Genomic DNA, 71879 nt, shown 5'->3' with positions numbered 1-71879 from the left:
CCCCCTCTTTCTTTTTTCCTTTCTCCTCCTGTGAAGGGGCTGCATCCTAATCTTTTAATGTTGAATTATTCTTGTTTTTAAAGTTGCATTTCAATCAACTTGTTTTTATTATTGGTTGTTAGCCGCCCTGAGCCCGGTCTTGGCTGGGGAGGGCGGGGTATAAATAAAATGGATTATTATTATAGATTTCTGCCATCCATACAAACAACGTTGTCACAGATGGTGCAAAATAACATCCACTGGGTCTGTGTATTGTAGCTAGCAAGATAACAGTAATAAGAATTGCTAATGATATGACAACCTGAATACTAACTAGCATTGTGATTGACACACTCTAAAGAAACGATGCGTTCTGATCTGGTCTGCCAATGACTGTCAGCAGTTAGGTTAGCTATGCACACTCAGTGCTCTAATGTTGCATGCATGACATGGAGATGATGATGATGATGATGATGATGATTATACCCAGCCACTCTGGGAGCCTTCTGCATATGTTCTACTAAGTGAGCTAACGAACCTCTTTGGACACTATAAAACTAGCTAAGCTTTTGGTATTAACGCTTTATCTTCTCCTTCCCTCCCCGCCCTATCAAGCCTGTTATGTTTCGTGGTGAAGTGCGCTTGAACGTAGAAGAAAAAAAGACCAGAGCTGCTCGTGAAAGGGAGACCCGAGGTGGTGGCGATGACCGCAGAGATATCCGGCGCAACGACCGAGGTCCAGGGGGTCCACGTGGCATTGTGGGTGGTGGAATGATGCGAGACCGCGATGGAAGAGGGCCTCCTCTAAGGGGTGGCATGGCCCACAAACTTGGCTCCGGAAGAGGAACTGGGCAGATGGAAGGCCGGTTCACAGGTCAACGTCGTTGAAGACCCAAATGTTGGCAGGCAGTCTTGGCAGTGATACATTATTCGTCGTGTTTGCATTCTTGTTAATTTTCTGGCTTTGGAATGTAACACAGCCTTTTTGATCATTTCTTTGATGTGAGAAACATCCTTTGGTTACCAGTTAAATTGAGGTGGACGTTCTTTCCCCAATTTCACAAAGAAGTCACACTGTTAACGTATAACTTAGACTTGGAGATTAAGAACTGAGAAATGACCATTTAAACTTTCTGCAGCAACAACTTTAAAAGACAAGGGCGTGCCTAATTTGAGTTAAGGTCCTTTCAGTAAAACAAAACAAAAAAAGCACCCTACTGCTACACATTTTGTGTAAGTGTTACTGTTTCTGCCTATTACTGTTGGAAACGCAACTAGTGCAATCTTTGCAATTGGAGAAGCTTGCCCTTTTCCCCCCTTACAGAACAGTTGGCTCCAAACAACTCACGTTTTTACGAACTCAAAAGCGCACTAATGGGTATTTGACTCCTTTTACGTTGACATCTGCTGAAAGCAGCAAGGAAAAAGTAGCTTGTGAATCGATGCAGGCATCTGCTCTGCTTTGCTCTGACCAATATATGTACACACACACAAACCTTAACGAGACTACAAGTATGTTCCAGAAGGAAACCATTTAGCTGTAAACACAGATGTAAAAACTTCAAAAATCATAGTCCTGAAAACGAAACAAGTTTGGTTTGTTTTTTTAAAGGATTTAATGAGCTCCCCCACCTTTCTCCAGAACAGGGATGGCTAACCGCTCAACACACTCCTCCTCCCCTTTCCCCTTTCTGTAAGCAGTGTACAGTGAAAAATTGTCTCTACTGTATTGAGGTCTCTGGTAATGTAATAAGCATGATGGTGCCTTCTATTAAATACATCATTCCAGTGTTGCTGGTGATTTTGTACAGTATAGTGGTATGAATGGCTGTGCTGCAAAACTTTTAACAGCTGTAAAAAAAAAATGTTTATAAAATCATTGTATAAAAAATTGCAGTATCTTGAAATCGGTAAAGGTTACTGGAATATTATTTGCCTAGCTCTGCGGTTGACATGTTTCTGAAGCCTTTGAAGGAGGGAGGAAAGAAAATGGCTGCATTTTTAAGAGAAAAGGAGTTGCGGAAGCGTGTGTGCATTCTTGCATAGACAAGTCCAAAGTTAATCAAGCACGTACCTTTGTTTCAAGTATACTTCGGATAAGCATATTTAACATAAAACTTGTTACACCTCAAGGATACTGCAATTTTCACAGGGCAGGAGAATAGCTCAAAGTAATTGCAATTTCCGGGTTTCTGAACTGTCGTCACCCACTTTGCACAACCTCAAAGCGGCTCAGAATTGTACATGGAGGGAGCACCTCTTGTGTATTTGGATTTTTTTTTTAGAGCGTCTTGAATTTTGGTGAGAGGTTTGCTGTTTCCAGGTTCCTGTTTGCATAGATCGCACATTCCAGAAAACTGCAAATGTAGCAAAACGACGCTCCCCCGGCTTCACGCTGGACAGCTCAGTAAGCCTCAGGATTACTCTTGATGAGGGGAGGCAAAAATATGTGACCACTCAGAGCTGCTCTAAGCATGGAAGACCTCACTTGTTTTTAATGTAACAAAAATGCCTAATGCAAGGAGCATTTGGTTAAAAGTGACCATTTGCTGTTTCCTATGAATGTGGAAAATCTTGCCTGTGTGTTAAGGGGGAGGGGGAGTGAGTTTGCATCATTTTCTCCCCTCCCCCCCAATAATAAATAATAATAATTATTAATAATAATAATTGAGGTCTTCCATGTTTGACGGTAAGTCTTGCACTATTTTCATACACTTTCTGGGACACATTTCTCTTTTTCCATGGTTATATTTTGGGGGCGTGTTTTGTGTTGGAACTGTTTCATTTTCAGACGATGCCTGGAAATGTACTTGAATGCCTCACCACAAACCATAAACCTTTAAGATGAAAGCCTTTCTTTAAACTGCTCTTCTCAGCAAGCGGTTTGCTTACCAGTGTTTTGTGTTCTTTGACTTTTTTTTTTAGTGCTATGGTATTGCCCTGCGATCTTAAAAGAAAAAAAACTCTTAAAAGGCAAATGGCACTGGAGAAATAATCAGAAAAATACGTAACTGACAATTAGAGGAGCTACTGAGGCATTCAGCTTACCCGGCCGGCTTCTTTAAATGCCATGAATTAACAAAATTGGAAGCATACACAGAAGTTTACATGGTGACCGTTCGCCTACTGTACTGTGGACTCATAGTGTTCTCATCCCTCCTTTCAATAAATGTACCTCTAGAAGAAAAATGCAACAGATCTCCTTTGACCTGTTATAAACTGCTGATTTGTTGACAATGGGGTAGTATTGCTATAATTGCAGTCCTATTTCAACAAACTTGCTTTAACCATCTTTTGGCTTTAGTAGGTATGCAAGACAGTGGACTACCATCTTTATTGCTGTAATGTGTTGAGCATTATATGCTAGTAGAATCTAGTTTAATTGTTGCAGGTGGAAAGTATTTACTTTTTAAGTTTCCATTTTTGAATGTGTTTTGACTAAACATACCAATAAACTACTGATGTCTGCAGCATTCATCAATGGTCCCGAATTCTCTTCTCAGTGGAATTTGTGTTCCTCCGTGGCAGTTATCTACATGGAAAGGCAATCGTGCCGGTGCTGTTGATCCCAAAATTGCTGTTGATCTGATAATTTAACTAGCAGTGGATTCTGCACCTTGCAACAACTTGCATCTTACGCTGTCAATCCGCATGTCAAAATTCTTTGTGTTGTAGCTGCTGTGAAAATATATGCACGTTGACACAGTTGTAATTGTCCATCATGCATTCTGAACCCATGGCCCTTTCTAAACCTACTAGATCTTTTATGCCAGCAAAAGAGCAGAGTCTACTGTAAGCCATTCAACAGAACTTACCAAATCACATGTACTGCACTATCCATTGCCTTTGGTGTTGAATTTTCTTGTTCTCGCTCTCTAAGGTGAAGGCTATTCTTCCACCGCTGCTGCTTCACCGTAAGCCTGTCACTTACGGAAAAGTTGAAATTTTCAAATTGAATTTGTATATTCTACCTTGAGGTCCGGTTCATGCAGGCAGCTGATGAAGTGGTGAAACTATCCCTGGACTGTACCACCCAGTGGTGTTTTGATGCCCGTGTGGGCAACTCAAGACTTGACAGCTGATAGACCTTAAGACAGCATGAAAAATTGTTTTGTTGTGCCTGTACACTCCCATTGTCTCCCGAGACAGATGCCAGCAACACTCTGACTTCTATTTGTCACAAGCGGCTAGTTCAGCAGACAGCTGGTTATTTTGCGCAGTGATGATAAAAGTCTTTTGCATTCCAGCAGAGGGCCCATGGCTTGGCTCATGGCGAAGGTCCCAGGTTCAGTGCCCGATCTGTTTGAAACCTTGGAGCTGTTGCCAGTTAAAGGTAAAGGGGCCCCTGACCATTAGGTCCAGTCGTGGCCGACTCGTGTTGCGGCGCTCATCTCGCTTTACTGACCAAGGGAGCCGGCGTACAGCTTCCGGGTCATGTGGCCAGTATGACTAAGCCGCTTCTGGCCAACCAGAGCAGCGCACGGAAGCGCCGTTTACCTTCCCGCCGGAGCGGTACCTATTTATCTACTTGCACTTTGACGTGCTTTGGAACTGCTAGGTTGGCAGGAGCAGGGACCGAGCAACGGGAGCTCACCCCATCACGGGGATTCGAACTGCTGACCTTCTGATCGGCAAGCCCTAGGCTCTCTGGTTTAACCCACAGCCAGTTAGGTGAGACTAAAGGTCAGGTGACCCGTTAGTTTGACTTGTACAAGTCAATGTCATGTGTTCACTGCAGCTCTCTTGTGAGTCATTCATAGATTCTGTATGTCTCTGGCTGAAAGCACCAAGATCTCTGGATGTGGAGATCTCTGGATGCTAGGCTGGCTGGCCCCTCCATCATTCTGCAGAAACAAAGCAGAAGAGGTTATTTATTGCATTTATATCCCCCCTTCAAGGAGTACATCGTTCACCTTCCTCCTCCGTTAATCCCTTCGACAGCCCTGTGAGGTAGGTAAAAAGGCTGCGGCTGGCCCAAGGTGTCACTGTGTGTTTCATGCCTTAGTGGGGATTTGAACCCTGATCTCCCGGGTCCTAGTCAACTTTTCCAGCAAAATTTTTCAGCTGTGGGCCGGTCTACTGTCCTTCAGACCTTGTGGTGGGCTGGACTATATATTTTTTTGGGGGGGGAATACAGTGTACCTTGGGTTAGATACGCTTCAGGTTACAGACTCTGCTAACCCAGAAATAGTTCCTCAGGTTAAGAACTTTGCTTCAGGAAATTGCTTCACAGAAATTGCGCGGTGGCGGCGCGGCAGCAGTGGGAGGCCCCATTAGCTAAAGTGGTGCTTCAGGTTAAGAACAGTTTCAGGTTCTTAAACCTGAAGCAAACTAATTAATCCAGAATGAATTAAGTACTTAACCTGAGTTACCACTGTAAGGAATTCCTGTGCCCCACAAATAGCCCAAAGATGCATTTTAAATAAAAGGACACATTCTACTCATGTAAAAAAACATGCTGATTCCTGGACCGTCCGCAGGCCGGATTGAGAAGGCTATTGGGCCGCATCCGGCCCCCGGACCTTCGGTTGCCTACCCCTGTCCTAGTCCAACACTAGCCACCACACCGCACTGCCTTCCAGGCGTCGTCCTGCGATGGGGCAGCTGTTTAAATCAAGTAAGTAAATATGGGAAAAGCAAAATGTCACTTAGGGAAGGATCTGAAATATTTTCCTTGAAGTTTGAATTTCCTTTATTGCGGACTGTTTCGTTTGATGATTTATTGTCTTGTAAACCACTTTGAGATTTTCTTCTTCTTTATAATGCAGTATAGAAATGAAATGAAAAATAAAAATAAATCCCTTGGTTAGGTGGGGGAATGGTGCCTAGACATTCTGTTGTGGCAGCCATAACCCAGGTTTAAGGTGCTATTTGGCGATTAGCTAATATATATATTTGAGTTTCTAACACTGAGTCAGATCTAGTTCAGTATTATCTACATGGAGTAGCAGTGGCTGTTCAGGATTTCACATAGGGTTTTCTTCCAGCTTTGCAGTGCTTTTCTTTCGTACACTGAGACCCAAGTGGATTTTGCTAGCAGGAATGGAAATAATCAAGCACCTACCGTTTTCTGTAGTGGGCAGCTGTACAGTCCAGCACTTCTAACTTCCATCACCTGCCTCCTGTCTTCTGCCAGTTGACGTTCCTCAACATACGCTGACTTCTCATCCTTCAGCTTCTTGGGGAAAAGCCCCCATAAACCCATTACCAATGTGAATTTAACATCCATTTTGGTAATGGTTTTTTTTCTTTTTTGAGTCAACCATTTTCCTGTCCCTCTCAGAGCCACGGTTGCTGCTTGGAGCCAACCGAGGATTTCAGCATTGCTTGGGGTCCCTTCCAACTCTATAATTCTATAATCTTAGGGCTTTTTCTTGTTTTCTAGGTACTGCAACTCAAAGTTCAACAAAACAGCTCAGTCTGTAGAGCAGGGTTAGGCAACCTAAGGTTCGGGGGCCGGATGTGGCCCAATCGCCTTCTCAATACAGCCTGCGGACAGTCCAGGAACCAGCGTGGATTTTACATGAGTAGATTATGTCCTTTTATTTAAAATGCATCTCTGGGTTATTTGTGGGGTCCGCCTGGTGTTTTTACATGAGTAGAATGTGGGCTTTTATTTAAAATGGATCTCTGGGTTATTTGCGGGGCATAGGAATTCATATTTTTTTCAAAATATAGTCCGGCTCACCACATGGTCTGAGGGACGGTGGACCGGCCCACGGCTGAACAAGGTTGCTGACCCCTGCTGTAGAGCATGAGAATCTTAATCTCAGCGTCATCGGTTGGAGCCCCATGGGCAAATGATTCCTGCATTCAGGGGGTTGGACTAGATGACCCTCGGGGGTCCCTTCTAATTCTGCGATTCTATTTTTTTTTATATAGAATAGATAGATAGTGCCAGAACAAATAAAACAAACCAAAAAAAAAAAAAAAATCAGAGAGAGCGGGAAAGAACGGCGACCGCCAGCGCAAATTGGGAAGCGCCGATTCCACAGCGAAACGCCCGGAGCTTCAACTGCGAAAGCGTTGGAATCCTCTGGAGATAAGAACGGGGTCTCCGGCGTAAGAAAAGGTTTTCTTTCGTCTGAAGTGCTTACTAGCTAAGCGCGCAGCTGGTGAGAAGCTAGGAGACGTCTGGGTACTTTTTTACCGTTTGTTTGCTTTTTCGGGATTTTCCTCGGCAGCGGAGACAAGATGGCGCAGAAAGAGAGTCGCAGGATTGAGGAGGTCAGTAATCAGTCTGACTGAGTGAGTTAGAGTCGAACGGATAATAAATACGGACCATAACGATTTTTATTGACTATATTAAACTATACTAAACTATATTAAACAAGCATAACGCCTATATTGACTTTATTAAACTATATTGAACAAGTATAACGCCAATTCTGGGACATAAATTGTGACTAACGCCTTTTTTCAAGCCCTCCGGAGAGGCTCCATTTTTGGTTACGTTGCTGAATCTTTTTGACTTTCTTTTTTTTTTCAACGCTACTCACTTCTTTGCGGATATATATCCAGATAAGTTGGCAAGAATACGACAAGGGAGGTGCGGCAAGGGTTTGGTATCTGATTTGCGACCTGAGATATATTAAAGACATTCCGTGCAGTGACGCTAATAGCGGATCTGGGTGCTATTTTAAGTTATTTTAAGAAGCTGGCTTTTAGCGGAGAAACTGGGTACCGAGCTCAACCAACTGCACAGAGCACTTCTTCGTGACTGGGTTTGAGCTTGAAGTGTTGGAAGCTCCTGAAGCGCCGGTGTAAATTAATCAGGACTAAGTTTGAATCTATTGGGTAAGAAACGGTGCAGGACAACTACGCGTTTAAGAGCCACCCCACCCCCCCCTCTGCCTTCTACCCCTTCTCCCCTCCACCTCTTACTGGATGTTGAGCGTGACGCAGGTGAGGGTAGGTAAAGGACTTGGAGAGGACTGAGAGAAGCAAAAGAGAAGGTCAAGGCCTGGAGCGGACTAATTGACTAAGTGTTACTTTTTGGACTGACACCTCCCCCACGGTTTTCTTTTCCTTTCTTTTCCTTGTATTTAAGAGAGCATCCCGGGGAATTGTTGCCTCGCCGGGGTTCATGCGTGCTTATAGGTGCTTAAGTGCTTAGGTGTTCATATACAGGGGTATATGGTACAGTTAGATCAGACTTATTATATGCTATCCCCGGTGAACGCTCTTTGAGAGGAAAGGAGGAAAGGTTAGGAGGGGGGAGTGTCATAAATAATGATGGGGAAGGAGGGGAAGGACTTAAAGAAAATGGGCGGGACCCCAGGGGAAAGAAAGGCGTCGCGTCAGGAGGAGATTAGAGATTTAGATAGCTTATGGATTAAAATAAAGGAAGAATTTAAACAAAATGAAACATATATGGAAAATAAGCTAGGGGATATGCAAGACCTGATTGATAAAAAAATAGAGGAGGCAGTAGGAGAGCTCTCATCCAAAATTCAAGATCTGTCAGTAAAATCCAAGATGATTGAGGAGTCTAATAAGAAATTACAGAAAGAATTGAGGGAACAGAAAAAGGAAACAGGGAGGATGAGGGAAGAGCTGGGTGAACTAAATAAAGCACAGGATAAGATTTGGGACAACCTTGCCATGGCCGACATGCGACAAAAGCAGCTCCACTTAAAATTTAGAGGTGTGGCAGAAGAAAGAAATGAGGATGTTAGAAAGAAAATGATTAAGGAGCTCTCTAATTGGCTGGGTTTGGAAGAGGAAGAGATAGCTTCAACGATTGATAATGCATTTAGAATGTCTAGACCTCAGCATTTAAAAATTAACAAATTTTTGGGAGACTGTCTGGTGATATTCAATTCCTTAGAAATGAGAAATCTAATACTAAGGACGAGTTACCGTAACAAACTTAGAATCGAAGGTAGGCCCATTATCATCTATAAAGAGATTCCAATTAGATTACTAAGAAAAAGAGAGGGCTACAGACAAGTGGTTGCTGCTTTAAAGAGAAATGGAATACAATTTAGATGGGAGTTCCCTGAGGGGATTACTTTCTTCTATAAAGATAAGAAATTTAAATTAACGGATATGCAAGAAACAGAGAAGTTTCTGAGAAGATACGAAAAAGAGTTAGGAAGGATAGAATATAGAGCACGAAGCAAAGAAGAGGTGAGAGGGATCGGGCGAGAGAGGAAAGAAGAGAAGGAGGGGAGTGTGAAAGACCAAGGAGAGAGGGGGTTAGACTCTGGAGACGAAGAAGAAGAAGCCGCAGTGGGAGAAGGGGCGGTTGAAGAGGAGGGGCTCCTAGGAAACAAAGGCGTCGGTTTTTAACTTGAATTTTGATTTGAGGTAAAGTAGTTGGAGAACTAAGACAACACTGGATACTTTAAAATTTTTATCATGGAATGTGAATGGGTTGAATGAGAAAATTAAAAGGAATAAAATTCAAAAAGCTTTGAGAAATAAGAAATACGATGTAATCTGTTTTCAGGAAACCCACATTGCAAAGAGACATAGACACATTTTGGTGAATAAAAAATTAGGAGTAGAATTTGTAAATTCGGAGGTAAACAAAAAAAAAGGAGTGGTAATCTACGCCAAAGAAAGGTGGGAACCAAGACAAATTTGTAAAGATGAAGAAGGTAGAATATTAGGTATTCAATTAAATTTTCGAGGGGAAAGAATTAATGTGGTGTCAGTATATGCACCAAATACAAAAAGAACCGAGTTCTTTGGAAAACTAGAAAGTATGTTGTTGGAATTGGAACCTTATAAGTTAATTTTATTGGGAGATTGGAATGGGGTCCCAATACCGAGTATAGATAGAAGCGAGAACCAGAGGAACGTAAATAGGGGGAAGCTCCCTAACTCATTTAATGAGTTAGTGGAAAACCTAGACCTAGTTGACATCTGGAGGCACCGAAACCCCACCACTAAACAGTTCACTCATTACTCAGAGCCACACCAGAGCTGGGGTAGGATTGACCAGATATGGGTGACTAGGGCTATGGTATGGAGAGTTAAGAGATGTGAGATATTACCCAGGACCCTGTCAGATCACTGCCCCTTGACCTTGGAAATTAAAAACGAATTGAAAGGGCAGCTCAGGTGGAGGATGAACGAATATTTATTTGAAAATGAGGAAGTATTGGATATGGCAAAAAAAAACCTTGAGAGAGTATTTGGAGACGAATCTGAATAGAGATACCCCAGTAGAGTTGGTATGGGATGCTGGTAAGGCTGTCCTAAGGGGCTTTCTAATACAGCAAAATAGCTATAGAAAGAAGTTAAGGGAGAAAAAGAAGGATGGTATTTTGGCACAATTGAGAGACCATGAAAGAAAACTTGCTTTAGACCCGACAGATGAAATGATCAATCAAACGGTGAGGGTGCTGCAGTCCCAATACTCAGCTATTCTGAATCAAGAGGTAGAACAGAAAATTAAATTTACGAGACAGAAATATTTTGAGTCGGCCAATAAAATGGGGAAGTTGCTTGCATGGCAGCTTAGGAAAAGAAAGAAACAAAATGTGATTAATAAACTTATTATAGATGAAAGGGTGATAGAAGACCCAGAGGATATTGAAAACAGGTTTGTTACTTTTTTTGAAAAGCTGTATGAAAAAGGAGAAGAGAGCAGTGTAGAAATAGAGAATTATCTAAACCAAGAAGAAAGGAAATTTGTTACGGAAGAGGAGTGTACACAACTAAATGATGCGGTGTCTGTAAAAGAGGTCCGGGACGCTATTAATAAGATGAAGAACGGGAAGTCCCCTGGTCCGGACGGCCTACCTGCAAAATACTATAAAAAATTGGTAGATTTGTTAGTGCCGGTTCTAACGGAGGTAATAAATAATACTCTTCGAGAAGGGAGGATACCTAGCTCCTGGAAGGAGGCATATATTACGTTAGTCCCCAAGACTGAAAACGAAAAGACAGATTTAAAAAATTATAGGCCAATTTCACTCTTAAATTGTGATTATAAGATCTTTGCAGACATTATGGCAAGTAGACTCAAAAAATTACTAAATAGATATATACATAGAGACCAAGTGGGATTCCTACCGGGTAGACAAATGAGAGACAATGTCCGGCATGTATTAGACATTATGGAGTATTTAGAGGCAAGACCAGATGTGCCAGCGGCCCTTATTTTTGTCGATGCAGAAAAAGCTTTTGACCGCGTTTCTTGGGAATTTCTGCTACAAAAACTTGACAAGGTGGGTATAAGGGGTCCCTATCTGAAGGGTATCAGGGCAATCTATACAGAGCAGCAGGCTAGGTTGATTGTTAATAATAATTTGACTAAATATTTCCCGATCATGAAAGGCACAAGGCAGGGCTGCCCTCTGTCTCCCTTATTGTTCATTTTGGTGTTAGAAACAGTCGCAAATAAAATAAGAACGACCCCGAGTATCAAGGGAGTAAGAATTGGAGAGAAAGAATACAAATTAAAAGCCTACGCAGACGATCTGGTCTTTTTCTTTGAGAACCCATCTGAAACCACTAGCAGAGCGATAGAACTCTTGGAAGAGTTTGGCAAATTATCCGGATTCAAGCTAAATAGGGGGAAAACTAAAATACTAATAAAGAATCTGAATGCACAAGAAAGATCACAGCTAGAACAACAGGTGGATATTAAAGTAGTAAATAAGGTGAAATATCTGGGAATCTGGTTGTCCCCAAAGAATATTAACTTGGTTGAGGATAATTACAATAAATTGTGGAAGGAAATTAAGAAAGATATGAACACCTGGCGTAGATTGAATTTATCTTGGACCGGGAGGATGGAATCGATTAAGATGTGTATCCTCCCGAGATTGCTATTCCTATTTCAGAACCTACCAGTTATAAAAGGTACCACCTGCTTTAAAAATTGGCAAAAGACCTTGACCAAATATATTTGGCAAGAGAAGAAACCCAGGGTGAAACTCAAACATTTGATGGATTCCAGGGAAAGAGGGGGTTTTGGCGTACCAAACCTAAGGCTTTATTATGAGGCGGCATGCCTACTTTGGATAAAGGACTGGGCCACCCTGAAAGATGCTGATTTATTAGACCTGGAAGGGTTTGATTTAAGATTTGGATGGCATGCCTATCTCTGGCAGGGAAAGGACAAAGTCCATAGAGGATTTCATAACCATATAGTTAGAGGATCACTCATAGAAGTTTGGAACAGGAAGAAAAATGTGATCGAACAAAATACCCCCTGGTGGCTTTCACCTGTGGACATCATTAAAATAAAGCAACTAAATATGACAGGTAAAAGGTGGACGTATGAGGATTTATTAATTAAATCAGAAGAAGGGTGGAAATTAAGAACACAGGATGAACTGAAAGAGAAAATTAAGGATTGGTTCCTCCTTCACCAAGTTAGTGCAATATGGAGGGAACATAAGAGAATAGGTATGGGAGAAAATAAATCAAGATTTCAAATTGAGATTATGGAGAGTAATAGCAAACTACTGTCTAAAATATATAGGCAACTGCTGGAAAGTGAAAATAAGGAAGTGTTGATTAAAGAAGTAATGATTAAATGGAATAAAGATCTAGGATACGAGATAGGTTATGACAAATGGCAAACATTATGGAAGAAAGGGATGAGATTTACCGTATGTGCTGACTTACGTGAGAATCTGTATAAGATGATGTACCGCTGGTATTTGACTCCGGCAAGACTAGGGAGAATGTATAGAACAGCAGACAATACTTGCTGGAGGTGCAAAGATAAGGTGGGGACTTTCCTCCATATTTGGTGGACCTGTGAGGAAGTGAAGGGTTTCTGGGGTCAAATTTATGAGGAGTTAAAGAAAATTTTGAAGTATAACTTTCCCAAGAAGCCCGAAGCGTTCCTCCTAGGGATGATTGGAGAGGAAATAAAAAAGACAGATCAGACTTTCTTCCAGTACGCCGCCACCGCGGCGAGAATCCTAATAGCAAAGAAATGGAAATCCCCAGAAATACCTACAATGAGAGAGTGGCAGGAGAAAGTATACCAATACTTGGAATTGGCGAGACTTACACAATACATTAGGCGGGATAACCCTATTAAAAAGATAGAAGATTGGTCTAAATTCATAAGCTACCTTGAGATTAACTTGAGAATTAATAATTTAACAGTAGACGATGTTTAACTCCTACGACATGTAAAGATAAATGAAAATGACTGCAGAAGATTAATGTAGAATACTTAATCCAAAGCTGAGGTTAATGGAAGTCAAATGTGTGTAAGGGTATGATTGAAATCGGTTTTTTTTTGTAATGTTTTTCTTTTTCTTACTATTTTTAGGTGTATGTGTTTCAGTGTGCTATTGTATTGTACTTCTTTATGGTACAACTTTTTTGTATGTGGAAGTATATCTGATTGTAATAAAGTTTATAAAAAAAAAAAAAGAGATTATACAAAAAAATTACACATAGAGGAAAAACAAACAAAAACTAACAAACACAAGCTAGCAAGAAAGTTGACAAAAAGGCAACCAAGAAAGAAGGGAGAAAAGAAAAGAAAAAAAGGTACAAAATACAAAAAACCGATAACTAAGAAATAGGAAAAAGAAGAAGAAAAAAATATTTTTAAAAAGAGTAAATCCATTTTTCAGCATCTTTGAGCTCATTTGCTTATTTCCTTGACCTCCTCACACCTCCCCTTTTGTATTCCCGTTTTCCAAGTCTTTTCAGCAAATCCTTACCCTCTTTCATTTATCTTTGCTCTATAACTTAACCTATTATAACTATATATTTTCATCCGTATAACTATCTATATTTACCTATTATTAACCTTATTACCAAAACCACTTCTTTTCAGTCCAACATCATTTTAACATTCATTAATTTTACAGTATTTCTGCAGATAGTCTTTAAATTTCTTCCAATCTTCCTCCACCACTAATTCTGTGATTCTATAATCCTATGCTTTAGACGAGCAGCAAGCCTTGCCTACTCCCACCTATCGAACAGTGGGCACCATAGAATTATAGCATCGTAGAGGCGGAAGGGACCCCAAGGGTCATCTAGACCAACCCCCTGCAATGCAAGAATCTCAGAGAAAGCATCCCTGACAGACGACCATCTAACCTCTGCTGAAAAACCTCCTGGGAAGGGGAAGAGCCCATCACCTCCCAAGGGAGATCGTTCCACAGTCAAAGGGCACTCGCCGCCAGAACATTCTCTCCGATGTCCTCAGTGAATAGTTAAGCGGCGGAACTCGCTGCTGCTGGAGGCAGCGATGGCTGTTGTTGTTGTTTAGTCGTGTCCGACTCTTTGTGACCCCATGGACCAGAGCACGCCAGGCACTCCTGTCTTCCACTGCCTCCCGCAGTTTGGTCAAACTCATGCTGGTAGCTTCGAGAACACTATCCAACCATCTCGTCCTCTGTCGTCCCCTTCTCCTTGGGCCCTCCATCTTTCCCAACATCAGGGTCTTTTCCAGGGAGTCTTCTCTTCTCATGAGGTGGCCAAAGTATTGGAGCCTCAGCTTCAGGATCTGTCCTTCCAGTGAGCACTCAGGGCTGATTTCCTTCAGAATGGAGTTTGATCTTCTTGCAGTCCATGGGACTCTCAAGAGTCTCCTCCAGCACCATAATTCAAAAGCATCAATTCTTCGACAATCAGCCTTCTTTATGGTCCAGCTCTCACTTCCATACATCACTACTGGGGAAACCATAGCTTTAACTATACGGACCTTTGTTGGCAAGGTGATGTCTCTGCTTTTTAAGATGCTGTCTAGGTTTGTCATTGCTTTCCTCCCAAGAAGCAGGCGTCTTTTAATTTCGTGACTGCTGTCACCATCTGCAGTGATCATGGAGCCCAAGAAAATAAAATCTCTCACTGCCTCCATTTCTTCCCCTTCTATTTGCCAGGTGATGGGACCAGTGGCCGTGAGCTTCGAGTTTTTTTGATGTTGAGCTTCAGACCATATTTTGTGCTCTTCTCTTTCACCCTCATTAAAAGGGTCTTTAATTCCTCCTCACTTTCTGCCATCAAGGTTGTGCCATCTGCAGCTACGGCTACCACTACCAAAGTCGCTGGGAGTTCCGTCGGAGGCTGTGCGGCGTCATGCAGGCATGCAACAGCGCCGTGCCCATTGCGGGGAGGGCCCCTCACTCCCGCACAGGCTGGCAGCAGCAAGGCGGGGTGGGGCTCTAACCTGGCCTTTGGCTTGGAGCCAATTTGATTCCCTCCCCCTCTTTCTTTTCCTTTCTCCTCCTGCGATGAGGCTACCTTTTAATATTTTAACGCTTCAATATTTCAATGTTGTATTTTAATTTTGTTTTTTAAGTTGCATTCATTCAACTTATTTTTATTATTGCTTGTTAGCCGCCCTGAGCTCGGCCTTGGCTGGGGAGGGCGGGGTATAAATAAAAATTATTATTATTAACCTCCACCACCTGCAGCTGCTGCAGGAGCCGCAGCCCCTTGCGCGCGCGCCCCCGCCCAGCCTTCCACCGGCGGCGCGCGCGAGAGAGCGTGTTGTGCAAGCGGCAGGCTGGCCGTTGCCCCTGGTTACCGCCCGGGCCCCGACGTTCCATTCGCGCGCCGCCCGCCCCCGCTCGCTCCTGCAGCTGCAAAAGAAGTCCCTGCGCCGTCGGAGGGCGCGCTGCTGGCGGGGGCACGGCGGAGAGGGCTCGCCCCGGCTCGTGGAGGGCGGCAGGTGAGTGGCAGGTGCCAACTCCGGGATCCCCGGTGCTGCGTGTGCTTTTCAAGGAGGAGGTGCGGGCACCCACCTCCCAGGAGCCGGAGCAAAGGTATTTGGGGGGGGGCAGCTGGGCCCCGCGACCGTGGGTGCCCGGGGCCGTGGGTGCCATGCAAGGTGCACGGCCCTCGCACCGACCTCTGTGGGTGCCCGGCCCCTTCATGGGGAATTTTGTGGGTGCTCGGGCACCCAGGGAGTCGGCACCTATGTTCGACAGTATGCCAGTCTGTGCCACCCCAGAGGGTGCCTCGCAGCCGCCTCCCTTCCTCGCACGTCGGAACCGCTGCCAGGAGAGCCTCCTGCCGTCTCTGCCCTGCCTCTGTTTCCCACAGGATCGGGCGCAAGGGGGCTGGATCGCCCCTTGGATGCGCTGCCCAAAAAGCCAACTGGCAGAGGCCGGCTAAGGCGGGTTCTGCAGGGGCAGCAGATTCTGGCGTAGCTCTTGGCATGGGTCCCAGGGGTCACCCCCTTGCAATGTGGGGTTCAAACCCACAGCCCTGAGATTAAGAGTCTCCCGTGAGCTATTTTCGCAGTAGCTTCCTTCCATCTTCCCCCTTCCTTCCCTGGTGAGGAGGGGGGGGGCTGTTTTGTCGTTCCCCTCAGGGGCCAAAAGGCCAGCCCTGGGTCCAGGGGCAGGTGATGAGTGGAAGATGCAATGGTACAGAGAAGGGACAAACAGGGAACCGCAGGCTGCAGTAGCAGCCCCTTAGGGTGGCCGGGTGAAAAAGAGTCACGCGCAACCTGTAAGATTTGTGTACAGTGGTACCTCGGGTTAATACTTAATTCGTTCCAGAGGTCCATTCTTAACCACTTTAGCTAATGGGGCCTCCTGCTGCCGCCGTGCCGCCGGAGCACAATTTCTCTTCTTATCCTGAAGCAAAGTTCTTAACCGGAAGCACCATTTCTGGGTTAATGGAGTCTGTAATGTGAAGCGTATGTAACCCGAGGTACCACTGTAGTTCTTCTTGTTTGGATCAAGCCTAATAGGACAATTCCAGAGGACGCTTCAGGTTAGAGACTCCGCTAACCCAGAAATAATGCTTCAGGTTAAGAACTTTGCTTCAGGATAAGAACAGAAATCGTGCTCTGGCGGCACGGCAGCAGCAGGAGGCCCCATTAGCTAAAGTGGTGCTTCAGGTTAAGAACAGTTTCAGGTTAAGAACGGACCTCCGGAACGAATTAAGTACTTAACCTGAGGTACCACTGTATTGGGATAGCTCAGCTAGTAGAGCACGAGACTCAGAATTTCAGGGTTATGGATTCGAGCCCCATGTTGTGCAAAAGATTCTTGCATTACAGGGGGCTGAACTAAATGGACCTTGTGACTGTCGACGTTTCCCTTTTATTAAAGGGAAATTCCCTTATTCCAAGGACACGGGTGGCGCTGTGGGTTAAACCACAGAGCCTAGGACTTTCCGATCAGAAGGTCGGCGGTTTGAATCCCCGCGATGGGGTGAGCTCCTGTTGCTCGGTCCCTGCTCCTGCGAACCTAGCAGTTTGAAAGCACGTCAAAGTGCAAGTAGATAAATAGGTACTGCTCTGGCGGGAAGGTAAACCGCATTTCCGTGCGCTGCTCTGGTTCGCCAGAAGCGGCTTAGTCATGCTGGCCACATGACCTGGAAGCTGTACACCAGCTCCCTCGGCCAATAAAGCGAGATGAGCGCCGCAACCCCAGAGTCGTCCACAACTGGACCTAACAGTTAGGGGTCCTTTTACCTTTTACCCTTATTCCAAATAGGATTCCTCGCAAGAAAAGGCGAAAAGTTATGCCTTGTGACCCCCATCCAACAATTCCATGATTCTTACCTCCTCTCCCACGGGGTGATGTGGTGGTGATTTGTAATAATTTTTATAATCTTGCTACAGAGGCTTGCCTTCTTTTTTAGCCAGCAAAGTGCCACACTTTTTAAAATTGGGTGGAAAATGGTGCTGATTCTGCTTAATTGATTGTGATTTTATGTAAACTGTGTTACTTTTATTGTTGTTAGCTGCTCTGAGCCCAGCTTTGGCTGGGGAGGGCAGGATATAAGTAATTATTATTATTATTATTATTATTATTTATTAATTACCGTTGAGTACCCCCAGAAAAAAAGCACAGCCAATTACTAAATTTTATGCACTGTGTTCTAACGTCTAAGCTACTTTGAAGGGGGTTGGAAAGCAGCTTATATAAATATGTTTTATTTTATTTTATGAAGGATTTGCCGGTCAGCTGCTGCAAGGTGGTAGTGTGTTCATTTTGTCTCGTAGTGTTGTTGGAAAGTGGGAAGAAGGATTGGAGATGCACCCATGCACTTGTTTAGTTACAGCTTTTTCCATACACACCTGCTGCATTGCTGTTTTAATAGTAAGTATGAACCATGTGTTTCTAGTTGTCTGCAGAAATTATTTTTATGCTGCCGCTTTGTACAGTGGTGCCCCGCAAGACGAATGCTTCGCAAGACGGAAAACTCACTAGACGAAAGAGTTTTCCGTTTTGGAGGTGCTTCGCAAAACGAATTTCCTATGGGCTTGCTTCGCAAGACGACAATGTCTTGCGAGTTCCTGCTGGTTTTTTCCCCTCCCCCCCTTTTTCTAAGCCACTTATCAGCTGATCCGATCAGCAGATAAGCCACTAAAAGCCGCTAATAGCGCTATTCCGCTAATCCGTCAATGGGCTTGCTTCGCAAGACGAAAAAACCGCTAGACGAAGAGAATCACAGAACGGATTCTTTTCGTCTTGTGAGGCACCACTGTACCTTGTTAAGTTATTGTTAGCAGTTTTAATTGTAGGCTGCCATTCACACATTTTGTCTTGAAAAGTGAAGAGTATAAGTGCTTAAATTTATATAAAAAATGCCAACAGGCATCAGATTTGAAATATTAATTCATGGGTAGGCAAATTAAGGCCCAGGGGCTGGATCTGGCCCAGCAATATAGTATTTGGAACTGTGTGTGAAAGAACAATAGAAATAATAATACAATGAGTCTAATCGGAAGTTAAATGTATTTATTCTTTCTTTTTGATTCTTTTCATTATTGATTTCTTTTTTCCTTTTCCTTTTTTCTTCATGATTTTCTTCTCTTCTCACTTTTTCTTTTTTCTCTCCCTCCTTTTTCTCTTCCTCTCTCCCCTTTGGTCTCTTTTCTTTCTTACCCGCTAAGAAAGAGACAAAGTTAAATATGAAAAGTTGACTAATTCAAAGCGAATAGTTTGTTAACTATTGTTAAAGATGGTCCACCATAGCGAATAGCGAATTGATGTGTTAGTTATGGGTGATTTATTGTTATTGTTGAATCTTAGAGAAAATTTATTAATAAAGAAAAAAGAAAAAGCGTTCCTCCTGTGATGGGAAGCGTACTAGAGGCTATCCCAGTTGGTTGGTTGCCTGAATTAAATTTCTGGTTACTTATTATTATTTATAATAATAGGTTAACATATGGAGTAAGGTTGAAAGCTAGAGGGTAAGGATTTGCTGAATTAAATATCTGAACTGGAATACAAAATGGGAGGTGCGAGGAGGTTGAGAAATTAGTGAAGAAAATATAAGGTTTGAAAATATTAATCTATTTTTCAGTTTTGATTTTTGGCTTTTCTCTTTGTTCTTATTCTTTATCTTTTTTATTTTATTTCTTTCTATCAACTGTTTTTCTACTGTGTATCTTTGTTCTGTTTTGCTTTTTGAATTTGTTGTAATTTGTTTTTATTGTTTTATTGTTTATGAAATAATAATAAATATCATTTAAAAAATAAATAAATTTCTGGTTACCGGAGACAACTTTTGGACTGTGTTTTTCAAACATCCTGTTATGGCGCACAAGGCAAGCTGCAAAGCTGGGATTGTGCTCCTGGTAACAGGCCTGCCGTGGAGAAGACAGCCTCTGTCTTCAGCCTGAGTGTCAAGCTGAAATGCCTCGTTAAAAAAGGATAACGAGCGGCTTCGTCTTGCACACGGTGACACTGATTTCTCTCTCGTAGCCAAGCGATTCATCAGCTCCTTGAACCCAAATGGAAAAGTATGAGATTCTTGGGCTGGTGGGAGAAGGAAGCTACGGAATGGTGATGAAATGCCGGAACAAGGAGACCGGCAGAGTCGTTGCCGTCAAGAAGTTTCTGGAAAGCGAGGATGACAAAATGGTTAAAAAAATTGCCATGAGGGAAATCAAGCTTCTCAAGGTGAGCTGACTGCTGGGGATCTTCAGAGACGGGTAGCTCTTTTCTTTAATCGGTGTAAGTTACCTGACTTTGGATACTCATGGTCAAAAGTCAGGTTTGCGCAGAACAATTGCCAGTATCTAACTGCATTATATGGGACGCGGGTGGCGCTGTGGGTTAAACCAAAGAGCCTAGGGCTTGCCGATCAGAAGGTCGGCGATTCGAATCCCCGGGACGGGGTGAGCTCCCGTTGCTCGGTCCTTGCTCCTGCCAACCTAGCAGTTCGAAAGCATGTCAAAGTGCAAGTAGATAAATAGGTACCGCTCTGGCGGGAAGGTAAACGGTGTTTCCGTGCGCTGCTTTGGTTCGCCAGAAGTGGCTTAGTCATGCTGGCCACATGACCTGGAAGCTGTACACCGGCTCCGGCGGCCAATAAAGCAAGATGAGCGCCGCAACCCCAGAGTCGGCCACGACTAGACGTAATGGTCAGGGGCTCCTTTACCTTTACCTAACTGCATTATATAACAGTAATGTCATATATGTTTTAAGAAACAAACATGATTCTAAATAACTGAAGGTAGATAGGAGCAGGGAGGTGCAAAGTTGTTCTGGGAACGCATTTTATCTGCATTCATTCTGCAGCTCATCTCTGATTTTATACGTTTACGCAACTTTGTGGGTGGCTTCTGGTTTCTGTAACTCCATATGGTAAGATTTTTTTTGATACAGCTTCCCACATGGCCTGGGCAATTGTCGTGCTAATATTGGGCACATATACCGTATTTTTCCGTGTATAAGACTAGGTTTTCCCCCTTAAAAATAATGTCCAAAATTTGGGGGCGTCTTATAGATGGATAGATCTCTCCCCATTTTCTTAAATCCCCAACAATATTTGGGGATTTAGATGGATTTTCTTAAATCCCCAACAATATTTGGGGATTTAGTTGGATAGATCTCTCCCCATTTTCTTAAATCCCCAACAATCCCCCATCTTATTCATGGGGGCATCTTATAGACGGGAAAATACAGTATATTTGCTGGTACAAATGCACGCATTCTAATCTGCACTTGAAAGATTGGGAACAGGATTATGTGTTCCCTTTCCCCAACACCTCCACTCTCCATAACGAAAAACCCCCGCTCACCTTAACCATGGTTAATTGGTTCTTCTGCAATAAGTGCTAACCAGGGTTTCATCTTAATCAGACTTTGAAACTGACTGCTGTGGTTAAGATGGAACTTGATTAGCATTAACTTCCATTTACACCAGATCTGATGCAATGCTTTGCTGCAGCAGCACTACCCAGAACTAAGCCATGGTTTGGCTCAGCGTTCTATGAAAACCCGGACTCATGGTTTGTCTCACTCCCAGCAAGCCACAAGTTGTAACGAAGGTCTGAAGTTGAATCCTGGCAAGACAGAAGTACTGTTTTTGGGGGACAGGAGGCGGGCGGGTATGGAGGACTCCCTGGTCCTGAATGGGGTAACTGTGCCCCTGAAGGACCAGGTGCGCAGCCTGGGAGTCATTGTGGACTCACAGCTGTCCATGGAGGTGCAGGTCAATTCTGTATCCAGGGCAGCTGTCTACCAACTCCACCTGGTACACAAGCTGAGACACTACCTGCCCGCGGACTGTCTCGCCAGAGTGGTGCATGCTCTAGTTATCTCCTGCTTGGACTACTGCAATGCGCTCTACATGGGGCTACCTTTGAAGGTGACTCGGTAACTACAACTAATCCAGAATGCGGCAGCTAGACTGGTGACTGGGGGCGGCCGCCGAGACCACATAACACCAGTCTTGAAAGACCTACATTGGCTCCCAGTATGTTTCCGAGCACAATTCAAAGTGCTGGTGTTGACCTTTAAAGCCCTAAACGGCCTCGGTCCAGTATACCTGAAGGAGCGTCTCCATCCCCATCGTTCTGCCCAGACACTGAGGTCCAGCGCCGAGGGCCTTCTGGCAGTTCCCTCATTGCGAGAAGCAAAGCTACAGGGAACCAGGCAGAGGGCCTTCTCGGTAGTGGCACCCGCCCTGTGGAACGCCCTCCCATCAGATGTCAAAGCGATAAACAACTACCTGACATTCAGAATACATCTTCAGAGAGGTTTTTAATGTGTGATATTTTAGTGTATTTGGTTTCTATGGAAGCCGCCCAGAGTGGCTGGGGAAACCCAGCCAGTTGGGCGGGGTACAAATAATAAATTATTATTATTATTATTATTATTATTATTATTATTATTATTATTATGTTCTTGGCTTATAGCTTGTGGGTTTTCTGGGGAATACAAACCATCATAAGCTTTGGCCTGCATGCAGCACTAAAGTTCAGCCACAGTATTGCTTAGCATTAAATTCAAAGAAGCCACTATGTTATAAACATTGTTAGGCAAAGGCAATTTCCCTCTGACAAATTCCCTAATACAAGTTAGGCACCAGAACTAGGGCAGTTCTTAGCTTTCAGCCTCTTCCGTCGATTACATTTAGCTGTATGTATTAAAGGTTGCGATTCTAGTACTGTGGAATAAGCTACCGTATTTTTTGCTCTATAAGACTCGCTTTTTCCTTCCTAAAAAGTAAGGGGAAATGTGTGTGGGTCTTATGGAGCGAATGCAGGCTGCGCAGCTATCCCAGAAGCCAGAACAGCAAGAGGGATTGCTGCTTTCGCTGCGTAGCGATCCCTCTTGCTGTTCTGGCTTCTGAGAGTCAGAATATTTTTTTTCTTGTTTTCCTCCTCCAAAAACTAGGTGCGTCTTGTGGTCTGGTGTGTCTTATAGAGGGAAAAATACGGTATACGAGAGCGTTTGTCAGGATTACTGAAGCAATGTGAAGCATTTGGAGTAATTTTAAAAAGCATCGTGTGAAAACAAAAGCTGCAATCCTAAGTCATGTCTACTTGGGAGTAAGCCCAGTGGAACGCAGAGGGACTTGCTTCCAAGTAAAAATACACAGGATCAGGCTGCAAATATTATTCTCTTTTTCCTTCGCATTGTATGTATTCAAGGGGCAATTATAGTGAGTGTTTTCAGACTCTGTCTGCTGTCTCTCTGTGGTTTTGTGACGCATTTGCTGTCTCCTGATAGCAATTAAGGCACGAGAACTTGGTGAACCTGCTGGAAGTCTGTAAGAAGAAGAAACGATGGTATCTGGTGTTTGAATTCGTGGACCACACAGTCCTTGATGATCTTGAGATGTTTCCAAATGGCCTGGATTACAACAGAGTTCGGAAATACTTATTTCAGATTATAAAAGGGATAGGATTTTGCCATAGTCATAATGTAAGTAAGCTGTTACGTCCGCTTGGTTATTTGTGTTGCTCTGCTGTTTGTTCTTGGTCAAACACATCAGATTTATCGATTCAAGGATATGAGCTTTTAGTTTCAAATATATGTCGCAGTAAGGGATGCGGGTGGCGCTGTGGGTTAAACCACAGAGCCTAGGACTTGCCGATCAGAAGGTCGGCGGTTCAAATCCCCGCGACGGGGTGAGCTCCCGTTGCTCGGTCCCTGCTCCTGCCAACCTAGCAGTTCGAAAGCACATCAAAGTGCAAGTAGATAAATAGGTGCCGCTCCAGTGGGAAGGTAAACGGCGTTTCCGTGCGCTGCTCTGGTTCGCCAGAAGCGGCTTAGTCATGCTGGCCACATGACTCGGAAGCTGTACACTGGCTTATTGGCCAATAAAGTGAGATGAGCGCCGCAACCCCAGAGTCGGCCACGACTGGACCTAATGGTCAGGGGTCCCTTTACCTTTACCTATATGTCACAGTAGTAAGAGTTAGTTCAAATTACCCAAGTTAACAATGGGAATTATCATTGCAACAAACCTAATTTTGAGTGTTAGCTGGGTAGAATGTTTGCTAGATGTGCCGATTCCATCTACTCAAAATACATTTGCTTTTGAATTTCTAAGAATTTAGGAAATTCTGAGAATTTCTGAGAATTTAGGAATTTTGTGGTGTAATTTCAGGGTTTTCACTACAGTCTGACTGATGACCTCGGTATAGAAAAAACTGAGGTTCTTAAACATCTTGCCATCTTTTTTTGTCAAGGAAAAATAGTTTGACCTCATAATTTAAGATGCAATATAACTTCAGCCTTATGGCACAATATGGATTCTTCTGGAAAATAGGCATAGATGATAGCATATGAATGTTTTTGCATGTAGATTTTATGCTCATGTAAGGTAACAGTTTTCATAGTCTCCTCTTCTTGAACATTCAAAAAATCTGCTTCTAGATTTTTTGTGGTGGGGATGAGGGCTGCTGTGTTGCTGGGGATGTTGTTTTTGTTTCAAACATTGCAAGCTCTGGATGGGATGGAGGGTCTCAGGAGGTGGCAGAGGGATGCTCCTAGAGTTGTTTGGCAGGGCAGGAAGCCTCAAGTTAAGCTTAAGATATTGATGGATGCTAAAGAAGGAGGTGGACCTGCCCTGCCAGACCTTTAAACTTCGTTGTGAACCATCTGCCTTTTGCTGGTTAAGAGAATGGTTGCTTCTTGAAAACACTGAAGTGTTGGACAATGGCAGACGAAGTTGATGGACTATAGGGAATTGGCGGAAATGACTGGCAAGATCCGAGACCAGGGTGAAGAGTCGGTGGAAGAAGATTGGAAAAAGTTTAAAGACTATTTATAGAAATATTGTAAAATTAAGGAATGTTAGAAAAATGTTGGAATGAAATTACATGGCTTTAGTAGAAATGTCATAAGGAATTAAGTATAAATAGATTAATAGAAAATTAAAGGAAAAGTATGGCAAGAATGTGTTAAGATAATTATAGAACAGAAAACAGAGTAAGATGGAAAGGAATTGCTGAAACATAATAGAAGTGGAATACAAAAAGGGAGGTGTGAGGAAGTCGCTGGAAATAAGTAAATGAAATATAAGATATTGAATGAAATTTGATTTATTTTATTGTTGCATTGTTTTAGTTTAATATATTGTATTGTATATGTTTTTTCTTTTAGTGTTTAAATTTTTTGGAAAAGTAATAAATATTATTTTTTTAAAAAAACAAAAACAAAAAATCTGCTTCTAGGATCAGGAACGCAGTGTTTTAAAAACACTGCATAATCTGGAAGCCTGAGAAACAGTATTTCTGATTGTGTGGAGAGCGCTTTTAGTGCAGGGACAGTACATATGACATTTTACTTCATTCCGTACATGTTAATGGATAAAAAGGAATTGCTTCAGGTTTTTTGCCTTCTTGTATCAAATTTATATTATTATTTTATTAGTGTGCTTCAATTTGCATTAATATATTTAAAGCATGGTATGTGATGTGATAAAGATGGATGTTTTTTGGCCAGTAGTTGCAAATCATCACCCGATGTTGCAGTCATCAAATTTGTAGTGTTTCCATGTGGACTAGCTGGCCACCTTGGTGCTTAAGGGCAAAGAACCAGGGCTAATCTAAACACACACATGCTTCTTCTTTTTTTAAGATCATACACCGAGATATTAAACCTGAGAATATATTGGTCTCCTATTCTGGAATTATCAAACTCTGCGATTTTGGATTTGCTCGAACCCTGGCAGCCCCTGGCGAAGCTTACACAGATTACGTGGCAACGCGATGGTATCGGGCTCCTGAGCTGCTTGTTGGAGATATCAAATATGGCAAGTAAGGAATCGTAGAATACGTTACTGGGTTTCCCCTACATTTCCAGGAATAGATCATTATTATTATTAATGACAACAGAAATGTTGCTGTTCAAGCTCAGGGGGGTGATAAATTGCAGCCAAAGCAGGGTTTCGTCACTGTAGGGAGGCTGGTTTTGGCACCATCCTTGTAATTATTATTAATTACAATTAATTAATTACAAGTGGCCTCCCCAGCCACTCTGGGCAGCTCCCAACAGGATATGAAAAAACAAAATAAAACATCAAACATTAAAAACTTCCCTAAACAGGGCTGCCTTCAGGTGTCTTCTAAAAGTCAGATGGTTGTTTATTTCCTTGACATCTGATGGGAGGGCATTCCACAGGGTGGGTGCCACCACCGAGAAGGCTCTCTGCCTGGTTCCCTGTAACCTCACTTCTCACAGTGAGGGAACTGCCAGAAGGCCTTGGAGCTGGACCTCAATGTCCAGGCTGAATGATGGGGGTGGAGATGCTCCTTCAGGTATACTGGGCCGAGGCCGTAATGAATATAAGCTGCCTCAGGTGTAGCCAGTCACAATCAGCTGCCTGTTATTGTTGTAAAACGTATGTTTGGTGGAGCTGTCTCTAAATATGGCGCCTGTTTTCCCTCCCCAGGGCTGTTGATGTGTGGGCCATTGGCTGCCTGGTAACAGAAATGCTTACCGGAGAGGCGCTTTTCCCTGGAGACTCGGATATTGACCAGTTGTACCATATTATGAAATGTTTGGGTGAGAAAGCATCCCTTGTTTTCCTCTGTGCAGCCAGCAGAGCTTTGGAACCTTCAAGCTGATAGCGAAGGCAGAAGAAAGCCTGAAATACTTAGCATTGTTGAATGAGATTATGTGGATCAGTTCCTAAATCCTTCAGGGTCCTGGCTTGTAAATCCAGATGGCCCTTCCATGAGTTGACAGCAAGAGATTTTGCATGCCATTAAGGATGGCAGAGTGCAATAGGTCTGATCCAACTGGATTATGATTAGTAATAATAATTCATGATTAAAGGTAAAGGTAGAACGACCCCTGACCATTAGGTCCAGTCGTGACCGACTCTGGGGTTGCGGCGCTCATCTCGCTTTACTGGGCGAGGAGCCGGCATACAGCTTCCGGGTCTTGTGGCCAGCATGACTAAGCCACTTCTGGTGAACCAGATCAGCGCACGGAAACGCTGTTTACCTTCCCGCCGGAGTGGTACCTATTTATCTACTTGCACTGGTGTGCTTTCGAACTGCTAGGTGGGCAGGAGCAGGGACCGAGCAATGGGAGCTCACCCCATCACGGGGATTTGAACCGCTGACCTTCCGATCGGCAAGTCCTAGACTCTGAAGTTTAACCCACAGTAATTTATTATCAGCAGCAACCTGTTTGTCTCCAGGACACACCGAGTCGGTTTGCAGAATTAAAGAAAGCAAATAAAAGAAAAACTACACAGCATCCTAAAGCAAGGTAATCGGAAACAGTGGACTAAAACACAAGGTTCAAAGCCAAGTGCAGGGAAGTAGCAGAAAACTCAGGGATCAAATAATTTGGCTTAAGCTGTCTGCAGTTTTGCGTTCTGAAAACTGAACAGTCTTATAAATGATTATTAATTCCAGGTAACTTAATCCCAAGGCACCAAGAGTTGTTCTACAAAAACCCTCTTTTTGCTGGAGTGCGGTTGCCTGAAGTCAAGGAAATCGAACCTCTTGAAAAACGATATCCCAAACTCTCTGTTGCCGTCATAGAATTTGCTAAGGTACGTGCCTTGCCGATTCCGTAGCTTTCCATTTTGTTCCTCTTGGCAAAGCCTTCTGTTTGCTTTCAGGAGCCAGCCTTTGATAATGAGTTAGGAAGATTGAGATCAGTGGGAACTTAACTGGGAGTTGAGTCAGCCTACCCAGATTTGCTTTTGTTCAGGTGCTAGAGGCCTTTTCAGACACAGAAAGGAATACAGCTGCCCAGTATCAGCCCCTGAGATTGGCAGGAAGTACAGTGGTGCCCCGCAAGACGAATGCCTCGCAAGATGGAAAACTCACTAGACGAAAGAGTTTTCCGTTTTGGAGGTGCTTCACAAAACGAATCTCCTATGGGCTTGCTTCGCAAGACGACAATGTCTTGCGAGTTCCTGCTGGTTCCCCCCTTTTTTTTAAGCCGCTAAGCCGCTTATTAGCTGATCCGATCAGAAGATAAGCCGCTAAAAGCTGCTAATAGCGCTAATCCGCTAATCCGTCAATGGGGTTGCTTTGCAAGACGAAAAAACCTCTAGGCGAAGAGAATCACAGAACAGATTCTTTTCGTCTTGCGAGGCACCACTGTATAAAGCCCCTAAATTAGCCAGGCCTCGTATAAATAAAGGTAAAGGGACCCCTGACCATTAGGTCCAGTCATGACCGACCCTGGAGTTGTAGCACTCATCTTGCTTTTTTGGCCGAGGGAGCTGGCGTACAGCTTCCGGGTCATGTGGCCAGCATGACTAAGCCGCTTCTGGCGAACCAGAGCAGCACACGGAAATGCCGTTTACCTTCCCACCGGAGTGGTACCTATTTATCTACATGCACTTTGACGTGCTTTTGAACTGCTAGGTTGGCAGGAGCTGGGACAGAGCAACAGGAGCTCATCCCGTCGCGGGGATTCGAACCACTGACCTGCTGATCGGCAACTCCTAGGCTCAGTGGTTTAACCCACAGTGCTACCCGCATCCCCTCGTATAAATACTGGAAGCCTAACCTGTCCTTGCCTGGTCAGCAGAGCAGTACCTCTCTGTTTGCTGCTCTCAAACTTCTGTCACGCATACGCACATTATAAGCTGTGATACGCATGTAACACACTATATATTCCAGTTCTTTATTAGCTGCTTATCAGGGTCAAGTCACAAAGCAGAAATAAAGCAACAGAACTTCAGGCAATGCATGAAGCACTGAGTGAATGGAGACAAACCGGGGCATGACAGCTGCGGAATTAGATAGCCACAGTTCCTTTAAGGAGAGGCAGTAGCAGAAAATTGTGGTTTTGAGGCCCAAAAGAGGTCCAGAACTGCAGGGCCACCATCAAGAAGGCCCCGCAATCTCATGTGCTTGTCGGCCTAACCAGTTTCAGCAGTGGGCACATAATGTCATATGTGTAGTTACGTCTCAGACATAGAGTTTGGGACTGACAGTGAGACCCTAGCTTGGAGAAAGCTGTACTTTCTATCTCTAAAAGTCAATGGTACATCATTTCCCTCTCCTTCCTTCCTTCCTTCCTTCCATCCTTCCTTCCATGACTTAATAGACAGGATCCGGTGAGCTACCGTATTTTTTGCTCTATAAGACTCACTTTTTCCCTCCAAAAAAGTAAGGGGAAATGTGTGTACGTCTTATGGAGCGAATGCAGGCTGCGCAGCAATCCCAGAAGCCAGAACAGCAAGAGGGATTGCTGCTTTCACTGCGCAGCGATCCCTCTTGCTGTTCTGGCTTCTGAGATTCAGATTTTTTCTTTTCTTGTTTTCCTCCTCCAAAAACTAGGTGCGTCTTGTGGTCTGGTGCATCTTATAGAGCGAAAAATACGGTATTTTAAGCATGCTTGAAGATGCTCAGTTGATTTTCCCCTTGCAATGTCCTTGCAACCCCATAACATTGCAAACTGTTTTTAAAAGCTCTCACCATTTCAAACGTCATTTGTTATGTGTTATGGAGAGAGTAACTATGGTTTGCCTGAAACCTTGGGAGTGCAGAACTACTTTCGTTGTTCTTTGGATCCCAGCAAATATCAGTGTAATTTAACCTTTGGGATTTTCCTTTTCCCCCCTCCACTGTATTTACAATAAAAATTTTGATCTTATGTTAGCAATGTCTGCAGACTGATCCGGACAAAAGACCATCCTGTACTGAGCTGCTGCAGTGTGATCTGTTCAACAAAGATTCCTTCACTGAAAGGTGTGTGGCTTTTCCTTGTTTAGCGGAGCTGGGCCTTAAAAGGAAACAGTACTGAGAATTTTTGGGCATTGCAGACAGTTAAGGGTTTCCTATAACTCTGTCAGTGCCCATAATTCCTTGAGGGGAAGAATGTTCTTCAAGTGGGCTTTAAATTTACATACTGGATCTCAGAGCCCATCTTGGGAAATGAAAGCTTTCCAGGGGAGAGGTGCAAAGAAAAGGTTTAGTACTTTCTGGTTCTCCTTTGACTACTTCACTGCAAACCCCCACTCCCTGCTGTCGGAAGTGAAGTGAACACAAATTTTGAAGTACAGTGGTACCTCGGGTTACATACTCTTCAGGTTACACACTCCGCTAATCCAGAAATAGTGCTTCAGGTTAAGAACTTTGCTTCAGGATGAGAACAGAAATTGTGCTCCGGTGGTGCAGCGGTAGCAGGAGGTCCCATTAGCTAAAGTGGTGCTTCAAGTTAAGAACAGTTTCAGGTTAAGAACGGACCTCCGGAATGAATTAAGTTGAGGTACCACTGTACCACTGCCAAATGTCTAGTACCACCACCAGACTTAGGGCGGTTCCCCTTAAGTCAGGGGTCAGTAAACGTTTTCAGCATGGGGCCGGTCCACTGTCCCTCAGACCTTGTGGGGGGCCGGACTATATTTTGGGGGGAGGGAAATTTCTATGCCGCACAAATAACCCAGAGATGCATTTTAAATAAAAGCACACATTCCACTCATGTAAAAACACCAGGCAGGCCCCACAAATAACCCAGAGATGAATTTAAATAAAAGGACACATTCTACTCATGTAAAAACACGCTGATTCCCAGGCTATCCGTGGGCCGGATTGAGAAGGCGATTGGGCCGGATCTGGCCCCCCGGGCCTTAGTTTGCCTACCCATGCCATGGGTAGGCAGTGGGTTTTTACATGAGTAGAATGTGTGATTTCCCACATTGTCATTATTTTTGTTTTTAAAAAGCTACCATGGAAGTTGCTGTAGTTGAAATTTCTGAATCCCCGGCTCAAATTACCATCTTTTCACGTGAGCTGTATGAACTGAGGGGGAAATGGAGAGAGGGCAGCAATGGGATATCGTGTGTGAATTTTAAGTCCACAAATTATATGCATGCTTCTTGTTCTGATCTCTTTTCCTTCCCCTCTTAAGATGCTGGAGTTATATTTCTCTTCTTCCTTTTTTATCTCCAAGGGTGGCTTTGGGTTTCGCTGTTCATTTACCTTACAAGTTTGTGGTGATGTTAAGATTGGGGCAGAACATATTATCCAGAGTCCTTGTTGCAAGGGAGAGGATTCCAGCATAATTACAATAATATAATTCATTATTTATACCCCTCCCATCTGGCTGGGTTTCCCCAGCCACTCTGGACGGCTCCCAACCGAATATTAAAAACACAATACCGCATTAAACATTAAAAACTTCCCGCTGTAATCTCCTTTTTTTCCTAAAACCTCAACATTTTAGCATTCATCAATTTTATAATATTTCTTAAGATAATATTAAGATTAAGTAAAAGAAAAGAATAAATAAGGGACAAATTTGATAAAAATAAGTTTAGGATTTGCTGAAAAAAAATGGAAATTGGGATGTAGAAAGGGGAGGTTTGGGGGAGTCGGTGAAGTGAGGTTTATGAAAAAAGGATATGAAATTATACATGTTTGTTTGTTTCTTTATTTGTTTGTATTGTCTATAAAAAATTTGTAAAATCAATAAAAAATATTTTAAAAAAATAAACATTAAAAACTTCCCTAAACAGGGCTGCCTTCGGTGGGTTCAGAATTTTGTCTACAGAGCAATTAATTTAAAAAAAGTTTCATTTTGTACATGTGCTCTTCTTCTTCAAACACAAAAAATACAGGTTCACCCAGGAACTTAAAGCAAAGATCCAGAAAGAAAGAGACCACCCTTTGCCCAAGAAATCGAAAATAAGCAGGAAAGACAAAGACGATTCCGGTGATGAAAAGAAAACGCTTGTAATCCAGGTATGTGGAACTTGGTTTATTCTTCCGTATTCCTATCTGTAATGCCATGTTCTGAGTCAGACCATGTCCCCTGGTCTTGTCTCTGCTGATGAAGTTCTCAGTTAAAAGTTGCTGAGAATGGAGGAGAACAAGGAGGAAGGAGGATAGTTCCTGATTAGGAAGAAGAATTGTTGGTGATGCCACTAGCAAATTCATGCCAGCAGGCAGTAAAATCACACTGCTCAAAGTTGGAATTAACTCTTTGTTAGCAAAAAGACTGTTATAAGAAAAAAAACCCTGCTCTTTTCCCCTTATGGGGTATCCAAGAGCCCGTATAGAGTCCTTAAGTGGGTTCCCTATTGGCAGGAGAAAATAACAGAGGCCAACCAGAGAATATTGAGAAGCAAAGCAGCTAGTAAGCCTGATCTCTGTTAAACTGTTGCAACAGGGTGCTCCCCTCACAAACAGGAAAGGAGGAGGAACCCAGAACAAGGGCGTGCAAGCCCTTATATAGTCTTTTGAAATTGCCCACCCTGTAGCCCAAGACCACCCCCCTAAAACATCATAGATACATCACAGAAGGAGGTGGTCTACAGCAGAAATCCTCTCTGCCAGGATACCTGATAATGGTCGCTGGTTGCATTACCTGGGCAGCCTGGCCATTCTTTGGTGGTGGTTAATACTTTAGTTCAGGCATAGGCAAACTCAGCCCTCCAGGTGTTTTGGGGCTACAACTCCCATCATCCCTAGCTAACAGGACCAGGGGTCAGGGATGATGGGAATTGTAGTCCCAAAACATCTGGAGGACCGAGCTTGCCTATGCTTGCTTTAGTTCCTGAATGCAGGTCACAGGCTCACCCTATTCATACACAAATACGCCCTAAAGACAGGATTTGCAAGCAAAAGGCAATCTGAAGGCTTTCGCATTTCCTTTCTCTTTGCAGAGAAATATTTGAGGTCAATTTGGGAGAATCAAAATGGCTTCAGGATTGCTCTCCTGTACTATTTCAGACACGTGGTTTATATACTTCATCATTTTCATCATCGTTTTTAATTTGTATACCGTCTTTCTATCTTACAATACTCAAGGCGGTCTACAAGCTGAAGAAACAAAAAATGTACATCTTATAACAATCTAATGCAATACAAAAATGTGATAATAAAACAAAACTTTAAAATAAGCAACCGACATCAAAAAAATGTTGAAAATATTGTTGAATATCAGCATATAAAAGTTAAACAGAAATCCACCCAATGGTTACAATAAATAATTTTTAATTACGTATGTGTTTGCCTTGTACATTTATGAACGTTTAATTTATGTTTAGGACCTTAGAATTCTTATAACAACATGATATCCGCAGACTTAGCTGTGAGGCCTGATCAGCTTATCCCCAGTCGTTCTGAACCCATGAATTACCGTATTTTTCGCTCTATAAGACGCACCAGACCACAAAATGCACCTAGTTTTTGGAGGAGGAAAACAAGAAAAAAAATATTCTGAATCTCAGAAGCCAGAACAGCAAGAGGAATCGCTGTGCAGTGAAAGCAGCAATCCCTCTTGCTGTTCTGGCTTCTGGGATAGCTGTGCAGCCTGCATTCGCTCCATAAGACGCACACACATTTCCCCTTACTTTTTAGGAGGGAAAAAGTGAGTCTTATAGAGAAAAAATACGGTAGTTACAGAGACTGAAATTCCCCTCTTCCCCGAAGTCACCCGTCCCCTCCTCTCCAGGGTTTTCCTCCAAACAACCTGCCACTCATTTTTTTAACACTACAATGCTTGGATTTGAAACAGGACTTGGGCATGGAATCCAAGCTGAAAGACTCCAAGCTGTTCAGAATGAAGTTGTCCAAAGTTGACGCCGAGAAATCGGACAGATCTTCAAATGCGAGTTTCCTGTATGAGAGTGGAGCTGGGCAGGTCAAGGCGATTCCTTCGACAACTTTGAAAGATTCCAGTAGCAGCCTGGATTATGTGAAAAATCCCGGCACGGTGATCCCTCCCATTACACAGAATTATTCCACCATATCCTCCAGCATCGGTGGAAACCCTGCCTTGGGGTCAAAACTGGGAATGCATAATTACAGGTAAAGTAAAATAACAAAGTACCTAAACCACTGAGCCTCTGGAGCTTACTGATCAGAAGGTCAGCGGTTCGAATCCCTGCACGGGGTGAGCTCCTGTTGCTCGGTCCCTGCTCCTGCCAACCTAGCAGTTTGAAAGCACGTCAAAGTGCAAGTAGATAAATAGGTACCACTCCGGCGGGAAGGTAAACTGCATTTCTGTGCGCTGCTCTGGTTCACCAGAAGCGGCGTAGTCATGCTGGCCACGTAACCCAGATACTGTCTGTGGACAAACGCTGGCTCCCTTGGCCTATAGAGCGAGATGAGTGCCGCAACTCTAGAGTCGTCCACGACTGGCCTTAATGGTCAGGGGTAAAAAGGTAAAGGGACCCCTGACCATTAGGTCCAGTCCTGACCGACTCTGGGGTTGCGGCGCTCATCTCGCTTTATTGGCCGAGGGAGCCGGTGTACAGCTTCCGGGTCATGTGGCCAGCATGACTAAGCCGCTTCTGGCGAACCAGAGCAGCGCACGGAAATGCCATTTACCTTCCCACCGGAGTGGTACCTATTTATCTACTTGCACTTTGATGTGCTTTTGAACTGCTAGGTTGGCAGGAGAAGGGACCGAGCAACGGGAGCTCACCCCGTCGCAGGGATTCGAACCGCTGACCTTCTGATCGGCAAGTCCTAGGCTCTGTGGTTTAACCCACAGCGCCACCCGTGTCCCTAATAATGGTCAGGGGTACCTTTACCTTTATTCAGCATTAGAACAAAGGAAAAACATGCCTGCTTCCCTTCGTGTCTAAGCAAACAGCATAAAACAAAAGCTATACACAACGGAAGTTCCCAGCAGGCTGTGCTGGACTGTAAACAGGCATGTGACACACAACAGTCATGCCTGTTCCTTTTAAGGTGGAATGGAACATCAATATCCTAACGGGTATCTCGTTAGGTAGCTGTGATTTGCTGCACCAACCTACATGGTTGGTGCCGAAGATATTGTTGTGCAAAACAGTCCTTACTGCTTAGCATTTTCTACAATGCTCTGATAAAATAGTTAGCATGCTTTCAGTGTCTTTTAATATATTATCCTTGCGTTGCAGAAAGGGAATGGGGGTCGAGGGCTTAAGTTTGCCGGTCCTAAAACTACTGGGTACATTTGTGATTGAGGCGAGATTTGAGTCAGGGATTGACACAGCTTCATTGAAGTGAATGGATCAATCCCAGTGATTCATGGCTTTCGGTTGGATTTTCTGGGTTCCATGATTTCTGAGTCCTTGGTATACCTTTTTATGACAAAGTTAGGTCCATTTTCCATAGGACATGACCTGAATAGGTACTTAAAAGTATCCCATGTCCACTATCGTGGATTTTTTATGTGTGAGTTCTTCCCATTAACTGTGCTAGAGTGGGGAAGCCAGCTATAAGCATGTTGACACAACTTCCATTTGCTAATTAAGTGGCCTAATTAAGCCCAAGTCTGTCTTCTGAGCTTATAACTTCCTGCTTGTGCGCTTCCCAGAGGCATTGGGCTGGTCACTGGGGGAAACAGGATGGTATTCTCGAGATACGACTTTTGATTTGATTGGTAAATGCTGGATTCAAGGTGGAGCTCATTCTTCTTTCGTTTTGCTCCTCTAAAGGCTTTTGCAGACAAACAAATCTTCATCAGTCCTAGCCAACCTGCTCCACTCTTTGACATGGGGGGCCGAGGAACCCGTGTGATTTTTAGGTGGCCCACAACAGTTTATGCCACGATAAATCTTCCAGTCTTTAAGGTGCCTGCAACTCTTTGAACCAAGCCAGAGACCCTGTCTGCAGCCCCTATCTTCATACCTCTGCCCTGGGCTTGCTGCCTAGTACAGTGGTACCTCGGGTTACATACGCTTCAGGTTACATATATTTTATATTTTATACCCCGCCCATCTGGCTGAGTCTCCCCAGCCACTCTGAGCGGCTCCCAATCAAGTATTAAAAACAATACAGCGTTAAATATTAAAAACTTCCCTGAACAGGGCTGCCTTCAGATGTCTTTTAAAGATAAGATAGCTACTTATTTCCTTCACATCTGGTGGGAGGATGTTCCACAGGGTGGGCGCCACTACCGAGAAGGCCCTCTGTCTGGTTCCCTGTAGCCTTACTTCTCGCAATGAGGGAACCGCCAGAAGGCCCTCGGCGCTGGATCTCAGTGTCCGGGCTGAACGATGGGGGTGGAGACGCTCCTTCAGGTATACAGGACCAAGGCCGTTTAGGGCTTTAAAGGTCAGCCCGAACACTGACACTGGGAGCCACTGCAGATCTCTCAGAACCGGTGTTATGTGGTCCCGGCGGCCACTCCCAGTCACCAGTCTAGCTGCCGCATTCTGGATTAATTGCAGTTTCCGGGTCACCTTCAAATGTAGCCCCACGTAGAGCATGTTGCAGTGGTCCAAGACTCTGCTAACCCAGAAATATTACCTTGGGTTAAGAATTTTGCTTAAGGATGAGAACAGAAATCGTGCTCCGGCGGCACGGCAGCAGCGGGAGGCCCCATTCGCTAAAGTGGTGCTTCAGGTTAAGTACAGTTTCAGGTTAAGAACAGACCTCCGGAACGAATTAAGTACTTCACCCAAGGTACCACTGTATTTAATTTCTTCCATGGAGGTCAAGGTACTGAAGCAGACCTTCTTGCTTGCTTCCCAGCCATGTCCGGAAATAGTTCTGTCTGTTAGCCATGATGCAATGTTTGGAAATGGGTTTTTAAAATAATTTCACGCGATCTCTGGATTTTTTGTGTGTTGCATTTCCAGGATTGATGAGAAGTCTAAAAGATACCTCAACCCTTTCCTAAAGCAAGGGAAAAAATCACCCGTAGGAAACTATAGCATCAACCTGACAGCATCGGTAAGCTCTTTAAAACAAAATCTCCAGTGAAAGCAGGCATGCTTCAGAGACTCTGTCACGGGACGCCTTGTTCTTAATGCCAGTCCTAGGTTTGAATTCAATTCCTTTCTCTTTGAGAGTTGGTTGTGTTGCAATTCTTGGCTAATGTCCTAATGCAAGCAGCGTGTTCTGTTTGAAGTGCATGATATAAAAACAATATGGGTGGTTGGCTTTTCTGCCCAGCTCCCCAAGGGACTGATTCCCCTAAGTCCATGATCGGTCAGAGATAATAATAATAATAATAATAATAATAATAATAATAATAATAATAATAATTTATTATTTATACCCCGCCCATCTGGCTGGGCTTCCCCAGCTACTCTGGGCTGCTTTCAACAAAATATTAAAATACAGTAATGCATCAAACATTAAAAGCTTCCCTAAACAGGGCTGCCTTCAGATGTCTTCTAAAAGTCTGGTAGTTGTTTTTCTCTTTGACATCTAGTGGGAGGGCGTTCCACAGGGCAGGTGCCACTACCAAGAAGGCCCTCTGCCTGGTTCCCTGTAACTTGGCTTCTCGCAATGAGGGAACCGCCAGAAGGCCCTCGGCGCTGGACCTCAGCGTCCGGGCAGAACGATGGAGGTGGAGACACTCCTTCAGATATGAATCCCGCTGCTGTCCCTTATTGATGATGTCCCTTAAATTTCCCGGGTTTCAAAGGAAGCAGCTCCTCTCCCTCCCTCCCTGCCGGCCAGGGAGGAGGGAGGCTCCAACTGTGTTGCTTGGCTGCTCACCCAATAAGGAATCTAAGAACGACTGGGGGATGGAGCTTGCATGCCTTGTGCCAAACAAATCGACCGCGTTGCCTGGGGACTCGCCTTTGCTCAGTGCTTCCCAGCGGAGAGGTGACGGGGTGTGGTTATTCTTGCTGCTTCCCCTTTGCCGGGTTGCTGCGCTGTGGGAACCACCGTTTGAGGCTTCGTTTGGCTGCTGGCTGGGCTTTCTGCCTTTGGCTCGGAGGGGCTCAGAAGTTGAACATACCTGTGCTCTGAAAAATCCCTTATTTTGGCTGCTGATCCCTTATTTTCAAGGCCGCTGGTCCCTTATTTTCAAATCTGTAAGTTGACAGCTATGCTTCTTGTCTGGAGCTTAGCATATCTGGATGAAACTCTGCTTTTAACCATTCCTGCCTTGGCCAGTCAGATGAGGGAGCCCAGAGATAGTGGATGTTGGTACTTTGTATAATCTCCGTATGTTATGGAAAGTGGCCTTTAAAAAAGTACTAAATGTAGACCACGGATTAGGGTTGTTGTTTTTTAAAAGCAACTTTTTCTTCATGTTTTCTCCAATTAACGGCTTGGTAACAGGTCTCGAATGAAAACAACGTTCTTCAGACAAACAAGAAAAGATGGGAGTTTTCCAAAACAGATGTACGTTTGCCAGAGCTTAACTACGGCTATCTCCCTGAACTCAAAGGTGTGGACGGTAAGAGTTCATGATAGATATCCAACCAATTATGGGATCTAGCAGCTAAATAATAATGATACAGTGGTACCTTGGTTCTCAAACTTAATCCGTTGAAGAAGTCCATTCCAAAACCAAAGCATTCCAAAACCAAGGCGCGCTTTCCCATAGAAAGTAATGCAAAACGGATTGATCCGTTCGAGACTTTTAAAAACAATCCCTAAAACAGCAATTTAACATGGATTTTACTATCTTATGAGACCATTGATTCATAAACGAAAGCAATAAACAATGTACTGTACTATAAAATAAATAAAACAGTATTGTAGATGATAAAAACTAAAATTAATTTTTTTCTTACCTGCACTGATCATTGTCTGGATGGGGGGCTTTTATCCATTTCTGCCGTCGCAATCAATCAGTAACTGAACTGGGATCCACACAGTCACAAAAACAAATTAACTGAAAAAGCCTCAAAACAAAAAACGCAAAATAAAAAGCAAAAACAAAAGCACCAAATATCAGCTTCAAATATTGCGTCAGAACACTACAACCAGAAGCAGAAGGTTTGAATTACAATGGGGGAGGGACACAAATTAGCAGTGCAGCAGAAAACACAGGGGGACTCAAAATGGAGCACGTTCGGCTTCTGAAAAATAGTTCGAAAACCGGAACACCTACTTCCGGTTTTGCAGTGTTTGGATTCCAAGTTGCTTGTGAACTAAGCTGTTTCGAAAACCAAGGTACTGCTGTAATTTTTTTTTTAAGAAATGGGAAAAACATGAACCACGATTGAACTTTATGAAATTAGACTGTCCATAGAAAAGTAAAAGTACGTATTTAAGTGTATGAAGTTTTGCCGTGCCCTTAGCCAGACACACAAAAGTTGTGAATAAGCAGTTGAGAGAAACGTGTTGTTAGATTCAGCTTTGATGTTTTACATTCCTGGGATAGTTCTTTGAATTACTGATGTGCTTCCAACTTGCACAGATAAGTTCATTCCAAAAATGCGCTAATTGATGCATGTGTACTGATGCTCAGCCCATAATGATCCACCCATCGGCTTGTACAGCAGTTGTGAGGAATCACGGTGCCAGCCTGCTTAACTGGCAAGAGTGATCTTTAGTCCAGGTTTTCCCATCCCTGCTTTTTGTGGTCAAACTTCTACAAAAAAGGGCGTGGAAATGGGGGCCGAGTGGGGGGAACCAGCTAAGCAGACGTGAACCACGTTCAGATAAACGAACATAAATATCAAAATAGCTTTTGATGTTTGCGTAAGCCGAACCAAAAGAAAAATGTGTTAGGCTGCGAGCCACAGGAAGGAGAGACTACTTTCGCAAGAAAAGAATGACTATAAGATGATGTGAAAACAAATTGTGTTGCTTTTGTCCGTAGCTCGGAATTCCAGATTTCTGAAGAAAGAAAACAAAATTGTTTCCGAGTCTCGCATGCCGTCTCTCGCCACAATAGACCTTCAGAACCCGAGCCTTGCCCTTCACCAGGTACTAAATCTCTCAGAGTTTGGGAAGGAGAGGGTAAGTCTCCAGCTATTGAGCTAGTAAGGCATCTCTTGTGAGATGCCTGTCTCCGCAGTCCACGGAGCTCGTAGGATTCAGGGTGTGCCTTAGAGAAGTGCCCAAACCACAGAGGTCCAGGTTGAACCCAGTTGGCCCTTGTGCCATGTGACTCCTGTTGGCTTCTGAGAAACCCCTGCTTAGAGACTCTTGGGAATAGAGATGGCGATTTGTAGTGTTTTGATATGCCAACGTTCATTCTCCTTGCCCTGCCTTTTAGAAAGCAACAGAGCCTATAATTATAATAAGAATTTATTATTTATACCCCGCCCATCTGGCTGACTTTCCCCAGCCATTCTGGGCGGCTCCCAATCGAGTGTTAAAAACAACACACCATTAGCACCTTAAAGACCAACTAAGTTAGTTCTTGGTATGAGCTTTCGTGTGCATGCACACTTCTTCAGATACACTGAAACAGAAGTTGCCAGATCCTTCTATATAGTGAGAAGGTGGGGAGGGGTATTACTCAGAAGGGTGGTGGGAATGGGAGATTGGCAGATAGCTGAGATGAGCCTGTTGACGACTCTTAACGACGTCAACAGGAGTCATCAACAGAGTCGTCAACAGGCTCATCTCAGCTATCTGCCAATCTCCCATTCCCACCACCCTTCTGAGTAATACCCCTCCCCACCTTCTCACTATATAGAAGGATCTGGCAACTTCTGTTTCAGTGTATCTGAAGAAGTGTGCATGCACACGAAAGCTCATACCAAGAACTAACTTAGTTGGTCTTTAAGGTGCTACTGGAAGGAATTTTTTTATTTTGACTATGGCAGACCAACACAGCTACCTATCTGTAACACACCATTAAATATTAAAAGCTTCCCTAAACAGGGCTGCCTTTAGATGTCTTCTAAAAATCAGATAGTTGTTTATTTCCTTGACATCTGATGGGAGGGTGTTCCACAGGACGGGTGCCACCACCGAGAAGGCCCTCTGTCTGGTTCCCTGCAACCTGTGGAACGCCCTCCCATCAGATGTCAAGGAAATAGACAACTATCTGACATTTAGAAGACATCTGAAGGCAGCCCTGTTTAGGGAAGCTTTTAATGTTTGATGTTTTATTGTATTTTTAATCTTTTGTTGGGAGTCACCCAGAGTGGCTGGGGAAACCCAGCCAGATGGGCGGGGTATAAATAATAAATTATTATTATTATTTTTAAGGGGGTTATGTAAAAGAAATTTAAGTAGTAGGTCTTTTTGTTTTTAGAATGAGATTTTTATTTTAAAATTTCCATAGTCCAGTAGAATAGCTGCTACCAGAAATACATGTCAAATAAGTAGAAAATTGAGGCCTCTCTAAAAAGTAATTATTAGCTCTTGCCACCCACAGAGGATAGTAGCTGATCCCAGTTCTCACCTTTCCTTTCCCCTCCCAGCCTCTCACCCTGGGAGACGAACATTTCCCTGTCTCTCATCCATCTAGGACAGGGGTCGGCAAACATTTTCAGCAGGGGGCCAGTCCACTGTCCCTCAGACCTTGTGGGGGGCCGGACTATATTTTTTTTTGGGGGGGGAGAATGAATGAATTCCTATGTCCCGCAAATAACCCAGAGGTGCTTTTTAAATAAAAGCACACATTCTACTCATGTAAAAACACCAGGCAGGCCCCACAAATAACCCAGAGATGCATTTTAAATAAAAGGACACATTTTACTCATGTGAAAACACGCTGATTCCCGGACCGTCCGCGGGCCGGATTGAGAAGGTGATTGGGCTGGATCCGGCCCCCGGGCCTTAGTTTGTCTACTCATGATCTAGAGAATAGGTCTATCAATGGCTGTTAGCTGTCTTGTATGGCACTTCCATGTTGGGAGATAATATTTTAAGAGGGCCTCCAAGTGGTTTATGGAAATACCGCTGAATATCAGTTGCCACAGATAGATGTGGTTTGATTGAAACCCAATTAAAATTTACTCAATTTGCAGGTATCTGGAATATCTCTGCAAGACGCTTCAGACGCCACTTTCCCCAGAGTAGAGCATTAACGTCAAGTGAGATGGAAGGGTCTCGATCCTGCAAGTGTCTGCAGTTCTTCTACACCCCTGTTGCCTTTTGGGAAGTGCAGAATCCCTTTGAGGAGGATATACGTGGGAGCAGGGGTGAGGGCGTGTGTTTTCACCACATTCTAGGTAATGGCAGCAAAAGGAAACAAATATTCCCAGTTTCTTTACAGTTGCCAAGGTGCTATAAGACTATAATGTATATAAAATGTCATCTGGATTGAATTATTTCAGTGCATCTGGGAGAAACGATACCAGTCACGGCAGTGTCAGGCTTTTATGAGTTTTGAGTACTGCCCGGCGTCTTTTTCCGGAAGAGGTCTGGGAGTAACGTAGCTATTTTTTCAGAATCCTAGTACAAATGTGAAGCGCTTCAGTACTTGAACGACTCCCTGGCACTCGTTACGCTTTCTCCAGGAAAGAATCTTTCGTCACATGCAAATATTGTCAAGTGAGACGTGGAAATGTGTGTTTGTAAACTGCTAAGCATGATGTGCTGGTTTCCTGCCTCAAACTCCCTCATGGGGAGTCTGCTTTTGTGTTTTGCAAACGTGCGTTTCTTGCTCGGTGGAGCTTTCCATTCTAGAATCCCACTGCGCAGACAGCTAACTCCCTTTTTGTATAATGTGCAGATCAAAGCCCTAAGAACTCAGTAATATTAAAAACGGCTTTTGCAAATTCCTCTTTCATCTTACAAGAAATGAATATTTCATACCTGCAGTATAGATATATTCATCTGTGAGGCCAGTGGTACAGGAGTAGCTTTGTCAGAAACAGCTTGCATCATGATGCAGTGTTAGATCATATAGTTTTTGCAATCTCTAAAGGAAAGAAAGGATTTTAACTGTTGTCAATGCTGACTTGTGCATGTGATGGCTACAAAACAGATTACTTCTAAGTAGTTCTCCTCGGGTTCCCACTAACCATAATAAGATGTGTATACTGATTGCTGCTCATATTGTAAGAGTACCTGAAATCTTCTGTAGCAGTTATGTACGTCAGGAGGTCCTACACACGAGTAAGAGTCCAGCAGAGAGACATACCCGACTGGCATGTTCTCTCCCTCCTGGCTGGTCGTTTGGGAGATTCAAAAGCTTTCTCCAGCCCAAACATCACAGCGACTGATACCTCAGAGCATAGCTGCCAACGTTTCCCTTTTTTAAAGGGAAATTCCTTTATTCCAAATAGGATTCCTCGCAAGAAAAGGGAAGTTGACAGCTATGCCTCAGAGGCATCAGCACACTTCAGGATCTGCAGAGTATAGGCAGTCAGCGTTCAGATTCAGTAGCGCAGCATTTTGGCTAAACTATGTTTATTTACGTATACGTTTATTTCCCTATGTTTAGGGAGGCTTTTAATGTTTAATGTATTACAGTATTTTAATATTTTTTTGGAAGCCGCCCAGAGTGGGTGGGGAAGCCCAGCCAGATGGGCAGGGTATAAATAATAAATTATTATGATTATTATACACACTTGGAGCATCGTAACTCCGCTCCTTCCTCTTCAGCATCAGACAGCAAAGCGAAAGGACAAACGTCCTACATCACGGAAACACAGTCATAAAATTATCCTGTCTCCATCACTTCCCACAATGTGGAATGAAAACATACACGGTCATGTGATAAAAATAATCCCATGACTGCAACGCGCAGAATGAATCCTAACACTGTATACGTACATCTATGTTTCCTGGTAAGATTGCATAGATTCAATTCAACAAAAACATCATATTACTTCTTGTGGACCGCTTAGACGTTTCATTATAATCAAGCGGTATATACATTTTGTTAGATAAATAAAAACATATGGAGTCGCCCTTGTTCCTCATTTTCCCCTTCACTCATCCTAGGCTTGTAGCTCAAGCATGATGACTATTTTATCCTGGTCCTGATTTTTCTCATGGATATTTTTGTGTAAATAAATGCCATCCATGTGCACATAATCCAGCCATATAGAGGGAATTGTGCACATTTCCTGGTCTTTATGCATAATCTTCCAACAGCCCTTTTCTTAATAGCGGCATTTGGGCGGGGGGATTTCCATCAGAATTGTGAAAGAGGGAGGGAAGGTTTAGAAGCTGTGCTGAAAAGAGAGCTGGATTTCGGGGGGGGGGTTAATATTTAGCTGGAGCCCCACCCCTTCTTATTGCTCAGCTGGAGGGTATGATTGTAAGAGTGTAAGATTAGACAGGGGGCCAGATCGCACACCAAATTACTCTTCAGGGTGCAGATTACACACTTCCGAACAAGAGATGTAGGGAGGAAAAGCATGTTGTTGTTATTATTACGGTAATTTTTATTGAATTTCTATACCACGCTTCATCTGAGGATCACAGGGCGGTTTACAATATAAAAACACAAAAATAGATAACAGTACCAATTTTTTTAAAAATACCCCCCTCCATAGCCATAGATTGGCTAAGGCCTGGGAAAAGAAGAATGTTTTTGCCTAGCGCCTAAAGATATGTGACGAAGACACCAGCTCAGTGACCCTGGGGAAGAGTATTCCACAAGCTGGGAGCCACTGCAGGAAAGGCCCTGCTCTCATATTGCCACCCCCAGACCTCTCGTGGAGGAGGCACACAAAAAAGGGCCTCAGAGGATGATCTCAGGGTCCGGGCAGGTTCATATGGGGAGAGGTGATCCTTGAGGTATGGCAGGTTTGAGCCTTTTAAGGCTTTATAGGTCATGCTTCTTGGAGAATCTGCATACTGACTGGAGAATGTGTTTATAACCCATTGAATGCACAAAATGCATTTGAGATATTCACTTTCCCAAAGCCTGTTAGAGATTATGCATGATGGCTGAAGAACGTATAAAAATGAAGTTGATTATATGCACATTTCCCAAGGCCTGCTGGAGATTATGTATGATTGACCAGGAAATGTGCAGAGCTCCCCCTTTATGGCTGGATTATGTGCACATTCTGCATGAGTTCTGGTGAATGTTCACCCGCCCCCCGTCCCGGATAATGTGAATTGACAATAGGCCTTTCTAAAGAGCTTATCTGAGAAACCTCATCCAAGAAGTTGGAAAACTCTTGTCTGTAAATAATCTGTATCTGCAAGTGCTTTTCTTTGTAGCTCAACCTTCTTAGCACGTTTGCAAGCTCTGGGCGCTGATGACGTTTTAAGTGTATAAATATGTGCTGCTATAAAGCACTGTATACATTGGTGGGATAATAATAACAGAACATGTAGCATTTTATATCTACAACACAGATTTAAACTGGTTTGATAGTGATTCCTTCTCACCACCAGACAAATTGGGAACTGGAATTCTTTAGAGCGAATTCTCAACGCTGTACACAAGCTGCAGTTCCCAGTTCTTTGGGGGAAGCCGTGACAGTTAAACTGGTATAAAACCAATACATTTTTACAGTACAGAAATGTCATTTGTGTTTCCTGTTGGAGTGATCTGGTCTCCACTTTTAAGAAAAACACATGTGGATCATATAAGTCATTGGGCAATGCAGCTAACAAGGCTAGCTTTAAATGAGCAAGCTGTGTTTTATTTTCTAAAGCTTCTTAGGGTCTTAAACATGGAAGCTGCTTGCTCGACTACTTTCAAGGCAGCAAATTTGGAAAAACAAAACTGTACCTCGTTTGTTCTCAGTATTACATTGTTAACGGTATGTTCCCAACTGGTTTTTTGAAAAGATAGGATGGGGACGCGGGCAGCGATGTGGGTTAAACCACAGAGCCTAGGACTTGCCGATCAGAAGGTCGGCGGTTCGAATCCCCGCGACAGGGTGAGCTCCCGTTGCTCGGTCCCTGCTCCTGCCAACCTAGCAGTTTGAAAGCACGTCAAAGTGCAAGTAGAAATAGGTACCGCTCTGGCGGGAAGGTAAATGGCATTTCTGTGCGCTGCTCTGGTTCGCCAGAAGCGGCTTAGTCCTGCTGGCCACATGACCCGGAAGCTGTACGCCGGCTCCCTCAGCCAATAAAGCGAGATGAGCGCCGCAACCCCAGAGTCGGGCACGACTGGACCTAATGGTCAGGGGTCCCTTTACCTTATCGTGGTGCAGCCAAGTCATAAACCCAGCTTTCTTAACATAATTGTTGCAAATACCGCCCAGCCTCCTGATTGGCTGCTCTTGGTAGAATTTAAACAAATATAGCTTCGGTTAGCTGACCGGAAAGCTCACATCACCACGCAATATGTCCCTTGTTCCACATTTCTGCTACTTTATTTTGTCTTCTTAGAGTAATAGTCTCCGTTATCAAACTCACTTTTTATTGCAAATTTTAAACGATCTACGAATCTGCGGTAGCATTTGGTTTTATAAAGTAACTTTGATCTCTGTGTCAGTGTCTATAGGCTTTTTCCCACCAGGAACTATTGTTTTGCTATAATGTGCATTCCTTCAGACGTGACAGGGAAATTTGAATAATGCATGTCAAGGTTTGCTTATTAGGCATATTGCAAGAATGGTACCCAGGGTGCCAGTGTGGTTGATATTTATGCTGGTTGAGTGGAATTGCTTTACCAAAAGAAAGGGTTGCACTAGTTGCATGTCACCACACTTGAACTGTTCAACATGCGACCAACTCTTTAATCAACAACTTGCACTCATAAGCAGTGCTTTTTTCTGGGGGGGGGGGAATGTTCAGGGGTACTCTCATTTTCCTACTCACATTGAAATACTGCCTCTCAGTGAGGCCAAACCTAGATTCACAAAATGTTTAGGGGTGTGCGTACCCATGCGTTCCCTCAGAAAAAAGACCTACACTGGCTCCCAGTATGTTTCCCAGCACAATTCAAAGTGTTGGTGCTGACCTTTAAAGCCCTAAACGGCCTCGGTCCAGTATACCTGAAGGAGCGTCTCCACCCCCATCGTTCTGCTCTGAGGTCCAGCGCTGAGGGCCTTCTGGTGGTTCCCTCGTTGCGAGAAGCCAAGTTGCAGCGAACCAGGCAGAGGGCCTTCTCGGTGGTGGCACCCACCCCATGGAACGCCCTCCCACCAGATGTCAAAGAGAAAAATAACTACCAGACTTTTAGAAGACATCTGAAGGCGGCCCTGTTTAGGGAAGCTTTTAATGTTTGAAGGATTATTGTATTTTAATATTCTGTTGGAAGCCGCGCAGAGTGGCTGCGGAAACCCAGCCAGATGGGCGGGGTATAAATAATAAATTATTATTATTATTACTGCTCATAAGTATCAGCAACCTGTTTTTTGGAAGAAAGTGGACTTTGGGCAAATCACTCTCTTTCGACCTAGCCTGCTTTGTCAACTGCCCCTGCCAATGGCACAGTCAAGGGGAGGGGAACACAAAAATTGTGCCGCTCCTGGCACCTCGGCGAAGGAATTATATAGAGCCCCCTCCTCAGGTGGCCGGCAGCCCTGGCAGTTATTTTTGCAGTGGGGTTCAGCCCCTGCTTGGCCCTCCATCTGTTGGATTCAGGCATAGGGACGCAGGTGGCACTGTCGGTTAAACCACAGAGCCTAGGACTTGCCGATCAGAAGGTCGGCGGTTCGAATCCCTGCAACGGGGTGAGCTCCCGTTGCTCAGTCCCTGCTCCTGCCAACTTAGCAGTTTGAAAGCATGTCAGAGTGCAAGTAGATAAATAGGTACCACTCCAGCGGGAAGGTAAACGGCTGCTCTGGTTCGCCAGAAGCGGCTAAGTCATATTGGCCACATGACCCGGAAGCTGTACGCCAGCTCCCTCGGCCAATAAAGCGAGATGAGTGCCGCAACCCCGCAACTGGACCTAATGGTCAGGGGTCCTTTTACCATTACCTAAGAACAAATAAAGGCAAATGCTAAGCATGTTTATTGAATCATAGAATCATAGAGTTGGAAGAGACCACAAGGGCCATCGAGTCCAACCCCCTGCCAAGCAGGAAACACCATCAGAGCACTCCTGACATATGGTTGTCAAGCCTCTGCTTAAAGACCTCCAAAGAAGGAGACTCCACCACACTCCTTGGCAGCAAATTCCACTGTTATTGGAAGCGCTGCCTACCTTCTAGGACAGGCTTCCTCAAACTTGGTCCTCCAGATGTTTTTGGCCTACAACTCCCATGATCCCTAGCTAGCAGGACCAGTGGTCAGGGATGATGGGAATTGTAGTCTCAAAACATCTGGACGGCCGAGGTTGAGGAAGCCTGTTCTAGAAAGTCTTATCTTCAGTCCTGGCCCCTTTAACTGACATGAGCTATTGCCTCTTATTTTGAAAAGCATTTCTCACTGGTCTGTTAAAATGGGTGTATATTTTTAAATGTAATCTCCTAGCACAGGGACCTTTTTATACTGAATTTTGTTTCGAGCAGGTGGTTGTTGTTTTTTTAAATTCCTGATGGCAACATGCTTTTTACATGTGCTGGGTGTTTGTTTTTGATGCTGCCGTTACAGCTAATGAAAATCAATACTATTTGTGCCAGAAATACCGTAACTCTGCCTTCCTTGTGGAGTGGGAGGAAACTTCCTTTGCCAGGTGAAACGTCTGTCAGGATTTATGGTGAAACCTTCAGTATATATGTAATAAATTCTGTTTAACTCCTTTGTGGATTGTAAGATGTGCTTATTCTACACCTGAACCCTCTCCGAGGTGACATGAAGTAACATCATCTTTATACAAATATATACCTCTCCCCTCAAAAGTGTTACCGCAAAAATACCATTTTGACTTCGACACTTGCTTAATAACCTGTAATTTCTGAGCGCTGTGGCTTTGCAATGTTCAGACATGTACATCACATTCTTGTAAATAAAAGCCTTAATCAAATTTCTGTCTGGCTTTGATCACTATTTGGATAATTTATCCGAAAGAACTTGTGTTGCTAAAGGAACAGAATCCATTTATTTGAGCAGCTTGCAGTCCGTTCTGTTAGAATACGCAGCACGGTGATTTGACAGCGGCTACATGATACAGGCTGTGAGAATGTGTAGATTTCAAAACCACAAGTATTTTCAGAAGACTATTTCCGCGTAATGATACAGCGTCTAAATGTCCTGATAGGTTTGGACAAGCATCTCAGTTCTTCCTCTGGCAAGGAGTTGCCCATGTATGCAAACCCAAGCCTCAAATAGATTGTTGTGGTCTCGTTTCCAACTTCTGATTTCAGAAATTCTGAAACTGGGCAAGACCAGGGGGCAGAATTAGTGAAATTCAGCACGAGAGAAGCCAGTAGCGAAAAACCAAACTCATTCTATTTGCCTCTTTACTAGAGATCAAACCTTACAGAATCCCAGATAGTTTCCTTATAGAATTTCAGATTTCTGGGAGAAACATAACCGTTTGCTACAAAGAACCTTTTCCAACTCCATCCGAAAGGAATCTTGCTCACCTACTTGTTCACAAGTAGATCTTTATCCTAGATTCAGAAACTGCGCAAGCCCACCGGCAGATTTGCCCTTTTCTGCTAACCCGTTTGCAGGCTTAAGTCCAGGATTTAAATTCATTGCTTTAAAGTGTTCTCTGTTGTGGCTAAGGGGTGGGGGGAGTTAGTACTGCTCAATCCCACAGGGAGTCCTTGCTCTGAAATGAAGGCACAAGACAGGTGTTGATCATCAGGTGAGCTGCGCACAGGTGAGCTGCATGCAAGCTGCCGGCCAGCCCTGTGGAGCCTCCTTTTATTCAGACAAATATGCAAACCAGGCAGATACATTTTGGGCTGTGACCTTTACACATCTTCCGGTCCCGAGATCGTGGGGTGGTGCAAAGTTATTTTGGCACCTGTTTCCACCGCGTCATTTTCCCCTTGCGCAGCGTATGACGAAGGAGACAAAAGGTCTCAGAGACAAAGGTTACAGACAGGACACCGCAGACTGCTGAGACCACAAAAGGTCAGAGAGAGGGAACGATGTTCAGACAGCTGTGGCTTGTCTGGGGGGGAATGTGCCCTGCACCCCAGGGTCACGCGCGCAGGCAGACTGTGGCTGCCTGCTGGTGGGGAGTGTGCTCCCTCCGGACCCCACTGCCCACTCCGCGATCATCCCTACATCGCTCAGTTGTGTGTCTCTTTTCCTTCACTTCTCTTCCGAGGAGTCCTCACTTTGGGATTTGCCATTCCACAAGGGCATTCCAATGACGGATTTGCCATTCCAATGACGGGCATGTCTGTTAAAGGGAACGAAAGCACGATAGAAAGTGGGCTGTCTGGGCAGGTAAAAAGGCCTCCAATATATCAGCCGAGGTGCGGCCGCTGCCGCCACAATACGGTGAGTTGTCGCCTTCCTGGTTTTTGGGGTTGTGGTTCTTGCTTTGGTGGTCGGCGATGTTGGTGTTGTTAAGGGGACAATTTGGCAGTCGGTTTCCTCCCTCTCCAGCCTGCTGAGCCGCGGCACACCAAAGGCCCTGGACCGTTTCGTCAGCCCTGTTGCAAATGGAGTTAATTAGGAAAGTCTGGTATACTATTTGATTATATAAGAACATTTCTTGCAGATTCAGCCAACAACAAGCCCATAGGGAAATTTGTCTTGCGAAGCGCATCGAAAAACGGAAAACCCTTTCGTCTAGCGGGTTTTTCGTCTTCCGAGGCATTCGTCTTGCGGGGCACCACTGTATTATATATTATAATATATATATATACAGTGGTACCTCGGGTTAAGTACTTAATTCGTTCCAGAGGTCCATTCTTAACCTGAAACTGTTCTTAACCTGAAGCACCACTTTAGCTAATTGGGCCTCCTGCTGCTGCCACGCCGCCGGAGCACATTTTCTGTTCTCAACCTGAAGCAAAGTTCTTAACCCGAGGTACTATTTCTGAGTTAGCGGAGTGTGTAAACTGAAGCGTATGCAACCTGAGGTACCACTGTAAAAGGTAAAGGGGACCCCTGACCGTTAGGTCCAGTCACGGATGACTCTGGGGTTGCGGTGCTCTTCTTGCTTTACTGGCCGAGGGAGCCGGCGGACAGCTTCCGGGTCATGTGGCCAGCATGACTAAGCCGCTTCTGGCGAACCAGAGCAGCGCACAGAAACACCATTTACCTTCCCGCCAGAGCAGTACCTATTTATCTACTTGGACTTTGACATGCTTTTGAACTGCTAGGTTGGCAGGAGCAGGGACCGAGCACAAGCCCTAGGCTCTGTGGTTTAACCCACAGCACCACCCACATCCCAGTAATATATATATATATATATATATATATATATATATATATATATCCCCCTCTAGAGCTTGTTAAGGCCTTCCTGCACAACTAGGGAGGAGTGCATTTTAATAGTAACATAATCATATTTATATTGCACTTCAGAGTGATGCAAGAATTTCATATTCATATTCTCACTGCGAGAAGCCAAGTTACAGGGAACCAGGCAGAGGGCCTTCTCGGTAGTGGCGCCCTCCCTGTGGAACGCCCTCCCACCAGATGTCAAAGAGAACAACAACTACCAGACTTTTAGAAGACATCTGAAGGCAGCCCTTTTTAGGGAAGCTTTTAATGTTTGATGTATCATAGTATTTTAATATTCTTTTGGAAGCCGCCCAGAGTGGCTGGGGAAGCCCAGCCAGATGGGCGGGGTATAAATAATAAATTATTATTATTATTATTATTATTCATATATGCTTTTGCTTACAAGGCTGGGATAGAGAGCATCAGATCCTCCAGATGTTGTCGAACTGTTAACTTCCATCCGCCCCATCTATCTTGGCCAGTGGTCAGGGATGATGGGAGCTGTAGTCCATAACCAGCTTCTCCATCCCTGTTGCCAGGCATGCCAACATCCATGTGCCCCTGCTGGGGTTTGCAAGGAGGCTGAGGGATAGCGGCTTGTCTAAAGCCACCTGAAGTGAGGCTTAGGGTGGAAGCTCCTTCTTGTTGCACTCGAAGGCTGTGCTTCCATTTCAGGGGTGTCTTATTCCAAAACCCTCAAAGCACACCTTTTTGTGACAGGAAAGGTGCTCAAATCCCCCAGAGAGTGCATTTGCGTCCACTGTCTCTTGTTCCAAACTGGATGTGTGCTCACATCCTTGAGATAATGGGATTTCACTCTTTGTATGGAGATCTTTAATATATATAGGGTATCTATGATCCAGTCTGTTTATATGGTAAATAACTCCCATTTATTTAAATTTAATTGTGATGCACGTGTTTTAGACGTAGAATTTTACCAGGTACAGTGGTACCTCGAATTACATACGCTTCAGGATACAGATTCCGCTAACCCAGAAATAGTACCTCGGGTTAAGAACTTTGCTTCAGGATGAGAACAGAAATCGTGCTCCGGTGGCGCGGCAGCAGCAGGAGGCCCCATTACCTAAAGTGGTGCTTCAGGTTAAGAACGGACCTCCGGAACGAATTACGGTAAGTACTTAACCCGAGGTACCACTGTACCTGAAACTGTATGTAACATTCTAGAGTAGACTTAGCCTGTGCAGTCTGTAAGGTAAAGGTAAAGGGACCCCTGACCATTAGGTCCAGTCGTGACCGACTCTGGGGTTGCGGCGCTCATCTCGCTTTATTGGCCGAAGGAGCCGGTGTACAGCTTCCGGGTCATGTGGCCAGCATGACTAAGCCGCTTCTGGCGAACCAGAGCAGTGCATTGAAAACGCCATTTACCTTCCCACTGGAGTGGTACCTATTTATCTACTTGCACTTTGACGTGCTTTCGAACTGCTAGGTTGGCAGGAGTCTCCTTCTTTGGAGGTCTTTAAGCAGAGGCTTGACAACCATATGTCAGGAGTGCTCTGATGGTGTTTCCTGCTTGGCAGGGGGTTGGACTCGATGGCCCTTGTGGTCTCTTCCAACTCTATGATTCTATGATTCTAGGAGCAGGTACCGAGCAATGGGAGCTCACCCCATCGCGGGGATTCGAACCGCCGACCTTCTGATCGGCAAGCCCTAGGCTTTGTGGTTTAATCCATAGCGCCACTCACGTCCCTCATAGTCTGTAGGGTAGACTTAGCCTATAAATTTTCCCGAAGCCCTTGTTGTTGGCCTGTAAAGGACATCCACACGTTTTCCTTATTTCATTCTCATACTTACTTCTTGGGCCACATCCCACTGGGAACTCAGTGTTGTCAATACGCTCATCATCTGCCGTGGGCAGCTCAACAGTGACATCCTGGTTTTCTTCACCAGAGAAATGACTTGAATATTTCCCTAGAAAGATTAGAGCCTAAACTAGTTTACTGTGCCAGGAAAAGCACGCAGACACCATGACGTGCCCATTTTGCCAGTGCATTTAGCCTCAGACTCTACAACAGGGGTCAGCAAACTTTTTCAGCAGGGGGCCGGTCCACTGTCCCTCAGACCTTGTGGAGGGCCAGACTATATTTTTTTTAGGGGGGGGGGAATGAACAAATTCCTATGCCCCACAAATAACCCAGAGATACATTTTAAATAAAAGGACACATTCTAATGTAAAAACACGCTGATTCCCAGACCATCCGTGGGCTGGATTTAGAAGGCGATTGGGCCGGATCCGGCCCCTGGGCCTTAGTTTGCCTACACATGCTCTACAAGGAGGAAGAGGTGTCTGCATCTCACTCATACACAGTGGTGCAATGAGGCAGGAATTGTGCTGTCCCAGTATTTGCCCCCCAGCAGGAACAGAAATTCCATTTATCTGCAAGAGTGTTGTAAGCATGGGGCAAAGAGGACAGACCTGGGCTGCAACATGATCCCCCTTTTTTTTTTTTAGGTAGGCTAGCCTCAGACAGTAGCTAGCTGATGGATGTCGACTTACATTATGGATGTACAGTACGTTCTGTATTATTTTATGAATACTATTGCTACGTGTTTGCCCTGGCCTTTGGCTGGAACAATAAACTTAGGAAGTGAACTGAACATACTGTCTACATGCCAATTCATGCATTTACAAATTCTCTATAGGAGTCTGGCTATTGACTCTCTTCAGGGTAAGGGCTGTCACCAGAAGCGGCTGCCTTGCAAAATTTACCACACGCAGAAGCATGGGTATAGCTGGGGGGACAGTGAGGGGCATCTACCCCCCCCCCAAATCAATAGGTAACAGGTTCTGCTCCCCCTCCAAAAATCCTGGTTACACCCATGTGTTTCTGGTGCTCTCAGATTAAGAACTGAGCTATGCCAGGAGCAATTACCGTATTTTGCGCCCCATAGGACGCACCGGCCCATAAAGCGCACCTAGTTTTTTGGGGGGGAAATAAAGAAAAATATTTTTATTCCCCCGCCCCGCGCGCGCAGGGCTGGCACGGGGGAAGCCCGAGCTTCCCCCGACCCCAGCCCCCAGAAAAGGCTGCTCTGCACAAGCCGTGGGAGACCTCCCCCGGCTTGCGTGGAGCTACCCAAAGCCCCGGCGCGACTGCTGAGCGCGCCGGGGTTTCGGGATAAGAGGCAGCTCCACGCAAGCCGGGGGAGGGCTCCCGTGGCTTGCGCAGAGCTTCCTGAAGCCTGGAGAGCGAGAGGGGTCCGTGCGCACCAACCCCTCACGCTCTCCAGGCTTCAGCGAAAGCCTGCATTCGCCCCATAGGACGCACACACATTTCTCCTTCATTTTTGGAGGGAGAAAAGTGCGTCCTATAGGGCGAAAAATACGGTAGGTGTCTAGCCTGCCTAGAATTGCGGTGGACGCTCTAATCCAGCGGTTCTCAACCTGTGGGCCCCCAGATGTTGTTGGACTACAACTCCCATCATCCCTGAGCTGTGGCCTTGCTAGCTAGAGGTGATGGGAGTTGTAGTTCAACACCTGGGGACCCACAGGTTGAGAAAGGCTGCTCTAATCCCTTCATCCCGGTATTTCAAAGGGAACATGTGCCTTGTGATCACATTGTCCATTCTGCTACAGCGTTTTCATAGAAGATGGTACATTACAGAATATAGCTTTCGGGCAAAGGCCAAAAACTGTCTCTCCAAAGCTACCCACAGTTCTATAGTGCTTCAGTATCTGTTTTCTTCGTGGGATTTGTATTTAAGTCGCTCACCTACACTCTATGCTAAACACAGACTCCTTATGCCACAGTAGTTGGGTGTGACCTGCTATTTACCAGCCCATGGAAGTAACACTCAATTACAATTATGTGGATAGAAAGTATGTGCCAAAATCTAGAAAGAAAGGTATCAGGAGCATTTAAAATTTACTTCCTTGAAGCAAGCTCACTTCAAATGCATTAAATAATGTGGATTTGCCTGAGTCAGCGAAGCACACCAATTTTATTGTTTGAAACTTTGCAGAATGAACTTTGATGCACAGATTGTAAATACCTGGGAAACTAACAGCCTTTCAGAAAAATAATAGGCTGATTATGAACAGCTGCTCTGATTGTGACTAGGTGACAACAGAAACACCCAAATCCATGCATCCATCAGTAAACTGCTATGGGACCAGATCTGTCTAGAATGCCATTTTGAATATACTTACGGCAAACTGAGGCATGAGGTAAATTGCACAAATGAATTTTGGCTGCAAGCCGTATTAAGTTTTTTGCGCTGCTCGTTTTAACTGTTGTCTGCAATATGCTACTGCACTGCTTTAAATTGCTTTTATGTCATTATATTATCATGAAATGCACTGGGCTGCCTTTGGAAAGGAAGGGTGGGTTATACATTTGAAATACTGTGGTAAATAAATAGTATACACGTGTTACCTAAATAGCAGCTATGAGGAAGCCTGAGCAGCCTTAGGACTAGAGAGGAGGGGAAGGGGGATAAAAACCATCTTCCCCAGGCTGCTATTTCCAGTTTTAGGGAAGTCTCCACTGGTGCTGATGGGAGCTGCTATAGAAATGTAGATAGTTTTGGAGAGCCAGTTTTTGTCAGGGTCATGGCAGGGGCAATAAGTTGAGCTTTCCCACCTTGCGGAGCCCAGAGATTATCTCGGCTTCCCCATTAGCTGCTAATTTATATAACCCCCCCCCCCAAAAAAAATGCATGTCAATTGCATTCACACAATGAACACTTCATCAAGTTTAGCTCTTGGTCCCAGACTCATATGCCTTTATGTGCAACTATCTATGTCCCGCTGTCTTTTCTTGAGATCCATTGCAAACATCTATTTCCATATTAAGCACATGAAAAGCCAGTGTGACACAGTGAGTACAGGCATGGGTGGGGAGGGACCTGTGTTTGAATCCTGCTCAGCTTCGTGCTCACAGTGTGACCTTGGTCCAGTCACACTCACACACATGCTCTGTCTAAATAATAAAAATGAGAAAACCCAAAGTACATTGTCCTGGACTCCTTGGCAGAAGATTCTTTATTTAAATCAAACAAAGATTTGGCAAGCATTCTTGCTTTTGGTCTTTGTCTCTTGAGCACATTTTTAAATGCTTTGGGTTAGCCAGTCTCTTAAATACCATTTTATACTGTTTTTTTAAATGGTGTCGTGCTTTTATTGTATATGTGTCAGTACACCACCTTGTTATACATTATGAATTGAGGGACTATATCAACACTTATATAAATGAGTAGACAAAGTGTCCTTCATTTCTAAATTTTTGTAGTGTTTTCCCCACAAGCAACACCTCAACATTTACTAGAATTGCCTATGTAATAAGCTCCAAACAAACTAGGCCAGCTTTAAAGATCTCTCAAATGAGACAGATACTATCTTCACATGTTAACACCACAAAACTTCCCTAGAACAACCTGATATTTGACACAAAATAAAAAAATTCCTTCCAGTAGCACCTTAGAGACCAACTAAGTTTGTTATTGGTATGAGCTTTCGTGTGCATGCAAAACACAAAAGCTCATACCAATAATAAACTTAGTTGGTCTCCAAGGTGCTACTGCAAGGAATTTTTTTATTTTGTTTTGACTACGGCAGACCAACACGGCTACCTACCTGTAACTACTGATATTTGACTGTTTAATATCTGGGAAGAAATGGAGGCAGTGGGAGATTTTACTTTCTTGGGCTCCATGATCACAGCAGATGGTGACAGCAGCCATGAAATTAAAAGACTCCTGCTTCTTGGGAGAAAAGCAATGACAAACCTAGACAGCATCTTAAAAAGCAGAGACATCATCTTGCCAACAAAGACCCGTATAGTTAAAGCTATGGTTTTCCCCAGTAGTGATGTATGGAAGTGAGAGCTGAACCATAACAACATTTGCTGTACAGCTGCATCACTGTACACACATATGCTCTTGAATTTTGAAGTACAACTGAAAAAATATCACAAACCACAGAAGACTTACCTTCCACAATGGACAGAGCTATCCAGAAAGTCAGCCACCTGCAGGAGAAGCCAGCAGTTTGCTTGAGAGACATTTTCTACGCTCTGAGCATCTCAGCAGCTCTGCCTTTAAGAAGAGGGGATGAGTCAGGGCTTGGCACAGCTCTCCACTGGATTAGTCTGCAAAGTTTGCAAAGTGGACCACAAGGTGAAGAGCGCTGCCTTCCTGCTTTGAATCAGAGTCTGAAAGAGGAACCCCACCCCAGCAGTTTTGTCTGGATAGAATTTTTTTTTTTTTGGAAGCGTGTTCCAGGAGGAATGTTTACATTTATCAAATACCTTTGTTTTCACCTTGGTATCAGAGAATGGGATGCTCTAGAGAAAGAGGGCAAATGGCTGACAGCTTAATTTGAGGCTCCACCAGCCAGACCTTGTTCTTGCAAAATAAAAAAATTCCTTCCAGTAGCACCTTAAAGACCAACTAAGTTAGTTCTTGGTATGAGCTTTCGTGTGCATGCACACTTCTTCAGATACACTGAAACAGAAGTTGCCAGATCCCTCTATATAGTGAGAAGGTGGGGAGGGGTATTACTCAGAAGGGTGGTGGGAATGGGAGATTGGCAGATAGCTGAGATGAGCCTGTTGACGAATCTTAACGACTGTAATAGGTCTTACAGGAAAAGGCAAGGGGTGAGAAGGTGAGAAATGGCTTAGTCATGTATAATGGGATAAGAATCCAATGTCTTTGTTCAGACCAGGTCTCTGTCCTGACTATGGCAGACCAACACGGCTACCTATCTGTAACTTGTTCTTGCAGTTTAGGTCAAGGGGAGTCTGTAACCTGGGGCAGCAAGTTTCCTAAACTCCATTCAGGAGGCGCCCGCCCCGTGGAATGCCTTCCCATCAGATGTGAAGAAATAAAAATCTACCGTATTTTTCGCTCTATAAGATGCACCAGACCACAAGACGCACCTAGTTTTTGGAGGAGGAAAACAAGAAAAAAAATATTCTGAATCCCAGAAGCCAGAACAGCAAGAGGGATCGCTGCGCAGTGAAAGCAGCGATTCCTCTTGCTGTTCTGGCTTCTGGGATAGCTGCGCAGCCTGCATTCGCTCCATAAGACGCACACACATTTCCCCTTACTTTTTAGGAGGGGAAAAGTGAGTCTTATAGGGCAAAAAATACAGTACTTGACATCTGAAGGCGAGCCTGTACAGGGAAGTTTTTAATGTTTGTGGGTTTTTTGTGTTTCAGTACATACCCAACTCCCTCAACCATTCCTCATAAGCCTTGGTTTCCAGACCCTTAATCCTCTTTATGGACCTGTTCCACATCTGCTATTGGGTCCCCGGAGCACAGATTCACACAAGCGACCTTGCAGGATACAACAGGGTTTATTTGAAATGCATATGCATAGCAAAGGTGCAGCGCAATAAGCTCGCAATCTGCACACTCAATTCTGAGCGTGCCAGCTTTTTATACATTTGCAGAATACAATACCACCTGATTTCTTGTAAACCACCTGATTTCTGGGAAATCGAAAGTTATAGTAAGTTTCTATTTCCTTACATGGGCATCGCCCCCTCCATGGATTCCTGAGTCCTCCTTATCTCTTTACAACCTTGAATAAACATTTGAGAGGCCCCTCAATGCCAGCCTTGGCTGTTTAGGTTGTGGGCGAGCATATCAGACGACACAGCGATTCTTCAAACAGCTCTTGTTTATTCACAGGCCCAGAACAGAACTGAACTGAAGGGTTCAGCCAGCCTGCTTATATATTGCTCCAGTACAGCGTAACTGTAACAACTTTCTAAAACTATCCAATCACTGAACGTCACTTTCGATCCCTTATTTGCATAACTATCTACAGTATCCCCCTGCTGGCCCAGGGTGAGAACTTCAGTACATAACATTGGCAATGCCAGCGGACCTCTCCTTTCTCAGAAAGGCCATGGGGGGGGGGTGGTTTCCTTATGGCCCTACAATCTTTGTGACCCTCCTCCACACACTCCAGTTTCTCAATATCCTTCTTAAATTGTTTACCCAGAAGTATGCACCTCTGTATTTAATGAGCCTGCACCCAGGCAAGCAGGTACATAGGATTGTGTCTAAAATATTGTGCAACTCTTCCCCCCCCCAATTTTTTTTATTCATTTTATAACACAAACAAACAACATAAACAGAAAAACAAACAATACAAATTCTTGTCTTACCCTTATTTCTTCTAAACATTGTTAGGTGGGCTTCCCCAAGTCCCCCCTATCTGATTTTCATTTTACCTCATCTTTAGCAGTTTACATATAACATAATTTTTAACCAATTTTTTTATCACACTTACTTTTACAATAAAAATCTTCACAATTTATCCCTTACAAATAATACAGTTTTAAAATACACTATCTTCTACTTCTAACCCTGCAGCCTATATCCACTTCCAAAGCTATTCTAAGATTTAAATATTAACATATTTTTTTCAAGTATTCTTTAAACTTTTTCCAATCTTCTTCCACCTCTTCTCACTGGTCTCAGAGTCTCCCAGTCAGTTCGGAAAGTTCCATATAGTCCATCATCTTCATCTGCTATTCTTAAAAATACTGTGCAACTCTTATTTGGACTAATCTCAAAATGGTATGTATGTAGTGATGTATGGAAGTGAGAGCTGGACCATAAAGAAGGCTGATCACTGAAGAATTGATGCTTTTGAATTATGGTGCTGGAGGAGACTCTTGAGAATCCCATGCACTGCAAGAAGATCAAACCTCTCCATTCTTAAGGAAATCAGCCCTGAGTGCTCAATGGAAGGACAGATCCTGATGCTGAGGCTCCAAGACTTTGGCCACCTCATGAGAAGAGAAGACTCCCTGGAAAAGACCCTGATGTTGGGAAAGATGGAGGGCACAAGGAGAAGGGGACGACAGAGGACGAGATGGTTGGATAGTGTTCTTGAAGCTACCAGCATGAGCCTGACCAAACTGCGGGAGGCAGTGGAAGACAGGAATGCCTGGCGTGCTCTGGTCCATGGGGTCACAAAGAGTCGGACACGACTAAACGACTAAACAACAACAACAAAATGGCCTGTGTTTCTGGGATTTACTGCTAGTGTTCTCCACCATACATGCTTAGGTGCAGATGATGCCTGCATATGGTATATAGATAAATGAAAAGAACAAATGGATGAATACTTTCCATCATCTTCTCTTTGAGTAACACCAAGCAGGAAGTCGTTGCTGAAACAGAGGCTTTTATTCTTTTTTTGCTGTGACTAAATTGTGCTTCAGTCTTGATGGCTTAGTAGTATGCCATTTCTTAATTCCCCAGGTGCCCTGACTGAGAAACTGAGGAAACACTGGCCAGCAATGACTCACATGCCGTCTAGTAGTTAAAAGCTCAAACCTATGAATGATACATGATGAGCGCTATTTTCCACCACAGTGCTGGTACCTAATGCATTAAAGGATGGTTGCAGAGATCTAGTATGATGGCTGCTAGAAATTTAGGGACAGGACAGGAAATATTGTGAGTTTTCCCTTTTTGAAATTGGTTTAGACACACAAAATATAAAGAACAGGAACAATAAACACAGAATCATAGCTGTCAACGTTTCCCTTTTCTTGCGAGGAATCCTATTCGGAATAAGGGAATTTCTCTTTAAAAAAGGGAAAAGTTGACAGCTATGAACAGAATCACAAAGGGCGAGGTAAAAAACAGAAGCCCATTCAGTGATTCTTCATACGTTATGTAGTTGTTACTACATTCCATCTTTTAAAAATGTTCATTACAGGTAGCACAAAGTCAGCAAATACCAAATAATACTGAGGAGGAGATCTTTAACCTAGGACATCTGTTTTTCCTTGGACTTCGGTTGATCCAGATATGTGTTTGCACTCTCGTAAAGAAAGCTCACAAGCCACTATCTGACATTTTGACACATTTCTCCTCCTTCTGTAAACACAGAGATAGGCAAGGTCCGGCTTGGTGTGGCAATGTTCCTGCGGTGGCGAGTGTAGCAGCGCATAAGGAAAAGCGTTTGTCTGTAGTTTAAAGGTGCTGGGAATTGTAGTTCCGGGAGGGGTAAACTATAGCTCCCATGATTCAGGGTGGGGGCGTACACAGTCTCTGGCTGTCCATTTCCATTCACTCTCTGGTGCATGGTCAATGGGCAACCTTCCCCTCAAAGTCCAGGTGCATAGCGGTACCCAAGGCCAAATACGTTAATTTGGCACCTGAGGCAGACAATCCTACAAGCACTTCTCCCCTTCCCCAGGTACAACTATAATGAATTAAATAACAACCCTTTTATGAGACCCAAATTCAACTCCCCAAGGCAGCCGCCTCACCTTGCCTTGGGTTTGTGAGGCTAGACCTCTCTCTCACTCTTTGACCTTAAACCAAATAATAATAATAATAATAATAATAATAATAATAATAATAATAATAATTTTATTTATATCAGCATTATATAGTCAGCATTATATATTCAGACCCGTGGTTTTCAAAGGTTGTGGTGCGCCACACTGATGTGGCAGGAGAGGATAGTGATATGGCAGGAAGATTCAAGGATAATATATTTTGGGAATGATTCATGTTCTTATGTAGCTGCATTGTTTTATACTTTCTGGGTGTCCCATGTTCATAATATATATATATATATATATATATATATATATATATATATATATATGCAGGTTTTGGTGTCTTCGGGTGTCTTCCCGTGTAAGAGTCACCCGAACACCCGAAGACACCAAAACCTGCATTCCTGTACCCGTGAAAATCTACGAAAGCAATATATATATATATATATATATATATATATATATATATATATGGTTTTGGTGTCTTCGGGTGTCTTCCCGTGTAAGAGTCGGGGTGTCTGTGCACGGGAAGACACCCGAAGACACCAAAACCTGCATTCCTGTACCCGTGAAAATCTACGAAAGCATATATATATATATATATATATATATATATATATATATATATATAATATTTATTAACTTTTCAAAGTTTATACACAAAAGACAAAAAACAAAAATACAAAAAATTAAAAACACATATAATCTCACTCACTTGTTTTCTTTTAACTTATTTCTCGGACCTCCTCATACCTCCCCTTTTAGTATTCCAATTCAGATTATTCCTTCAGCAAATCCTCTCCCTTAATTTTCACTTAGTTTTACGCCTTTCTTTCTCCCCCCCCCCCCAATTATCTTAATCATTACAGCTAATAACCGCTTAAATTCAGTCCAACATCAATCTAACATTCACTAATTTTATAATATTTCCCAAGATAGTCCTTAAATTTCTTCCAATCTTCTTCCGCCATCTCTCTTCCCTGGTTTCGGATTCTGCCAGTCATTTCTGCCAGTCCCATGTAGTCTATCACCTTCATCTGCCATTCTTCCAAGGTGGGTAGATCTTGTGTCTCCCATGATCATATTATAAAGTAGTTGTGTTCTATGCTACCTATAAATAAATAAATAGATAGATGAGAGAGAGAGAGAGAGAGATAGATAATAGATATACAGGTGAAACTCGGAAAATTAGAATATTGTGGAAAAGTTCATTTATTTCAGTAATTCAACTTAAAAGGTGAAACTAATATATGAGATAGACTCAGGACATGTAAAGCAAGATATATCAAGCCTTTATTTGTAATAATTGTCATGATCATGGCGTACAGCTGATGAAAACCCCAAATTAACAATCTCAGAAAATTAGAATATTAAATGAAATCAGCAAAACAAGGACTGCAAATAGAGCAATATCGGACCTCTGAGAAGCATGCATATGTACTCAGTACTTGGTTTGGGCCCCTTTTGCATCAATTACTGCCTCAATGCGGTGTGGCATGGATGCTATCAGCCTGTGGCACTGCTGAGGTGTTATGGAAGACCAGGATGCTTCAATAGCAGCCTTCAGCTCTTCTGCATTGCTCGGTCTCATGTCTCTCATCTTTCTCTTGGCAATGCCCCATAGATTCTCTATGGGGTTCAGGTCAGGCGAGTTTGCTGGCCAATCAAGCACAGTAATCCCATGGGCACTGAACCAGGTTTTGGTACTTTTGGCAGTGTGGGCAGGTGCCAAAGTCCTGCTGGAAAATGAAGTCAGCATCCCCATAAAGCTCGTCTGTGGAAGGAAGCATGAAGTGCTCCAAAATCTCCTGGTATACGGCTGCGATGACCCTGGACTTAATGAAGCACAGTGGACCAACACCAGCTGACGACATGGTTCCCCAAATCTCTTTTCTGATGAGAGCAGCTTTTGCATCTCATTTGGAAACCAAGGACCCGAGTCTGGAAGAAGAATGGGGAGGCAACACAATGCCAGATGCTTGAAGTCCAGTGTGAAGTTTCCACAGTCTGTGTTGATTTGGGGAACCATGTCATCAGGTGGTGTTGGTCCACTGTGGGGTTTTCATCAGCTGTACGCCATGATCATCACAATTATAACAAATAAAGGCTTGACATATCTCGCTTTGCATGTCATGAGTATCTCATATATTAGTTTCACCTTTTAAGTTGAATTATTGAAATAAATGACCTTTTCCACGATATTCTAATTTTCCGAGTTTCACCTGTAAATAAAGCAAGTAAGCCCACAAGCAATTTATTTCTTTCAAAGAGTCACTTGTGAACACAGATCTCCCTTTCCTGCCTCTGGCACACGATTTGCTACACCTGTAGTACCTCTCTGTTATCAGTTGGGGTTGCTCAAGCCATGGTACAAGGACTGTATGGTGTCCGGCTGTCCATCTGACAAAATGCCTGCCTTCTCAGTGGAGCTGTCCCTAAGAATTAAGAAGGGGCCCAGTTCTGCTTAGTTACGTGTTTCATTGATACATCAGCAAGTGGTGACTATTTCTGGAAAGCTCATAACCCTGTTCACATAAGCCTCAATCTTTACTGCCAGACAGCATGAGTGTACAGTGAGCATTGCAGCTTTAAGACTTTGTGCAAATCTCTGAAACTCCTGTGGTCTCCCATATGGTGTGTCAAAGCCCCCCCCCCCCATAAGGCAGGGAAAATAAAGGGGGATAATTATAAACCACCTGAGATGGAAGATTTGGAGATTAGTTTTGTCTCAGCCGTCAGCTTAGGCTGTTCAGTCCAGTCACACCTTGGCTAGTCCTACAGCTAAGCATTCAGAGGTAGCTTTGCGGTTTTATTAACTAGTGTATTGTTACTGTTGTTTTTCACTTAATCACTGTATTTCCCCTTAAGAGTTCCCAATATGGTGTATAAACATAAAGCACAAATAAGAAGATCGGATAAAAGAACACCAATTGTGATAAAATCGCTGAAACACAAAATATACACTTAAACTGAAAACTTATTCTGATAAGATATTCACATGTACCACCATTCAGCCAGTGTACACCAGGACATAAGGAGACTTTCTAGCAATTGAATCACTTGATTTACCCGGGAAGGATGGTAAGGGGTGCCACAATAGAGAAGGCCCTGTTCCTCATTCTCACAGATTATATCTGTCAGACAGAGCATGGAGCACATCTTCCCTGGCAGATCCAAAGTCTGGGGAGGGACATAGGCTGTTTGCACTCTAGCTAACTCTGCACCCAGTGTGCTCCCACTTCTGGTTTGGGAAGTAGCGTGCGCATGACGTTAGCCCCAATCCATAGCTATCCTGCATCCTGTCGCAAAGTACTATGCATCTCCCCTGAAACCAGTTTTACTCTGAATTGAGAAAAAGAATGGCCTAGCTAGCGATCTCTATCAGACAGCATCTACACTTACCCAGATCCTTTGAAGGAAGCCATGCCAGTTAGTAGTTTAAAACCAGTATCTGTTCTTAACATAAATAGGATCATGGTGTCGTGGTAGGACAAATTGCCCCTAGTGGATTTTGTCCCTTTAAAAAGGTAAAGGGACCCCTGACCATTAGGTCCAGTCGTGGACGACTCTGGGGTTGTGGCGCTCATCTCACTTTATTGGCCGAGGGAGCTGGTGTATAGTTCAGGGTCATGTGGCCAGAATGACTAAGCCACTTCTGGCGAACCAGAGCATCGCACGGAAACGCCATTTAACTTCCCGCTGGAGCAGTACCTATTTATCTACTTGCACTTTGATGTGCTTTCAAACTGCTGGGTTGGCAGGAGCAGGGACCGAGCAACGGGAGCTCACCCCGTTGTGGGGATTTGAACTGCTGACCTTCTGACCGGCAAGTCCTAGGCTCTGTGGTTTAACCCACAGCGCCACCCGCGTCTGTTAAAACCTACTCAATGAGCTGAGTAAATGCTGCAGTTTTGCAGTTGTCCTGGGCTTCCAAGGGCTCCACCTGCCGCAGAGACATTCTTTGTACCAGAAATGCAACTGCCTCTGGGGCAGTAAGAATCTCTTTCAGGGGGCCTCCCAGTATTTTAATAGTTTGCTCTCCGGAGTTCAACGGGAGGGCTGTAACCTGACATGGAAGCAGCTGAAAAGCCATGTGTGCTATGTGCTATTTTCTAATGGCAGTTGTTGAGTTGTTCTGGCCCGTCCATGTAATCCTATTCCAATGATGCTCTGGCAGATCATATTAGATCCAGTTCACCTGTTGCCATTAGGAGCGTGTGTGTATATTATGAACAATTTCAAGTTGCTTCCATGTGGAATCACAGTGTTGAAAATTGCCTGCAGCTGAGCAGTACCAGGCCTTGAGAGTGGTTTCTTCCATAGGTAAACTTCACAGAACATTTGCTCTTAGAATCATAGAATTGTAGAGTTGGAAGCGACCCTGAAGATCATCTCGCCCACCTCCCTGTGATGCAAAAATATGCAGCTGACCGATACAGGAGTTGAACCTGCAACATTGGCGTTCTCCGCATCATGCTCTAACCAACTGAGCTATCCAAGGTATTACTGATTAACAGAATGAGTTCCGTATAGTTTATGTAAGGATGTAGACTAGCAGTGGGACGCAGGTGGCGCTGTGGTCTAAACCACTGAGCCTAGGGCTTGCCAATCAGAAGGTCGGCGGTTCGAATCCCTGTGATTGGGTGAGCTCCCGTTGCTCAGTCCCTGCTCCTGCCAACCTAGCAGTTCGAAAGCACGTCAAAGTGCAAGAAGATAAATAGGTACTGCTCCGTGGGAAGGTAAATGGCGTTTTCGAGCGCTGGTCTGGTTCGCCAGAAGCGGCTTAGTCATGCTGGCCACATGACCCAGAAGCTGTACGCCGGCTCCCTCGGCCAATAAAGCGAGATGAGCGCCGCAACCCCAGAGTCGTCTGTGACTGGACCTAATGGTCAGGGGTCCCTTTACCTTTAGATTAGCAGTAAGAAATAGTCTCTGGTCCATGGGGTCACAAAGAGTCGGACACGACTAAATGACTAAACAAAGAAATAGTCCACATTCAGTGGGTAATTCAGTACTCACTGAAGAGAACATTACTATTGCCTTTTCTCAACAGCTTTATGCAAGTAAGGTGTATATAGAAGCGGGGCAGTACCTCTGGTGGGGAACTCCTCCTCCTCCTTCTGAGCTAGTTTGTCCACTTTTGGTTTCCATCCTGCACTCTCACCTGTGGATCCTAGAAGCTGTTAGCATGTGATGGCGGCCACACCCTGGGAACGTCTTCAACTGGCCGGCTAAACCAGGTGAGGGCAGCTGATGGGTCTCAAAGCCTTGGTGAGTTCAGGCAAAGACAGGCTCTGGCGAACTGAGCAGATGAGACCAATAGTAGGTCCAATGGTCAAGAAGGTGGTTTCTGCACATGCTGTAGAGGGAAGTGAGGGGCAGGTGGGGCTCGCCAACCTAGGAGCAGGAAGATTCTATTGCCTTGTGGGATATACAGTGGTACCTTGGTTCTCAAACTTAATCCGTTCTGGAAGTCTATTCCAAAACCAAAGCGTTCCAAAACCAAGGCGCACTTTCCCATAGAAAGCAATGCAAAATGGATTAATCCATTCCAGACTTTTAAAAACAGCAATTTAACATGACTTTTACTATCTAACGAGACCACTGATCCATAAAATTAAAGCAATAAACAATGTGCTGCAGTCACACAATCAATCAGTTAGTAGCTGAACTGGGTTCCACACAGTCACAAAAACAAAACAAAAAAGAGCCACAAAAACGCAAAATTAATAGCAAAAACAGACAGACCACAGTGTAACACTTAAAATGGAAGCGTAACACTCAAAACGGTGCAAGCCCGGATTCCGAAAAAAGTTTGCAAACCGGAACACTTACTTCCGGGTTTGCAGTATTTGGGTTCCAAGTTGTTTAAGTACCAAGACGTCTGAGAACCAAGGTAGCGCTGTATACACCATGGGTAGGCAAACTAAGGCCCGGGGGCCAGATTTGGCCCAGTCGCCTTCTAAATCCGGCCTGCGGACGGTCCGGGAATCAATGTACTGTACTATAAAATAAATAAAAGAGCATTGTAGATGATAAAAATTAAAATGAACATTTTATCTTACCTGCACTGATGATAGTCATTGTTTGGATGGGGGGCTTTTATCCATTTCCTCAGTCACACAATCAATCAATCAATCAATCAATCAATCAATCAATCTGTAGCTGAACTGGGATCCACACAGTCACAAAAACAAATTAGGTGAAAAAGCCTCAAAACCAAAAAAGCAAAATTAAATAAGCACCAAATATAAGCTCCAAATATCACCTTAGAACACTGCAACCAGAAACAGAAGGCTTGAATTAAAATGGGGGGGACACACACAAAAATTAGCAGCGCAACAGGAAACACAGGGGGACACAAAACGGAGCATGTTTGGCTTCTGAAAAATACAGTGGTACCTTGGGTTACATACGCTTCAGGTTACATACGCTTCAGGTTACAGACTCCGCTAACCCAGAAATAGTACCTCGGGTTAAGAACTTTGCTTCAGGATAAGAACAGAAATTGTGTGGCGGCGACAGCAGGTGGCCCCATTAGCTAAAGTGGTGCTTCAGGTTAAGAACAGTTTCAGGTTAAGAATGGACCTCTGGAACGAATCAAGTACTTAACCCGAGGTACCACTGTAGTTTGAAAACCGGAACACCTACTTCTGGTTTTACAGCGTTCAGGTTCCAAGTTGTTCGTGAACTAAGCTGTTCGAAAACTGAGGAACCACTGTATTTGGAAGAAGAATAGGCTGAGGAGTAAAGTCTACACAAATCCGGAGGGGAGTCCCTAGGACAGTTGGATGGCTCCTTGTTCGCCTCCTCCTGGCAACTCCTGCAGCCAAGCTGATGCCGAACATATTGCTCTGCTTTCCTTAGGATCCCATCAGTAAGGCTGAGAGGGGGATCTTGTTGTTTGGGCAGCCCAAGACCTCCACACCCAGTGGCGTAGCGTGGGTTCTCAGCACCCGGGGCAAGGCAAGTAATTTGCGCCCCCTAACCCGTGGATTTTAGCACTCGAGTCTCTTCCACGCCCCCCCCAGATGTTGCGCCAGGTGTGGCAGGCCCCCCCTGCACCCCCCACGCTACGCCACTGCTCCCACCACAAGTCTTCAGGACAGCCATCCGAAGGCTGGCGCGGGGAGAAGGTCTCTCCGCCCCACTGCCAGCCTTCGGAGGACGTCCGAGGACAGTGGGGTTCCTGCTTCCTCTAGGAGGGCCGGCCAAATGCACCCCCCCCCCAAATGTTGCGCCTGGTGCGGCCGGCACCCCTGGCACCCCCCACGCTACGCCACTGTCCCCCCCCCCACTGCCCAAGCTTGCACCCTGGAGAAGTCACTTTGGTGCTGCTAACACAGCAGTTTGACTTCACCCCTGAAGGCGCACTCCATTGTCTCTTGAGGCAGACGGATGCCGACAACAAATATTCTAGCAATTAAATATGCCTTTCTGCATCTGTGTAGTCAGCCTTAGCCAATTTATTTACATACCGCATATTCCACAAATAAATCTGTGCTCAAAGGGGGTGGCTTTGATTTTGCTCTGAGGGAGAGGTGCTCTTCAGTTCCTCGCCCCACCTTTGGGTGAAGCTGCTTCTGTCTGATACTTAAAGGTAAAGGTAAAGGGACCCCCTGACCTTTAGGTCCAGTCGTGGCTGACTTTGGGATTGCGGCGCTCATCTCGCTCTATGGGCCGAGGGAGCCGGCGTTTGTCTGCAGACAGCTTCCGGGTCATGTGGCCAGCATGACTAAGCCACTTCTGGCGAACCAGAGCAGCGCACGAAAACGCCGTTTACCTTCCCGCCGGAGCGGTACCTATTTATCTACTTGCACTTTGACGTGCTTTTGAACTGCTAGGTGGGCAGGAGCAGGGACTGAGCAACGGGAGTTCACCTCATCAAGGGGATTCGAACCACCGACCTTCTGATCGGCAAGTCCTAGGCTCTGTGGTTTAACCCACAGCGCCACCCGCGTCCCTGATACTTATCAACATATTAAAATGTAAACCACACACAGCTGTCACTTCAAAATCATTTAATTCTTGCCCAGCCCTTTTACAGCAAAGTTGGAGAAACCTTGAATGTTGTTGGACTCTGTTATGTACTGAGTTGAATAGGATCCAAACTGCAGCAGTCTGATTGGTCCTAGAACAATAGGATCCAAATTGCAGCAGTCTGGTTGGTCCTAGAACAATAGGATTCAGAATGCAGCAGTCTGATTGGTCCAAGAACAATGCAGCAGTATGATTGGTTGGCAGGAACCACCCAATCATGCTCCAGATATAAGTGAATCCACAACCTGATTGGCTTACAGTAGAATTCCAGAATTAACCAGTCATGTGCAGCCCATTGTGTAAATAATGTATATAAAGCAGATACTTTGAGGGGACTTTCATTCATTCCTCCTCACCACTATGAGCTGAATAAAGAGCATGAAATCACTTTGCGACTCTGAGTATATTTCAGACTCCCAATGCCCCTTAGCCCTCACTGGTTTGGCGGTGTGTCTACTGCTCTATAACAAGTCCACTCATTCCAATGGGATGGGCTGTTTTATTTTTCAGGGTATTCTAAGGCACTATGGTAGCCTTTACATTGCAAATACGTCTGTCAGAAGATAAACCACTACCAGAATGTTGGTCATATATATCTGGCTCCCAGTACATTTCCAAGCACAATTCAAAGTGTTGGTGCTGACCTTTAAAGCCCTAAATGGCCTCAGTCCAGTATATTTGAAGGAACGTATCCACCCCCATCGTTCTACCCAGACACTGAGGTCCAGCTCCAAGGGCCTTCTGGTGGTTCCCTCGCTGCGAGAATCCAAGTTACAGGGAACCAGGCAGAGGGCCTTCTCGGTAGTGGCACCCGCCCTGTGGAATGCCCTCCCACCAGATGTCAAAGAGAACAACAACTACCAGACTTTTAGAAGACATTGGAAGGCAGCCCTGTTTAGGAAAACTTTTAATGTTCAATGTATTACAGTATTTCAATATTTTTTGGAAGCTGCCCAGAGTGGCTGGGGAAGCCAAGCCAGATGGGCAGAGTATAAATAAATTATTATTATTATTATTATTATTATTATTATTATTATTGGCAAATATATCACCTAAAGTATGTTAAAGGCAGGCAAATGCTGCTTTTCGCTGAACAGCAATAATTAAAACAAGCTTTTAAAAAGTAGGAAAAGCACAGCCTGTTTCACCGTTGCTGTTTTCAGAGCTTGTTGTTGGAGTCGCTATCTTGACCCATTATTGTTTTTAGATTGATGGCAGTTGAATTGTAAATTCCTGAAATGCTCTGCACAGTTTGGCAGCTGTACAAACTGAAAATATCCTTAAAGTGCAACCTTATGCACGTCTACTCAGAAGTAAATCTTGTCAAGTTCAATGGGCCTTACTCACTGGAAGTGAGTGTAGAATTGCAGCCTAGAATGTGTCTCGATAACTTTAACACTACCCATGCACAAAAGCAAAGTATCCGTTGGCTTAGGGCAGTTCAAAAGATACAATAAAATACATTTTTAGAAGTGGGAAAAACCCCTAAGTGGGCAAAACCCTAAAACAGCCCAATGAGACATAAGTACGCTGCATGACCAGTGTGTGTGTGTGTGTGTGTGTGTGTGTGTGTGTGTGTGTCTTGGATTGAAGATTGGAGGTGGAGCTGGAATTCTGAACAGAAGTACTCCATATTGCAAGTCTCACTCCTAAGGCTCCATAACAGCCTCTATGGATTTGATGAAAAAAGCAGGACAAAATTTTTTAAATTAAATTTCACGAAAGTATTGCGTGGACAGGCGGAGTCCCCAGATCCTGCACGGTCCCTCCGTCATGTGGAATAACGACTCAAGACAACGTGCTATGGGATTAAATTGGCCACAACTTTATTAAATTTCAAATGTGGGTAGACCTTGGCTCAGGCATTGGGCGTTCTCCCTCCCCGGTCCCCAGCCGGGGACCTAGGGAGCATCAGGGTTATCCAGTGTGTGTGTGGGGGGGATGGGCCGGCTCTGGAGAACATATGTTCAAGCAAAGATGGCCGCCCCCGTAATGCCGCCGCCGCAGGAGAGAGCAATGACGACCTTTCGGTGTACGGCCAAAGCCTCCCTTCAGAAAACCCCTTTAACGGGGAACCCTGGTATCGCTGCTGCAAAGAGGAAGATAGACTAAAGGATTCCGCCCAGGGCCTGATACCGCCAAAGTTGTGACGTTTTGCTACGGGAAAGGCGAAACCTGCCAATGCAGGGAAATTCCTTTCCGGCCCTTTAACAGCGACCTTAACGTAGCAGCGCCCGCATACCTGTGAAGACAAGTTAACCTGCAAAATAAGACATTAACTGAGGGTGGGTAGGGTGGGAGAAGCTCTGCAGCCAAGTGAGGATTCCCAGGTAAGATCCTCCCTCTATTGTGTGGGCAGGTAATCCCTCCCCTACCTGGCCTGGTCTCCTTGGCAACGCTTCCCCCAGGTGGGATTGGACAACTGACTGAGGTAGGCGGAGACCTCCAGGTATCCCACCTGAGGGAAGGCAAAGCCAAGCCTATGCTGTTGGAGCCACTCCAGATCTAGGGGCTGCACGCGTCCACGCAAAGGGCGCCCCCCATTTTAAGCGGGGAGCGGTCATTTTTGTCAGAAGAATGAAAATCATGCTGCTCTGCAAATATGGAGCACCAAGGGAAACAGCCCTTCTTCCTAAACTTGCAGCACCTGCCCCATGTTGAATCCAGACCCCTTTTTGCATTGCTGACGTAAGCAACAAATAGACATAGGTCAACTCATAGGATTCCTCTAAGCAACACAGTATAGTCCAGATGCTTCATAAGGTGAAACAGTTTTGCTGGTCCCAGGTGCTTTGTCCTCCTCATCCGGATCTGGGCCTGAAAGACTAAGTAAAAATATGGGTGTATAGAGGGTAGGTTATACGCAGATTGCTTTGGGCAGGTGGAGGTGGTCAAGATTACTTTTTCTAATAGCAACAGTAATTAAGTGATTAAGCTTCCTTAGCAATGGTACTGCCTGTCCAGTGCTGAAGCCTTAGATTTGTTTCCACAGTTTGTTTTATAACTTGTAAATATTTGATTGAGTTACTTTAAAATAAAATAGAATTAAAGCTTAGAGTTTGGAGATATTCTGGTTTGGGGCCTCGTATATGTGTACCTCCATTGGTGACTCTGCAAAAAAAAAAACATTTATCTAGTCCCTTTTGAAGAGTTTCTTGCCCATTTGACTAGCAACTGGCACCTTCTCGACAAATATATTGT

General features: G+C 44.3%; 2 protein-coding genes and 1 long non-coding RNA gene across 4 annotated transcripts in view; 2 read left to right on the top strand and 1 right to left on the bottom strand.

The window, feature by feature from the left end:
- Window positions 1-1772, top strand: part of G3BP2 (G3BP stress granule assembly factor 2) — a 36526-nt gene extending 34754 nt beyond the window's left edge. The window contains exon 12 of the mRNA XM_082194977.1: window positions 595-1772. Coding sequence (XP_082051103.1) covers window positions 595-867 — 273 coding nt within the window. The 3' untranslated portion in view covers window positions 868-1772. The remainder of the gene's footprint in view (window positions 1-594) is intronic.
- A 17850-nt stretch (window positions 1773-19622) lies between these two features.
- On the top strand, window positions 19623-41343 carry CDKL2 (cyclin dependent kinase like 2; the record flags this gene model as incomplete). Of its 2 annotated transcripts, none has more annotated exons than XM_082194924.1 (12): window positions 19623-19790; window positions 22851-23045; window positions 25209-25387; window positions 26023-26135; window positions 26999-27138; window positions 29208-29296; window positions 31168-31291; window positions 33069-33361; window positions 36127-36220; window positions 37568-37676; window positions 39060-39166; window positions 41167-41343. In XM_082194924.1, the coding sequence occupies 12 exons, from the start codon at window positions 19623-19625 to the stop codon at window positions 41224-41226; spliced, it is 1671 nt and encodes a 556-aa protein (XP_082051050.1). In that variant the 3' UTR covers window positions 41227-41343. The 2 variants fall into 2 exon arrangements, with proteins under 2 accessions (XP_082051050.1, XP_082051049.1); XM_082194923.1 differs by having other exon boundaries at window positions 37568-37685; window positions 41167-41342.
- A 6750-nt stretch (window positions 41344-48093) lies between these two features.
- Window positions 48094-56490, bottom strand: LOC309516423. Its single transcript, XR_014212905.1, has 4 exons — window positions 56309-56490; window positions 52172-52288; window positions 49187-49560; window positions 48094-48716 (listed from the first exon to the last, which is right to left on the bottom strand). It is a non-coding gene; the product is annotated as an uncharacterized lncRNA (long non-coding RNA).
- Between the last annotated feature and the right edge of the window lie 15389 nt (window positions 56491-71879).

Source organism: Podarcis vaucheri (genome assembly GCF_965113315.1).
Source record: "Podarcis vaucheri genome assembly, chromosome: 13".
NCBI classification, from domain to species: Eukaryota; Metazoa; Chordata; class Lepidosauria; order Squamata; family Lacertidae; genus Podarcis; species Podarcis vaucheri.
Note: the sequence above shows the minus strand (reverse complement) of the source record. Positions and strands in the feature narration are given on the sequence as shown.